Source organism: Mauremys reevesii, linkage group 2 (assembly GCF_016161935.1).
Source record: "Mauremys reevesii isolate NIE-2019 linkage group 2, ASM1616193v1, whole genome shotgun sequence".
NCBI classification, from domain to species: Eukaryota; Metazoa; Chordata; order Testudines; family Geoemydidae; genus Mauremys; species Mauremys reevesii.
Window position 1 is genome coordinate 185,975,185 of NC_052624.1, and position 72,089 is coordinate 186,047,273.

At 42.4% G+C, this 72,089-nt stretch overlaps 1 long non-coding RNA gene across 2 annotated transcripts; it reads left to right on the plus strand.

Moving 5' to 3' along the window:
- Positions 1 to 6,668: 6,668 nt before the first annotated feature.
- Positions 6,669 to 40,627, plus strand: LOC120398690. Of its 2 annotated transcripts, none has more exons than XR_005594632.1 (3): positions 6,669 to 7,048; positions 7,622 to 7,716; positions 39,358 to 40,627. It is a non-coding gene; the product is annotated as an uncharacterized LOC120398690 (long non-coding RNA). The 2 variants fall into 2 exon arrangements; XR_005594631.1 differs by lacking the exon at positions 39,358 to 40,627 and adding an exon at positions 10,435 to 13,027.
- The last annotated feature ends 31,462 nt before the right edge of the window (positions 40,628 to 72,089 follow it).

Here is a 72,089-nt window from a genome sequence, read left to right on the forward strand (position 1 = left end):
GGGTTAGGGTTCGCTTGCTGCGCTGCCTGCAGGGGGGTGAGATGGGTCACCCCCGCCTTCCGCGCACTCCCGCCACAGCTGAGGTCTGCCGCTCTCCCCCCGCTCAATGCCTCCTCTCCGCGTAACAGGAGGAATGTGCAAGCCGAGGTTGCTGCTGGTGCTTTCGGGCAGATAAACTTTCAAGTTTGGGAGCGGTGCGGGTCACACGGCGGCTCCTCCTACTGCTCCAGCTCTCCACCTCCTCCTGCCCCCCACCCCCCTTGCTCAGCAGCCCGATCTGCTCCCAGCCGCCTCCAAGTGCTTCTCTCCCCAGACGCTTTCCCAGCAGCGGCTCGTTGTCTCCCCCCCCACACCCCTCTTTTTAAAGGAGGGCGGGCGGGGAAGGGCTGGGTCCCCCCACCCTGCCCCTCTGTTGCCTTGCGAGTTGCTCAGCAGCGAGCTCCTCACTCCCTTCCCCTGGGGCTGTCCGCTGGCTCGCGTGTTTTGGGGCGAGGGGATGGTCCACGAGGCGAGTGCCCGTGGGCGTCCCCTCTGCCCTGGCTCGCCTCAAGCCCTGGGGAACTGCACAAGTACTAGACTTCAGCCACAAGTTGCTCTTTTTTGTGGTGGTGGTGGTGGTGGTTGGGGGGGATCTCTGCTGTGGAGAGGGACACGGGCGCAGGCATCTCCCATAGCAGCGACCCACCGCTAGGATGTACCACATAGTTACCGATGGCCCCAGCATCCTCTGCATCATCATCGCACAGTGATCAGGGGACACTCCCTCCAGCACCAACATTTATTTGTTTGGGTTTTTTTGGCTCTTCTGTCCCCCATTTTATTTCCTTTCTTAAATCTCACTTACAGGTCAGACCCTCGGCACTGCGCCTCATCCCTCTTTTGTTTTGCTCTAGTGGCTCTCAGTTTCCCAGAGCCCTTGTTTGGGACCACGAGAGCAACAGCTCACCTGGCACGAAACAGAAGGGAGCTGCGGGCAGGGGTTTGGGGACAGAGGAGACAGAGACTAAGACCAGTGAAATGGATTTCCTTCTAATCTCCATCCTTTTTCGCCCCCACCCCCAGTTGTAGTCCTTGAAATACACTAACCTCGGCTTTTTTGGGAGACTTCTGAGTAAACTTCCCCTGCTGCTAGTTTCTTTTATCTTTTGCATTGTGATATTATCGCTAGGCTTTTGGTTTCTTCGCCACTTTGACGTAGGAAAACAAAATAAGTTAAAGGCGCCAGGTTAGGCCAGTCTGGATAGTTTATGGCCACACACGCTTTTAGATATGTTTGTATTTTGGGTGTTCGTTTTTGTTTTGTTTGGTTTTTTTTAAAAAAAACCCTCAACACATCCTAAAAAACAACCTAGAAAGGGCAAAAAAATGGCTTTAAATGTTAAAGGGCTGTCTGTTTTCTACGCTCCATTCGTGTGATTTTAAAGGTCGACCCCTTTAAAATCGCCTTCTGCATTTACAAATAAAATACTTCTTGCAGTCTCTAAATTCTAATTCTAACTTTTCTGCGACAGATCCACTTTGGCGGAAAGTTTGTCACCCGGAGTGTTTCTAAACTAAAATGTCTGGAAACGACATTGAGGACTGAAACCTGATGTAATTTTCCAATATGAAGGGGGAGGGGGCTTAAGCACTTATTAAACATAATGTATTTTCACCGACAGGAAGGGGGCTGTTACACACACCACACACAAATACAGTTTTACACACACACACAAACACACACACACTCAATGCAGGCGAAAGCGATCTCTTGCGAGTGTTAAAGTAGCCTTCAGAAAGTGCAATGGTGGACATATTCTATTTACATCTTCTCTTTCAGATGGCACAGAGGTAAACTTCTACAGACTTGCTTTAGGTGAAAAAAGCTCAGCTACCGACTGTGTCTGAAACATTCGCCTGGAATCAGAGATGCTGCACTTTAATCTAGCACAGGCATTCTCCCCTCCCCCCGCCCCATTGCAGTAGCAACTGAAATGTGTCAATTTTCATCCCGTCATCTTCGGAAGGGATTTTGTTGTTGCTCAATCAACATTTTCTTCCTAAACTTTAGAATTTGCTATTTCTCAAGGTCTTTTAGCGTCCCCAGTAGCACAATGATGACTTGTATGGGATTTGTATTGCTTACAACCTGTCTAGAAAACATTCGAGAATGTTATGAGAACGTACTTTGTCTTCTGCTTAAAAAGTGTAATATGCTTTTGCCAGACGTGAGAGAAACTTTAAGTGGAAAATTAAATAATCCAGTCTTTAATATTTAATGAACAACGGAGATCACAAAGGCAAGAAAGGCATAATTACCAGATTTGTATCTCTTGACATTTACATATTCTAGGGTTACAAGAAGTGACACATTTTATAGGGCTGTTTTTTTAAAGAAGCGATACACGTAAGCTGTGGACAAAGGTGTAGGGCTCTGCGTCGTTTTAAGACCAGGCTACATTCACGTTTCGTTGAGTGGCAAAGCAGACGGAAGAGACTCTGGTGAAATGATCACTTTTAACCCACACCTGCATATGCCCCTTAGATTAGAAAGCAGAGTGCTTTGATCGCTACGTTTTGTAAATGAGCACATCGTAGAGGCGAAACTTTTGTAACTGATTTAGGTGAACAACGTCAACCCAAACACGTAAAGGGTTCGGAAGGCAAGTGTAAAGTTATCATAAAGTGGTTTCTAATCTCTCGGCCCCCTCCCCCCACTTCCCTTATTAGATGGAAACTTTTTCACGATTCTCTTATTTAATCTTTCACGCTGAAGTATGAAAACATATTTACTGAAGTTGGGCTGCAAAAATATGGTCATTTCGGAGGGGAAACTGATTAACACAATCTCCCTTTCTTTTATGCACGTGTGTGTGAACAGATAAATACAGTAAACTCGAGCACAGAAATATGTAAATGTGTGTATAAAATACATGTATTTACAATTATATATGTACGACTACACACTGTACACACTCATATTTTTAACCACATGACTGGCGTGTCTATTAAAATATTTTAATACTGATAAAAAAACAAAAGTTGCTTTCTCCTCTATAATTAAATCTAATTTGTTAATTGTCTTCCCCTTTGCAATGCTGTTTTCATCGTAAGAAGCAACACGTTATTATTTTGTCTGCTTAATAATATTATTTACCAATTAGTATTGTAGTTTTTACATTAATGGGACGCATAATTAGGTGTTTGCTTTAATTTGTACCATTTATTCAGGAAAAAACGAAGCTTATTTGCAAAATTGATTTCACAAGAAGAGTATACATAGTTCCGTCAGCATGTATATAAATATTTAAGATTTGTATTCATAAACCTATCAAAGAAACCCACATATAGATAAGATGGATCTGACAATTTGTGCCATCAGTCTGTTGCTGGTTATTTTTAAAATTTGCTTCAGCAACTTTATTCAGAAGGGACGTTCAATTATCTGGACTTTATTTTATATTATCTTTTATTCTTTCTTTCAGTATGAAGTCTCTTCTCCCCTCTTTCACCCCAACTTTTGTTTTAGGACCTTGGGGTTAAATCTAGCACTCATTTGTGTGTTTAAAGCTGCAGCAACTGACCGCTAATTCGTTCTCACTTGAGCAAAGATATTACCATACTAATATTATTATTGGTAAGAAGAGGTAATTGATAACACCACCTGCCACTCTGTAGCAATCACGATGATAAATGTTTCCATCAGAGCGAAATCTGTGCTTGGTCTACCACAGCCTAACCCAAACAGCATGTCAAATGTCAATTATAAAGATGTTTCTTTTCTATTACAATTTTTTTGTAGAAAGCAACGAGCTCCGGCGTCAGATTTATAGAACCAGTCTACTGCACAATCGTTCCTAAACGTTTTGCCTTAAACATTTAAGTTACTTTCCCTTTTATTTAATATCATGCCACTCTTAGATCTAAATAAACATCGATTCATATACACTCAGCCTCATGCTCACACTTAGCAAACCCCAACTACTATAAGTTTTTGTTCTTTAACCTAATAGATGAGATATTAATTTAACAAACCATTTTTAAGTAGCATGGACATATATAAAGTACATACATCTCTATACATTATCACAGCAACATAAATTCAGTGTGTATGTATATACACTATGTAAACACTCACGTTTATACCATGTGTACATGTATATATAATATACATACCATCTGTATACATTTAGCTATAGGCATATATACAGTAATATACACACTATCTACATATGTAAATATGCACATAAACCTAGTTTATATTTACTCATAGACAGAGCTATATGCTACTTAAAATGACTAGTCAGATCATGATGAATACATATATAAATAGTATAGGGTATACATTAGTAACTATAAATAGTGCTGTCAGGTATAAAACTTTTATCCCCTTGGCTATAGATATGCGCAGAAGATTATTATTAGCTTGTATTAATAGATGCAGGCCTCAAAAGACGAAATCAGCTATTGATAATTGCAAGAAGTATACAGCAGCTACTGTATCGATCGGCTTGTCCCTTATTCCCCTGGTATGGGAGAGATAAGAAGACACACTCTTTAGTGCAATATAATTTCTTTTGACCTATCTGCTTGCTACAGACTTATGATGAATAGCCAGAGTGGTTAAAGTCCTTTATCACGAAAGTTACCCCTTGATATAATATTGATTCTTTATAACTAGCTCCAAATACAAAAATCAAACTGTCCACTTGACCATCATCATCATCAATATCATCACAAAGGCTCTGGAATAAAGATCAGCACAAGACTGAAAATGCTTTCTATAATCTGCCCACCTAATCTTTATTTGCTGATGATGAAAAGAAAAGGGGGGGAGGGTGAAGAGGTGGATGTCATCTGAACAAATAAAAAAAAATATTTGGTTAAGAAAAGAACCGTTCAACCTCTTAACAAGAAAACCAAATGATGATCAAGGAAGTTACAGATCACGCCTCAAGCCCTGTTCTATTGCAGGAGGGAAATTAAGAACTCAGAAGGCCCGATGTTATATTATACTCTCTGCTGAGCGAACCAGTCTGCGTTAGATGCGGGGAGTTATGTAAGAAACAATCACGGCAGAAATTATACCAAAGTGTATTGCTTGTTTAGAATCAATGCTAACAAGTCGCCTTCCCCACTTTCTTTCCTTTCCCCTTTTCTCAAAGAGAAACATAATTTCTTCCCAGATCACCTGGTGATCCATTTACAAAAAATTAAGGAAGCAACATGAGAGTCGGCAATGAGCTCTTTAGATGACAGATATGAAGTGTTATGTTCAATGCACAGAATGTACAGGGTCGGTAGAGGTACAAACATGTCAAAGAGAGAGCATAATCCACGTGTATTTCCCTTACATTAACGGTATTTCCCGGCTCCTCTGTTCAGACTACCAGCATGCTTTTGCTCAGGGTTGCATTAGCACAATCACCAGTAATTACAAGAGTGTGTACACTGGGAGAATGAAGATTGGGAAGGTGGGAGGTAGGACGTGATTCCCCTTTGGAGCAATCAGGACTGGGAAAGGTTTCATTCCATGCAAACGGTATGTTGATCATATTTAATGGGCTAGTTAGACTCGCATTAAAGCTGAAGTGCCATTTCAAGGCAAGTTTGCGCTTTTCAGACTAGAAGTGTGTGTGTGTGTATGTGTATGTGTGTGTGTGAGAGAGAGAGAGACAATGATCAAAACAACTAAGTTTTATTTATTTCGGCCAGCCGCCCCAGTTCTTAATGGAGAATTACCTCCTGATTAGAGAGAGAGAGAGAGGCGGCTGATACCACGGGCAAGCTCTTTAAAATCTATGATATTCTTTCACGAAAGGGACAACCACATTTCAGAGGCAAAGAAAAGTGGCAATGCTCTGGCTCACCCCGTTTGCGAGATTAAAAATGTAGAATGTAATTTAAAAAAAAAAATGCAAATCTGAGCTAACTGCCGCTGCAATTTTATATCTGCTCTTATTTTCGACATGAAAATATGAACTCATTCAATTATTATGGCATACTTCTCTCTCTCTCTGCGTAATATCAGATTTGCCTGGCCACAAGTCCATTCATTCTTTTATCGGAGAAGGGGAAGGAAAGAAAGAAAGGGGGAAAAATCGCAGAGGTCTATGGAGTGGGACGAATTAAAACCCTCCGTCTGGCGCCTGAAATACCCGAACTTGCTCTTTGAAATAATCACTGGTTGAATCCGTACCAGATACGTGTGAAATAGCAAAGCAAAAGCACTTGTCCGGTGGTTACCGGGTATTTCCCTGCCTCTTCCTTGTGTATGTTTCCCCTCCTGTCTCTCCCCCTCTCGGAGGTCGTTGCCTTCCCTAATAGGTATCGCACTCGCATGTTTTCTTCTTTGGACTTGCCGCCCTTAGAGGGGGCTCTCCCTAGGTCCCCATTGCATGTTTTCCTTTATTCCCATCGTGTGTTCTCGCCCCACCCCGCATGTTTATCCCTGGGGCTATACGTTTCCCTGCTGCCTGCCCTTGTACCATCCCCCCGGTGCTCTGCACTGCACGTTTCCTTGCGGCTCCCCCTTGTACGTTGGCCCCTGGTCGCTAACTTCGCCCAACTTTGGCAAATGCCGCCTCGCACTCTGTCTCCAGCCCAGGAGCAAACTTCTCCCGAAGGGCCGTTTCCCTCCCCGCGGGACCGCTCAGCCCGGAGAGACGCCGCGGGATGCCCGTGCTAAACGGGGCGCTTTGGAGACCAGGCAGCCGAGGCAAAAAGGCTAGCGGGGTTTTCTTCCTCTCCCTCCGAGGCGGGCTGGGCAGGGACTCTGGCCCGCCCAGGATGGAAGGGGAGCTGCTGCCTTCTCCCCTCTCACCTCCACCGTTCCCGGGAGCGCTGGGAACTGGCCCGGGCTTTGGAGCTCCGCGCTGGAGCCGCGGCTGCTGCCAGCGGCAGCGGCGCTAAAAGCAGGGAAGCTCCCACCCGAGGCTGCAGCTCATTAAGGGTCACAGAGATGGCAGCGATTAGACCTGCTGCAGCTTAGACAATGGGAGCCTACAGCAGACGTCTGTGTGTCCAGACAACAGACCCCCCCCCAGCAGCCCAGCGTCACCCCTCTGAGGTAGGAGAGGTCAGCGCCCCAACATCCAGGAGGGGAACAACAACAGCGACAACAATGGTTGTTATTAAGCTCACATCCCTCGAATGAGTGGAGGGCTTAGTCCACACGAGGAGCATCTCATAATTATTTATTTTCAAAGCCCTCCCCCCGCACCTACTTCCCACTAAATCGTTACCCACCCACCCCTCCTTAAATAACGTACTGAGCTGACAAAAGAATCTTGTAAATATCGATGTCCTTGTCCTTTGAGGCCTCCGGTACTGGCCCTCCTCCAGGACACACACCGCTCTCCAGCCCCCTGAGCGGATCCCTCCGAATCATTGTTCATTGACGTTTTCAGTAGATATTGTTGGAGGATTAAACCAGTCAATCAAAAAAAAAAGTTACTTGCACCTGGTCTTGATGGTGTCACATCACTTTACATTCATTATAAAAGATGTATTGCAAGTAGGCACAGGGGATAGCTATTCCCAACATTGTAATGCCTGTTGGTCTTGAGATGTGGGTAAAAGTGAGGTGTCTAAGAAGGTGCAGCCCCTAATTGATGTTGTTCTTCTGTTTCCCTTAATACAGATGCAGAGCAAGTAGAAGAGGTAGAACTGTGCAAGTCCCTCAGACCTGCTTGTGTGAGAGAGGTACTGCAGTGTACTTTGGCATTTGAGCTGCTGGTATGTAGACAAAGCTGATCAAGTGCTGGTGGTCGCTGTTTTTATTCAACAATGCATATCTTTACTATGACCTAATGCTATGTATGCTATTGAACTTAACAAAGTGCATTCATGCTTCCCTTGGTAGGTCTAGGTGTAAGAGTTGATGACTAACAAAAGGAATATAGATTGGAATCAATTTGCCTTATCTGGTAACAAAAAATAGCATTGTGTCAGCAGTGTGAACATCCTATCATCAAATGACACAATATAATTTGATTAGTTGAATAAATAATCAGGTATGTCTAGAGATATAGGTCACCTACTTGCAAATTAGATTACTCTGCATAGTTACAGGCAGCACCTGATTAAGAAATAGCCTCTCCCACTTCCTATTCTGGCTTTTTGTTAGATAAATGTTGTAATTTCTGGAATTTAAGTGTTTGGAAAAATGCTTACATATTTTACAAACCCTGCTTCATACCCCCCCAACCGCCACTACCCCTGTACTGTTAGATCTGGTTAAACTGTGCATGGCTTTTCTGTATGTCTGAGTATTTGAAAGGTTTAAATGATATCCAGTGTTGTGGCCTGGCCTGAGTACAGTTGATTAAATCTTACTTTTGAAAAACTGAAGATCATGAATTTCCCAAGTGATTGTGGCTAGCTGGGTTTGACTGTACACCAATATACATACACCTGCATATCTCACTTACAGATGTGAAAAAGGATAATAAGGTTCTAGGTACTGAGCACTAGGAACATTTAATTCCTGATTAGTTTTGTGAAGCCCAAACAGAGAGACCATCTAATCAGAAGATAAGGATGTTACTCTTTAAATGTTAACCATAGTGTCATGTTTTGCAGGAATGGGAGAAAGCTTCCAAGTACAGTCTGAAGCCACTTGAACTTTGTGGGTTAAACTGAATTGAACTTTTTTGCAAGACACCTGTCCGTGAAAAGCAACTCCTTTATATTTTGAGTGGTGTCACTTTTTATGCTGCTCAGTCAATTAGGAGTGCTCATGCAAATTTTCATAACAGGGTATACTGAGTTCCCCAGGAAACACCTTCCCAGGAGGTGACCTGAATTAATTCACTGATGTAGCTGGGACTAGTATTTACATCAGGAGGAAATGCAGTGAACCACATATGGAAGCTGAAAGTTTGGCCTATCATGTGTAGTATGTAGTGGATAAAGAAGGCCTGCTAATAAAAAAGAAAGAAGGTTGAAGGGATAGAGAGGGGAGTTGGAGCTACTTGAGCAGAAATAGAAAGGGGTGGGCATCAAAAAGAAGATGGAACAGAGACCATAGGAAGATGAGGCTCTACAGAGGGCAAAGCTGGGTTTCCTGAGGGGAAAAAGCAAATTCAAGAAGTGTGTGTATGGAAGGGAATGGTGTTCTGCAAAAGGTTAAAGAGGGTAGAGGCTCTTAAAATGAGAAAAGTTAAAAGAGGTTTGGGAGTCAGAACGCTTCTTTCTTGTCACAGGATATTTTTATAAAGCACTGCCTATTTTCTGATGCATCCAAAGTTTGGTGCGCACTTTTCAGAAATGTTTTTCTGCGGTCTGCAAACGCTTCAGGCCATACAGCCAGCAAAAGTACATATAAAAGCAAATATATATATATTGTATCCTTGAAAAAGCTCTTTTGCTTTTAAAGATCTTCGCTGGTTGACAGTGAGTCAAATAATTTTTTTATTTTGAACGGCACATAATGTAGCTATACAATAGTGCACCTTTCCATATATGTGTATTCCATTCTTTCACTAATGTCACCTGACAACACTTTCATTCAAGGTAAAACAAAATGGCAGCAGTAGTATTGACTTTCTGTTTTTTTGTCAGTTAAAGGTATAAAATGGTGGGCATTTTCAGACAAAATTGATAAAGTATCACCTTTGGATTGTGAACATTTACTTAAACAGTGCAATAATGCTCTCTCATCCTGTGATTTTGGCCATTATAGCAAAATCTCTGCCATTATTGTGATCAAAATCAATTGATCAGTCAATCATCCTGTCTGCCTCTGTCTGCTTACACAGAGAATGTAGTTGCAGAACAAACCTATTCTCACTCTCTTTTGTGAGGATAAAGGTACGGTTTGACTTCCCAGTTTGGAATATGTCCTCTGCTCGTACTATCTGTAGCTATCTATATATTCAGTGTGTGTGTACCTATTGTATATACATAGCTATACACATATTACAAATATTTATATATAATCTCCTTGTAACATAATAGAGAGAAAGAATGCATGTGACATTTCTCTCTCACATATACACACACAGCTTGATTTCAAATGAACATTCAAACATGCATCATTTCTTTATGCAGAATCAATCAGTCTAAGAATTAGAGAGACTGGTTGCAGCCTCTGCCCATAAAAGTAGCTGTGCTATATTTTTCTCCCAAAGGTGCAATAGGGCATCTGTGGTTGAATAGAAGGGGGGTGGTTGGGAGATTTTAACCCAACACATGCTTCCCCCCGCCAAAGAAATCAAGTGCAGCTGTACCAAATTTCATGTGCACAATTTCCAAATGCAAAATCCAGCCCTCAGAGATACTGGGCCAGATTCTGGAATCAGAACTCTTAGATCTGAGTCTGTTCCACTATATGGATCTGTGATTCATTTCCAGCCACTTACATGAATAACAGGAACATTCACAGTTATGTTAGATAGGATTAAGAAAAATGCTTCACATTAGAGACTAATCACCTGGTGTTTCTTTCTTTAGGAAGAAATTTCACCTGTGGGCAGGTTATTCTATAAATATCCTTAGTGGAGTTTCTTGTATTCCTCTGAAGCATCTGATGCTGGCCAGTGTCACAGACAGGACACCAAACTAGACAGGCTACTGTTCTGATCCAATGGGACAATGTATATGTTCATCTTTGTTCTCTGGAAAAATGTGGATTACATCTATACAGGTCTTCCTCTATGGCAACCTAAGATCAATTCTATTTTAATGTAATAACTTATCTGAGTACAACTCAATGCAAATTATTGTTTTAGAAATAGTCTTCATTTTGTTTAGTTGTTCAGGAGACTACTTGGGGGTGGGGAACAAAACTGTGCTGTGAAAGGGAGGATGGCTTTTGTGGTTAAGGCACTATCCTGAGAATGTGGGGGAGGGGGAAGGCTCTAGCTTCCTTTCCGTCTGTGCTACAGACTCCATCTGGGGCGAGTCACTTAACTCTTCTGTGTCCCATGCTCCACATTTGTAAAATGGAAATGAATTCATTAATGTTTACTGTGGCATGCTACGATACTACAGCTGTGGGGACCATAGAAAAGCCAATAAATAAATAAATAATGATTGGAAATTACTTATATCATTTCTGAGCATGGACTGCAGCATTTTGTGAACTCAGGCATGCCTGTCAGTGAAGTGAAAGCTAGGCCATGCTGTTTTGTTCATAGAGCCAGACCACAGCCTGTGTGTGGTATATCACAGCCAAAGACCCAGCTTGTGGTGGGTATTTACTTTTGTCAAGAGGCGTGCTCCATGCCACAAAGTGCTGTAAGCCTCCTTGCAAGATGTTGTAATGCATGTGACGTGTGTAAGGTTGTGGAGTTGTGAGTGTTTTTGAGATCCACGTAATTGTAACAGTCACAAGTAGGATAGGAGAGACGGTAGCAGATAGATGTACTTTGTTCCCTATTTTATGTTAGCTGAGCTGTCTGGACCCTGCTGTTTCAGAGACACATTTTGTATTTGCCACATCACGCTAGTATCCGTCATTAGGCAAGACTATGTGCGATTGATGCTCTATAAATACCTACTGGATATAGCTATGTAATGGACGATAAATAAATGGACCAGGTTGTAAGTCCTGTGGAAAAAACCCTGGAAAGAGGCAGTGGGAGAGGAATATTGTATGAGATTCCTTTGCAGAATTTTCTCCCGATCATTCTGCCAGGGGCTTTTGGGTTTGCACGTACAAGGGGCTCAGACTCCAGAACTTGTGAATCATGGAGATGCACTGAGTCCCTGTTCCTCCACAGTAGCTCCAAAGCCTCCTGCCACTTCCTCAGGATCCTTGGTGGAGCATCAATGGAATTGCACTGTCTAGTTTTCCCCATTGGCTGCTGCCCCCTAAAACTCTCTCAAAGGGGGTTTCCACAGCACAAAAGGGCTCTGCAGAAAAGTTAAATGATTGCATTAACTACCTAGCCTGTGGATTCCCCAGAGGGTAATTGATGAAGTGCACACTCTACTCATCCCTAACCTCTCCTACTCTGTCTTGTCTCTCCCTCTACCTTGTGCTCTTTGGGCAATGGGGCTGTGAAGAACCGTGCCTGAAGCTGTTTCTGGATTCACTGTTGGGGCCACGGCTATGAAACCTGTCTCAGGCTTAGATGTCTAGTATAAGCTAGTCATAAACAAGGTGGCAGTAATTGGCAGAGTAATGTAACTTGCACTGGTTTTTCACTGAGTAGATGTGAAAAACCAGAGTATCTTACACTCTAAAAGGGGCAAAGGGGACAGGATGTTGCACTGGAAGCAAGTGACAGGATAATCTAAAGTAGGGGGTTTCAAACTTCACAACCCTAGGACCAAAACCTGAGCCCATCCAAGCCCCACTGCCCTGGGTGTGTGGGAGGCAAAGCCTGAGCCCCACCGCTCTGGGCAGGGGGGCCAAAGCTGAAGCTCAATGCTTCAGCCCCAGGCAGGGGGCCTGCAACCTGAGTCCTGCAGCCCAATGCTGAAGCCCTCAGGCGTTGGCTTCAGCCCTGGGCAGCGGGGCTTGGGCTTCCATCCCAGGCCACAGCAAGTCTAAGCCAGCCCTGGCACTTTGGAGTCCCAACTCTCAGTTTGGGAACCACTGATATAAAGTAAAACAGACCTCCCCTAGTTGGCCTTCTGCTGGTACTTTCCACAACTTTCTCCATTGATGAATTTGACCTTCTCACTTCCACTGGAATTGTACCCACTCATGTCAGGGCTGAATTTGATTTTTGCCCAAAAGTAAATTGGTGTAAGTTGTACTCATTTTGCATCTCCACTGAATTCGAAATTGATAAAAATTACATGACTTTGCCATTGACAGCCATTTTCTTCCTAATTACATCCAACCATGATATTACACAAATCTTTACACCCCTGCTGAATTTGGATCTGCATATTTATGGGGCTATAGTAATCTTATTCATGTAATCTTATTCATTTCTGTGTGCTAAGATAGAGATGAAAATGTACTTTTTAGAATTAAGAGCAATTTATGGTATGTTGCACTTTCAATATTCAATTAAATTATAAAGATATGAGAATAAAATCCTTTTCCAGCCCTGGGGAACCACTGATGAAATAATCTGCAAATAAGATTAAAAGATTTTGGTACCACTAAGATTGCCTTTCATGACCTTAAATGTCATCCACTTCAGATTTAATACTAGTCACTGTATTTTTTGTTAATCAGTCTAGGAAAAAGATCATAACATTTTACCATGGTTTGATATAAAGGTTTTCATGTGCGAATAAAGCTTTATTTTATAAAATTACATACTCTCAATTTGTAAGTTCCATACCAACAGTAAAACCTGTGCTGTATAATGTATGTAAGGCTCCTGTGCCCAACCTACAAACATGATTATTCTGCACTGTTGACATCACATTATTATGCAATCAATACTTTTCCATGACTTGCATATTATTTGGTTCCTCTGGAAATATGCTACTTTATAATTTTGACTGAAAAAAGAAAATCTTGTCCTCTGCCCAAGAGCATTTCTGATTAGTAATTAGGCATTTACATACAAGAGCATATGAGATGAAAAATAATAATCTTGTTATATAAACCACCAAGATGATTCAGGATACCTGCAAACTGCAATGATGAAGGTGAAAGATGTCAAAATAACATTTTTATTTGGGATGGCAGCAATCATTTAATATAAATTGATCTCCATAAAGCCTAAGCCTGAGCCACGCATTGCTGAGCACAATTTTTGTAATGATTTAGCAGAACTTCCTGGAATTATTAAAATATGATAATGCCTTCAGAGACACCCCTTATCAACTTGATAGCCAGCTAATACAATAGTTTCAAGTGAACCATCTGAAAAATGACATTAGAAAATGAGAGGGGAGTATCAAAGAGATTCCTCTATTAAAGACATTTTTTCAGCTGCTTTTGAAGAGCTGAAAGCTATGGATAAAATCTTGGCTCCACTGAAAACAATGGCAAAACACCTATTGACTTCAGTGGGGCCAGAATTTCATCCCACATTTCTTCTTGTTTTTGAAAAATATGCAGGGTCCAGTCTCTGCATTTCCTGACATTTCAACCAAACTGAAGCTGGAAGCATCAAACTCACTAACTGAAATAGCTTATTAATCCTCAGCAATCTGTTGCAAGGTATGCAAGTGTTGCAACCTCCATTTTAGATGAAGGGATACTAAGTCAGAGAAAGGGAAGGACCTGAGACAGGTGACTATTGAAGCCAGTGGTAAAACTCTCTTTGACTTCAATGTATGCACACAGGCTTTAAAGATGAAACTCACTTCACCTGCATAAAGCTGCATAAAGTAATTGATCTTTGGGCTTGATCTGGCACCAATTGAAGTCAAAGGGAGTGTTGAGTGCACAATTAAACACTTTAATATGAATGAAATGCAGAAAGAAAGTGTTAAGGAGATGAAATCCATCCATAACCCAGGGCCAGGGCACATGGATGAAGAACAGATACCCCCCCCCCTCCTGTCTCTCCCCTGTAGGCTCTAAAACAGTGTGTGTGCTAGTGTGGTGGCCACAGCCCTTCTGCACTAGTTGCATGGTACAATAGCACCATTTTGTCTACATTAACACAGATCCCAGGGCTGTTGTCCACTCCCAATGTCTAGAAAGAGAGCTGAATTATCTCACCGGCCTGTGTTTACTGGCTAATGCAGAGGCACCCTGTGTGGGTGTTTCACCAATGCTTCCCCCCTATTCTGTGCAGCTCTGAAGTGAGGCTTAAATGGTGTGGAAGGATTTGCACTAAATGGCAAAATTAAACATAAGTGGCTTGCTCCAATTCACAGATGGAGACAGTAACAAAGTCAGAACTAGAACTTAGGTTTCCTGGTTCCCTGGCCTGTACACTCTCTTTCTCATTGTGTAAATATCTCTACAGTCTTGTCATATTGATTTTAATGTGGAGTATCATCACAGAGACATTTTTGTATTCCCAATTCTGATTATGCGAAGTCTAATGGTGGGATTCACAAAGGTGCTTAGGCACCTAACTCCCACTGAAATCACAATACCAAATACAATAAAGATTTGCTTTCTGCTTTATCAAATTCAAAACAGTTACAGCTAAGGGAATATTCAAGGCAATATTCTCAGCTGGTATAAATCAGCATAGATCCCTTGTCTGCAGATATTAATTAATTAAGCCTGACACTGCTCTTGCAAAGTAGGTAAGCATTATTATCCCTATTTTACCTATAGAAAAATTGAGATGACAGATGTTAAAGCCAACATTTTCCTAGTTGAATTTTTGAGTGCACCAATTGAGACATCTTTTCAGACACGCTGAGGACCTCAGCCCCTAAGTATTTCTGTGGTAGGACCAACACCAGAACTCACATCTCTTGAGGCTCAGGCAAGTGTCCTAACCATACGACCAGCCTCACTTTCCCATTTATAGCAATGCATTATATGCAGGGATACCTTAGAAGACTATCTAGAAGCTAATGCAGAATAAAGATGTTTAGCAGTGTTACCCACTCCCTTCATATTTGCTTTCAGATGCAATTTCAAGTGTTAACATTGACTTATAAAGCCCTATATAGTTTGGAGTCTGGTAACCTGGAGGACTGTCTCTCTCCTTTAGGCTACTATAGCAATCAAGGTCAAGTGGGAAGTTTTGCTCACGGTCTTGGATTTGAATGGTTGGGGCCTAAGAGTGGGATATTCTCAGTGGGGGAGCCTTGGCTCTGGAATTTGCTTCCCTCATTTTTCCATTAAAACCTAGGTAAGATCTTTGAGATCTTTTCTTTGAGAGCATGATTGCTGGGGTGGTATAAAGTTAAGGGGTGTGTGACTGTCCTTTAATATTGACATTCAGGAAATAATGTGTGCTATTTAAAAAAAGTTAATAGTAATGCACGCACAGAGTGAGCAATACTTTTATGCATTTTAAGAAAAAAAAGTCAATATGACTTTGGCCCAGTATGTGGAATTTAGCCACCAGCATTGAAATGTAACACCCTTTGTGTGGGATACACAGCACTTTGCTTAACTGAGCACAATAATAATACACCAACCGCAGTTTGGGATTAAAAGTGAAGAGCAGAGTTGTATGGGAACTAGAATTGCCATTTCAGAGGAAATTATGCAACTGAAATATGTTTTTGTTCTGAATCAGAACCAGAACATAAAACAAAGAATGTTGGCATAGGTTGCAAAACAGTTTTTGATTTGTTGTTGTTTTAAGTCAATTGACCCATCTTATTTTGATTTCAATTTTTTCAATGTTTTTAAACTTTTCATAATACAAAATAAATGTTGACATGAAAGGTCATTTAGAAATGGAAAATTAAAACATTCTATTCTGAAAGTGGCAAAACAGAACATTTCAACCTCATTTAAATTCTTTTTTTTCCAATGAAATTTAATCAAAATTGATACATTCTCCTCACAAGTTTCAGTTTCAATTAAATGGAATTTATGATGGAAATATGTTCAGTTGGAAAATTTTCCACCAGCTCTAGCGAAGAATCCCATATCCATCTGCAAGCATGAAGGAGTTATAGATAGGGAGAATATAATTAATATATAAATGTCACAAAATGTCAACATCGTATATTGGGCATAAAGTGGAATGACTTAATCTGTAATGAAGATGTTTATGGTCGCTAAGGTCTACAGACTACTGGGGCCATTGTCCGCAGGTGGTGCCTTACACTTTTTGGACATGTCGCAAGGATGCCACAAGACGTTCCAGCGAACGCCGTTCTCCGGGTGGCTTGTAACATCCGGGATAAAATTCCACCAGCTAGGGGGCGGAGGCGGCCCAGAGGCACACCCCTTATTACATGGGTTCATCAAGTCTGTTCCGATGTTGAACTGTCAGGCAGTCAAGCCTTTGCATTTGCACAGGAGCGGACCAAATGGCGAACAATTGCTACAGCCGACTGTCTGACAAAGTGTTGAAGAAGAAGAATATAATGACCTGTATTGGAATTTGGCCAGGATACCAGGGCTAACAACTCTTTCGTGAAAGATAAGTGCCATTGGATTATTAATAGGGCCTTACCGAATTCATGGTCCATTTTGGTCAATTTCACTGTCATCGGATTTAAAAAATCATAAATTTCATGATTTCAGCTATTTAAATCTGAAATTCCACAGTGTTGTAATTGCAGGGATCCTGACCCAAAAAGGAATTGTGGGGTGGCCACAAGGTTATTGTAGGTTGGGTTATGGTATTGCTACCCTTATTTCTGCACTGTTGTTGGTGGTGCTGTCTTCAGAGCTGGGCAGCTGGACAGTGGTGGCTGCTGGCTGGGAGCAGCGCAGCTGCAGTGCAGGACTAAGGATGTCACGGTATGGTATCGCCACCCTTACTTCTGTGCTGCTGCCTGCAGAGCTGGGCCCTCAGTCAGCAACCACCACTCTTTGGCCACCCAGCTCTGAAGGCAAAAGTGCAGAAGTCAGGGTGGCATGTTATGGTATTGCCACCGTTCTGCGCTGCTGCTGGCGAGGCACCGCCTTCAGAACTGGGTACCTGGCCAACAGGCCGCCACTCTTTAGATGCCCAGCTTTGAAGGCAGCACAGAAGTAAGGGTGGCAATACTGCAACCCCCCGAAAATAACCTTGTGACCCCCCTGCCACTCTCTTTTTGGTCATGTGGTGGGGCGGCTGTCCCACTCCAGCAGAACAAGGGCCGATTGGGGAAGCAGCCACAGCTGGGGCCACACCCAGTCAGGGCCCAGCTGGCCCTGATAAGAGGGCTGGGGGCCAGGAGCAGGGGGAGTCTCACTCTAGCCCTGGAGTGGGAAGGGCTGGCTGCCTGGGAGCAAGGTACCTGAAGTAGAGCAGTGCTGGGGAAGGGCAAGAGGAGCTGGGGAGCTCCAGCCTGGTAAACCCCCAGGCTGCAGGCCTTGGTGAAGGCCTATAGAGGTACTGGGGCTGCAGAGGGGCAGCCCGGGAGTAAGCAAAGGCAGCAGGTCCTACCCAGAGGTGGGCCTACAGGACTGTCCTGCCCAGCCCTTGAGCTCCCGGCCGGGGAGGCTAGCCCCCAGACCTTCCCCTGCTCAGGGCCACCCAGAGGATTCAGGGGGCCTGGGGTCTTTGGCTACGGGGGGCCCTCACCGCCAAATTGCGCTGAAGACCCAGCACTTCGGCAGTGGGTCCTGGGATGGAAGGTCCCCCCACTGCGGGTCTTCGGGGCACTTCAGCAGCGGGTCCCAGAGTGGAAGGACCCCCCGCCGCTGAATTGCTGCCGAAGACCCAGAGTGGAAGAAGCTCTGGGAGCCCGGGCCCCGTGAGAGTTTTCTGGGGCCCCTGGAGCGAGTGAAGGACCCAGCTCCAGGGCCCCTGAAAAACTCTCATGGGGGCCCCTGCAGGGCCCAGGGCCTTGGGCAAATTGCCCCACTTGCCCCCCCCACTTGCTCCCCCCCCCGGGGCGGCCCTGCCCCTGCTGTCCCCCATCCCCCGCAGCCTCAGCTTGCTGTGCCACCAGTGCTCTGGGTGGCGGGGCTGCGAGCTCCTGCTGGGCGGTGTGGTTGCGAGAGCTGCTGGCCTGCCCCGATGCTCCAGACCGCGGCGGTGTGGCTGTTCCAGCCGAGCAGTGCGGCTGCCAGTTCTGATGATCTGAGCGGCATGGTAAGGGGGCACTGAGCGGGGGGTTGGATAAGGGGCATGGTGTTTCCAGGGGGGCAGTCAGAGGACAGGGAGCAGGGGCGGCTGAATAGGCATGGGAGTCCTGGGGTGCCTGTGAGGGGCAGGAGTGTGGATAGGGGTCTGGGACAGGGGACAAGAGGGGTTTGATAGGGAGTGGGGTCCCGGGGGGCAGTTAGGGGCAGGGGATCCAGGGAGGGGGTATTCAGGGGACAAGGAGCAGGGGGATTGGATGGGTTGGGTGTTATGAGGGGGGCAATCAGGGGGTGGGAAGTGGGAGGGGGGGCGGATAGGGGTCAGGGGTCAGGCTGTTTGGGGAGGCACAGCCTTACCTACCTGGCCCTCCATACAGTTTTGGAACCTCAATGTGGCCCTCAGGTCAAAAAGTTTGCCCCCCGCTCCTATCCCCTTGTCAACGATGAGTGCATTACAGAGTGCATTACAGAGTGCAGTCTGCCCCAGAGAAAGAGGGTTAAATGATGACTGGCAGTAGCCACTGAGGCAAGGTGGGCATAGGGGGTTGGAGGTTCTCCTGGGAGGGGCGACTCAGAAATTGGGGGTAATGCTGGGACAGAACCCTGAGGTAAAGGGGCACCGGGGCCTGGGAGGGACACAGGGCCTGAGGCAGGCAAGACAATGGCCAGCAGAGGGCTCTCCGGAGCTGGAGTTGAGCTAATTCCCGAGACGACCAGCAGGAGGCGCCGCACCAGTGAGTCTGTGATCCGCTACAGATCAGGACCCCCAATTTGAGAAACCCAAGTCTCCCCTATGAAATCTGTATAGTATAGGGTAAAAGCACACAAGAGACCAAATTTCACAGAGGAAGACCAGATTTAACGGTCCATGGTGCATTTTTCATGGCTGTGAATTTGGTAGGGTCCTAATTATCAAGGATGACAAGTGGCCAGGGCCTTTATTTTACTTTTCTTTCAAAAGATAACACCTTCAATAGCACAGTGTCCCTTAACACCATAATGGGTGTTGGTTCAATACGGTCTTGGTGGAGCGGAGTAAGAATGCCGCTCTTTGAGGTCCTAATTTAGGAAGGTGTTTAATCATGTGCTTAACTTGAAACCAATGAGACTGCTCACATGATTAAAGTTAGGCATGTGCTTAAGTTCACTGCTGAATCAGGACCAAAATCACCCCTGCAATTCTTGGATGTCTCCTAACCAAGTACTGACACAGCCTGACCTTATTTACTTATGATATCTCACAAGATTGAGCTCAAGAAGATGTGTCTGCAGGTGATGGAGCACTACAGCACTGGGCTTTCCCTCTCTATAGACAAATCACTGTCCGATGGTCCACAGTTTTATTACACTCAGGAAGTAAAGATATCTGTGCTGTCCCACATCCCTGGGATTATAGGACAAATATATGTTGTTTAAAAATCAGTTTTTATGGAAGTCAAGAAAAAATACACTATTTGGGCAAGGACCTTTGCCTTCTTTTTAGCAGTTCACAAGAAGTGTTGATGTGCAACTCAGTAATATATTTAGATATAACCAGGATCACTACCTTAGGGCAAACTCCTTTTTCTTGTGGCCTTTAGAAGGACTGGTCACATTCTCATTCCTGCATTGTGAGAGGGGCCTTCCTTCCCGATAAGGTAATACATGCCAGGTGGTACTACAAGGCAGCTGGAGTGGGACAATAATTTCTTTTCCTAATGGAAATAGCATGGTGTAGATCAATTGATCTAAATATAACTACTTGATTTCTCATTTGAAGTTATTTAACTATTAGGGGTCAATAAATTAACTATTAAAGGTCAATAACCATTTTCATATTGAAAGGCTTGGATGACTTTTTGTTATGCTGACAAATGTCGCTTCACTTGTTTTGTCAGTATTTCTATTGCAACAAATTAAAGCTTCACATTCGAGGTTATCATATTGTATTCAATTAATATATTGTTGCACTTTGCAAGATCAGTACAAAAGAAGCTAATTATTGTGAGAAAACTGTGTTTGCATATTAAACTAGCTGTCTGCGGAGTTCTGGCAGAGCTTTCATTTTGCTTTAGTTTTAATGTTCAAATAAAATTAAATGATAGAACTCCTCATCTTGGTTTAACCCACTTCCAATTTTGCCTTGGTGGTTTTTCTCTGGCTTTCTGTTTTGGTTCCTTCTCTCAGCCAGTCAGACATCTCCAGCAAAGATCAGAAGAACTGGGGTAACACAATGTGAGAAAGTGGAGGAAATGTTTTACAGTGACTGGAGTAGAGAACTGGAATTGGAAGTTTTAGGGTTCTCTACCCGGCTTTAGCACTGACATGCTGGACAAGTCACTTCGTTTCCCTGTGCTTCAGTTTCCCCATCTGTGAGTCAGAGATAATTATGTCTAATCAGGGATGTTGTGAGGCTTAATTAAATAGGACCAGTGTCTGCCACCTTACTAAGGTTGAGTAGTACCTTACTCTGTATTACTTAAACAGGACTACTCATGGTGTAAAGTATTCTTCAGCATGAGTAGGACTATCAGAATCAGGGCCCTGGAAATCAGCTAGTGAAAGGTATAACCGGAAGTTGTTATTATTAGAATTTCTACTGGCATGCTTCCTGCTACTATTATTAGGCCTTGCAACAGGATTAATTTTCTCAGGCATGTTAATTTGTACTTGGTCCTGGTGTCATTGGCTCTCTAAAGCTAAAAAATCCTCAGTGTTTTGCAAAGTGTTTGTATTTCTGCCACTCTTAAGAGAACTGCTATGGATGATCCAGTGCTCCAGACATTTGATAATTTTGGTTCACTTCCACATAGGAACTGAAATCTGGAAGGAAGCTTTACAGTTGGCTTTGAAGCTGTGCTTGGGATTTTGTGTCCAGAGGTGAACTGAATGACTCCTGTTTAATTTGGACAATCAGTAAACATGGTGGTACTTATGGTCTATTCCAGTAGTCTCCTTACTGTGTCTATCTGCCTGAAAAAAGAATTACATTGTTTCCTTGGACCCCAGTGATGCTTTAGATACTTCACATGGTATCATCCGAGTAACAGGATACAAAAGAGATTTATGTAGAATCATGATAGGAGCCAATGGAAAATTAGCTGCACGCTGTTCAAAATCATTGACACTTTATTCCTTGCTAATTTCTCATTGGGATATCTATCTTTGCCTCCTTTCATTTGCACACAGTTCAGGTTAGATCCACAAAGGGAACTTAGATTTGGCACTGCAATGCCTAACATTTAGGTGCCTTGCTGCCGAGTGGAATCCACAGCCCATGGCTCTTAGGTGCCCAGACTCCCTACACAATACCGGAAGAGAGAGAGAGAAGTGCCCAGAAAGGGATCTTCAGAAGTCAGCATATGCTGAGTAGGGAGCTGCCTAAACTAGCCACTAGGAAATGCCAAGAAGAGGGGTGTGGCCTAAGCCCCACCTCTCAAAGGGAATTAGGTGCCTAACTCTGGGCTGGAGGCTGACGCTCCCCTCCACTCAGGACTCACAAGTGGAAACCCTTGCCTGGAGTTAGGTGACTAAAGCAGTCCTCTCTCTCCTACCTCACCTCCTCCTTATAGCATAGTGGTTTGAGCTCTCACCTGGCTGTAGGAGATCTGGGTTCAAGCCCCTGTTCTGTCTGATTTGGATCAGTGATTTAAACCCATCTATCCTACCTCCCAAGATAATGCTCTAACTGCTGGGTATAGGATATTTGGGGGTGGATCTCTCTCTCTCATTCTTTCCTGTTGAAGCTGTTCCACTTGTATCAAATACTTAAATAGTTCATTGCGCTAGTGAGATAGTGACTCCAGAGCCCACTGGTTAGGGCACTCACCTGGTTCCAGTCCCTGCTCCAATGGCTATTTAAGTATTTCATGCAAAGAGGAACAGCAACTGGAGAGCTTGAGAGAGACTCCCCCCCACATACCCTCCTGTAGTCCAGGCACTTGCCTCGGAGGTGTAAGATCTAGGTTCATCTCCCTACTTTGCATCACTCAGAGGTGGGATTTGAACCCAATTCTCACACATCGCAGGTGAATGCTCTAACCAGTGGGTATAGTTGTAGGACCCAACCTGGGAGGTGACAGCTGAGTATGCCTGTAAGATTGGACCCTGCAGGCAAGATAGGCAGGGCAATGCTTAGTTAAGAGCCAAGGAGCTCAGTGACGACAGGACTTAGGTGGCATTACACATGCCCATTGGCAGATATTAAATGCCTAGGGCATTTTGAGAGCAGAAATATAAGTGCTGAAGGATGTTAGGAGCCTATATGGTTAGGTGACAGCTGAGCAGGAATTTTGAGGATCTTAAGTTTGACTTAGGCACCTAAATGCCTATGTGGATCTAGCCCTACTTCTTTTCCTATGAAAGGAGCATCCAAGATCAAATAACTGTTCTGTAAATTGTGCCATATATCTAGTCCTCATGGGGTCCATTGTTTCAGTCCTGATCTAAATCAGAATAAAACAAACCCTACACTAGATGCACTGTATTTCATATATGAAAGTACTTTCCCTCCAAATGGACTGACTACTTAAATTTGAAATTTCTTATTAGTTCTAAGTGTCTCTGATCCGGTAACTGACAGGAGAAATGTCTCCCTTATCCTCATTCTCAGCAGATATTCTTACTACATCTTTGATGGAAATGATGTCCTGTGGCACACCATTAGCTATCCCTTCTCAATATAATAATAAACATCCAATTGATCAGTCAGTCAATCATTCTTTTAATTAAAATATATATTGTCCCAAGTGAATACAACATTCTCCGGAAATAGCAAAAAATAGAGACTTGTAGATGTAATAATGTAAATTACAATATATTTTCAACCCACCAAAAGCCATTTCCTCCTCTTTTGTTGCTTTTTATGACCCTGATGCCATTTAGAATAAACTTTAATTAGGTCATTTTGTCATCCGCTGAGCAGTCTCCATTAACAAGCCTTTACTGCAGTATGTACTAGTAACAGGGTCTCTGTCACAGGCAGTTGCCACTTAGTGAAGTTTCACAAACATATCTTCATTATTTATGCATGCTGTGTTTTATTACTGACACCAGGTGTGAGCTAGGAACACTTCACTACACACAAGCAGCTAAAGAGGTCAAATGTCACTGTTAAAGTAATAACAATAAAAACTGAACAACAGAGGTGTGTTCTCACGTGACTGGCAGTGTCCTGTGCCTCAGAAAAGCAGTGCAACCATGCTCATGTTTTATAGTAATGATTTAAGTTATTCTTCAAAATATTACTGGGAGAATACAAATGCTTTTCTGATCAACACAAAGGCAGTGTATTGATCTCAGGTCTTATGTTTTACTTTGTGTGTGTGTGTATTGTACATATTTATAACATAATACAATATATTTACATACACACAAATATATACTCATGCAGGGCATAATTCTGATTTTACACCAGTTTTTCCCTGGTGTAAGGCTACTAATTTCAGCTGAGTTATTCCCGATTCAGACTGGGGTAAGGGAGCTTAGAATCAGGCCCACCCTGTGTGCATGTTTGTCGGAAGAATTGTCATTGCAGAAGGAAGAATGCTAAAAGACTGTAGTAAATAGTTATGTGTTCCTAATCAGCAGTGTGTCTTATGTTTACAGTGATGTTGGTGTAAGTTTGGAGTAATTCCACTGAAGTCATTGGAATTTACTCCAGGTTTATACTGGTGTAAATGAGATTATATGGGCCCAGACTGCAATTATGTTCTCAATAAAGGCCTGATTCTGGTTCTTTTTAAATGAATGGGTGAAAAAATCTCCACTGACTTCAACAGGGGCAGGATCAAGCATTAGGTTTTAAATCCAGCCCTGTTAATACTTGAGAAGTGCACATACGAGTTCTGAATGAGCTGTTATGTTTCTTTTGCATTATCATATTGTGCTTGTAATATCTGAAAGAATTACAAAATTTAATTAGAGAATGGTTCTTGGGTCATAGCAAAATTGGCACACTAAACACATAATAAATGTCTACTTTACTTTTAATTAAACAGCTTCTCCTTAAAGGTTTTTAATCACTAGTTTAGATAAGTGGGATTTGTAATGATTGTTAAGGTACTGTGGAGAGTGGCTGAAAACATGCACCTGCATGCAGTTAGAAGGGGGTATTATGGAAAATGTTATTGAGAATGAAGAAAAGCTTTCGTTTTATGCTTAACATGTGGTTAGTTAGAGAGTGATGGATAATGTCATAATTCTCACTAAAACAGGAAAATCCTTTTATAGTAGCACGTTAAAATCTTTCTTGATGTTAAGCTTTTAAAAATCTTCTGTCTTTAATAACGTTCTTGTGAAAGTGTGTTTATCAAAAGAAATGGTATAACGTATCAAACTCTAGCCCAATTAAATTACATGTAATTAATATAATATTTAAATTGGGGGGTGGTGCATAAAAATAGGTAAAACCATTATATTACAAAAATTAATTTCAAACTTTAGTTTTTCCTATTTTGCTGAAAAAACCCACCTTGATTATATGTGTTACTGCATCTCCTTGCATTTAGTCTCTGGGTTACTGACAGAATAACTTAATTATAACTGTTAAATATGTAGTGCATTTATCTGGTAGCTTTGACTTTTTTTTGCCATTCATTTTATTTGGAGAGTGGTAAGATTTAAAAACCTTATGTGACACTAATTACAGTAAAGCTGTAAGAACCCTGACTCTCCCTAGCCACCTCCCTCCCACCCCGCACACACCTCATTTAGTCAATTCAGGCAGTGTTTTGTACAGTCAGTTTTTCATGGACATGTGTAGTGCAATTTAAAACAATATGAAATAATGTGGAGAGACCCTGTGACAGGAAATTAGGAATGACATGTTTAAGATAAAGGGGTGCAGCCACTGAAACAGTGTCTGATGAAGATTTAGAGTGATGGTTGAGCCACGTGAATTGTTTATCCATTCTGCCACACTACTGCTGCAAGCCAAGAGTGGTGTAATAATTTATTTGGAAAACCACAGTTTAGTACAGTGAGGAAAAAGTAATCTACTACAGCTCTGACAGGCCAAGCGATAGATATGAAAAAGAGAACCAGATCTATTTCTTGAGATGTGGGGAACAATTATGAATGAATAGACAGCCACAGTAATGCATGAGTTGCCGTCTCTCAGCTGTTTTAACAGATGGCTGGCTTTGTGTGCTTTACTCTGAATTCTTCATATGAAGGTGTGCTATCTTTGAATATAATGTATCTTGTGACTTTTTATTGTTCAGTACATTTATAGCAACCCTTTCCTTGTTCATGGTGAGCCCTTTCTTCCAAAAGGGATAGTAGTTCTTTCTGTACCAGGTCAGTGGAGGCCTTGGACAGCCTTGTAACCAACTTACTTTAGCAGTTGGTGCCTTCCATTTAATTTCTTTCCCATTCCCCTTGTCCCTGGGTCATACTTTCCCCCCAGTAGGTCCGGAGCTTTCAAGTACCTGCCTTCGCACAGGATGCTAGTGCCAATCCACAGCTGGCCAATAGAGCCCTGAGGCCTCCTGAGTATGAGAACAATGCAGCAATGCTGCTGCTTCACCATTCTGCTGGCTGGATGTTTTTCATGTCCATTAAAAATGAGAAGAGGGCTGAAATGCCAATTAGACAATGTCGACATTTGGCAAACTGAGTTGTCTGCCAGTTTGCAGGCAGTCTGGGAGGTGTCACAATTAATCTGTCAAGAGGCATGGATTCTCCCTGTGGGATTCAAAATCTAGCTGTCTCTCAGAGAGATAGTATCTGGAGTTTGGGTGGAAAAGAGGACAGGGCACTTGACTTTCCTATAGAAAGCGGGTGAAAAGTCTTCCCTAGATTTCTGTGGCAGCCACTTGACAAGTCCAGTCTGTCAACCACCAGCATGAAACCTAAGGCTACTACACCAAAGAAAAGGTATAACACCTCTTTACAGTGAAATGTACAAGAAAAGTTCATACTAACATGAACCCATCTGAATAGATAAGGAAGTCTGTATGCCTGACCATTTCAAGCAATTTGTACTGAAGAAAGGTATTGCATCCAAAAATACAAGGATTTGTAACTCTACTCAATTGCTGAAGGGCATGAATTGTAGCACGTCAGAAAGTTAAGAAGAAATACTGTGGAAAGCATCTCCTTGATATCATCTTTCAAGTACTGATATTGACTCTCTCCTTTGGTGGTTAGTTTTTCAGCACATGTAGACTGAAATATTTCTAACTTCCATAGAGTAAAATCCTTCAAAACAACCTCACACCCATAACATTTGCTTTTTGTTTTCATTTAAGATTTTACACAAATTGTATATTCAGATTGATATAGAAGAAAGAGTAGAATAGCAGATTCCTTGGTCGGGGAGAAAGGCAGGGGTTATTACATGTAGGAATGCAGCAGGTGCTTTGAGATATAACTAGAAGTCTTGCTAAGATGAGTAATACTGTTCCTCTGCCTCAGAAAAGGAAAAGGCTAAAACCATACTGATGAGCCTTAATCTTATTAGAAATCCATGTCTCAGCTGACCTTGTAACGCTACTGACTGACTGCAATGAGTGACAGTAGATTGGAATTAGGGCATCAGGGGACCCTAGTCAGCAGTGAGACAGTGGCAAAGTGGTATTGGTCTGAAGAAGACCAGAACACTTAAAACAAACAAATGTATTAAAAGGTGCATCTTATCAGTCTTCTTGTGAACCTGTTACATACACAAACCTGTCTGTCTAAGCATTTATACCAAGCTAATCTCTAAAACTGGGGCATATATAGATGCCCTCTTCATACTTTTTCTGCAAATACAAGAAATACTGGGCCTGATTCCCCATTGCCTTGCCCTTATGTAGTCATTAACATTTGTGAGTGCAAAGTGCTACAAAATCAAAATTCTTCCCTCACTTGTAAAAGATGGTAGCAATGACTACAAGGCACTAGAGGGTCAGGCCCAGAATGCATGACACTTGGCACATACCATTGTACCATTCAGCCAAGCTGTCATAGCAGTTTACAATCATTAAAATCAATTAGTTAAACTTCAAAACACCCTACAAGGTAGGTAAGTATTGTAATAACCACTTTACCCAGTGGTAAACTGAGTCACAGAGAGGCATCCTGGTTCCAGACCCTTGTTCTAACCACTAGATAATACTATCATCCTGATAAATAATTTAGGAAAACCAACGTTACTATAAACATATGAGAGAATGTTAATATTTCTCTTTGAATTATTGGGAGTATCTTCCATAGCAACTTGTCTTCTTTATCAGGTTATATTTTTTTAGATGTTGCAACATATAGTGTCACTATCAGGACTGCCAACCTCAAGCATACAAAACAATGAGCCAAATGCCTCAAAATCATGAGGTTGGCTTAAAAATAGTGTATTTTGGGTTGTTTTATTTGTCTTCTAGTTTTCAGCCTTTGGGGTTCACATTTTCAAGCTTTTCTTGCAACCATGAGGGCTTGAAACTTACTAATTAAAATGAAATCTGAGAGTCTCACTTAATGACGTGACTTTGAGAGCTGGAACTTTGTGAGGGAGGGACGACAAAATAACCACAACAAATATTGAAAGACTTGTGATAAAATTGCCAGAGTTGTCAACATAGGGGTTAATGTAAAGATGCATCATAAAGAAGCAAAGCCCAGCACAAACTCATTTTTTCCACATTGGAAGTTCACCATAAATGAGATTGTGATTTACGTTTATAGGTCCCCTAAATCTGATCTGTGGCAGCAGGTCCTCAGGCCCCAAAGGCTGGTTCTGTGTCCAGATCCAAGGAGGTGGGTTAGCATCAGACTTAGGCTTACTACTCAGGACAGAGCTCCTGGATCCCAGGCAGAGCACCAGATCAGTTTAGGATAGGGATAGATGAATAATCTCATGAAGTTCAAGGCTTGTGAGTGACATGAACTGTTGTGAAATGGGAGTTTTGAAACTGAAGCCCTACTCAAAGGTTGAGAAAATAAAAGATACTCCTATCTCCCTGAGGGAAGGGGAAGATCCTTGCAGCCCTATTTTGCAGAGGCTGAGGACTGGGCAAGAGGGAATTTTCTTGGGCTGCAGGAAAACAAAGATCTTCTCTGGGGAGGTCAATCCTTGGACAAGAGAAAAAGGAGGAAGAGGTTGTATCTTACTGATGAGCAGACATGTCAATATAAACCCTTTATCATAGAATATCAGGGTTGGAAGGGACCTCAGGAGTCATCTAGTCCAACCTCCTACTCAAAGCAGGACCAATCCCCAACTAAATCATCCCAGTCAGGGCTTTGTCAAGCCTGACCTTAAAAACCTCTAAGGAAGGAGATTCCACCACCTCCCTAGGTAACACCTCCCTCAATCTCTCCTCATAAGTCATGTGCTCCAGCCCCCTAATCATTTTTGTTTGCTGCTGGACTCGTTCCAATTTTTCCACATCCTTCTTGTAGTGTGGGGCCCAAAACTGGACACAGTACTCCAGATGAGGCCTCACCAATGTCGAATAGAGGGGAATGATCACATCCCTCGATCTGCTGGCAATGCCCCTACGTATACAGCCCAAAATTCCATTAGCTTTCTTGGCAACAAGGGCACACTGTTGACTCATATCCAGCTTCTCGTCAACTGTAACCCCTAGTTCCTTTTATGCAGAACTGCTGCCTAGCCATTCGGTCCCTAGTCTGTAGCAGTGAATGGGATTCTTCTGTCCTAAGTGCAGGACTCTGCATTTGTCCTTGTTGAACCTCATCAGATTTCTTTTGGCCCAAACCTCTAATTTGTGTAGGTCCCTCTGTATCCTATCCCTACCTTCCAACGTATCTACCACTCCTCCCAGTTTAGTGTCATCTGCAAACTTGCAGTACACGCCATCCTCCAGATCATTAATGAAGATATTGAACAAAACCAGCCCCAGGACTAATCCTTGGGGCATGCTGCTTGATATCGGCTGCCAACTAGACATGGAGCCATTGATCACTACCCATTGAGCCTGATGATCTAGCCAGCTTTCTGTCCACCTTATAGTCCATTCATCCAGCCATACTTCTTTAACTTGCCAGCAAGAATACTGTTTATTATGAACATGAACTATATACAGAAATGAGGTAACTAGTCGGTGCAGCTGCAGCCCATGACTGCCATGGGCTGGGCTTCTTTGTTTCTGCTGGAAACAGTAGGAAGTGAGTCAGACTCCTGATTGGCTGAAGACTCCAGCAGGCACAGTCTTCAGCCCTGCCCAACTGTTGGTCCTCAGCTGCTCAAGTGTGTTCCATACCTGCAGCGGTGTTTCTGGTCCTGCTTTCATTCTCAGCTCCCTTCATAGAATCATAGAATCTCAGGGTTGGAAGGGACCTCAGGAGGTCATCTAGTCCAACCCTCTGCTCAAAGCGGGACCAAACCCAACTAAATCATCCCAGCCAGGGCTTTGTCAAGCCTGACCTTAAAAACCTCTAAGGAAGGAGATTCCACTACCTCCCTAGGTAACCCATTCCAGTTCTTCACCACCCTACTAGTGAGAAAGTTTTTCCTAATGTCCAACCTAAACCTCCCGCTCTGCAACTTGAGACCATTACTCCTTGTTCTGTCATCTTCTACCACTGAGAACAGTCTAGATCCATCCTCTTTGGAACCCCCTTTCAGGTAGTTGAAAGCAGCTATCAAATCCCCCCTCATTCTTCTCTTCTGCAGACTAAACAATCCCAGTTCCCTCAGCCTCTCCTCATAAGTCATGTGCTCCAGCCCCCTAATCATTTTTGTTGCCCTCCGCTGGACTCTCTCCAATTTGTCCACATCCTTCTTGTAGTATGGGGCCCAAAACTGGACACAGTACTCCAAATGAGGCCTCACCAGTGCTGAGTAGAGGGGAATGATCACATCCCTCGATCTGCTGGAAATGCCCCTACTTATACAACCCAAAATGCCATTAGCCTTCTTGGCAACAAAGGCACACTGTTGACTCATATTCAGCTCTTCGTCCACCGTAACCCATAGGTCCTTTTCTGCAGAACTGCTGCCCAGCCATTCGGTCCCTAGTCTGTAGCAGTGCATGGGATTCTTCCGTCCTAAGTGCAGGACTCTGCACTTGTCCTTGTTGAACCTCATCATATTTCTTTTGGCCCAATCCTCTAATTTGTCTAGGTCTCTCTGTATCCTATCCCTACCCTCCAGCGTATCAACCACTCCTCCCAGTTTAGTGTCATCTGCAAACTTGCTAAGGGTGCAGTCCACACCATCCTCCAGATCGTTAATGAAGATATTGAATAAAACCGGCCCCAGCACCGACCCTTGGGGTACTCCACTTGATACCGGCTGCCAACTAGACATGGAGCCATTGATCGCTACCCGTTGAGCACGACCATCTAGCCAGTTTTCTATCCACCTTACCATCCATTCATCCAGCCCATACTTCTTTAACTTGCTGGCAAGAATACTGTGGGAGACTGTATCAAAAGCTTTGCTAAAGTCCAGAAATAGCACATCCACTGCTTTCCCCTCATCCACAGAGCCAGTTATCAACTCATAGAAGGCAATTAGGTTAGTCAAGCATGACTTGCCCTTGGTGAATCCATGCTGACTGTTCCTGATCACTTTCCCCTCCTTTAAGTGGTTCAGGATTGATTCTTTGAGGACCTGTTCCATGATTTTTCCAGGGACTGAGGTGAGACTGACTGGCCTGTAGTTCCCTGGATCTTCCTTCTTCCTTTTTTTAAAGATGGGCACTACATTAGCCTTTTTCCAGTCATCCGGGACCTCCCCCGATCGCCATGATTTTTCAAAGATAATGGCCAATGGCTCTGCAATCTTATCGGCCAACTCCTTTAGCACCCTCGGATGCAGCGCATCCGGCCCCATGGACTTGTGCTCATCCAGCTTTCCTAAATAGCCCCGAACTACTTCTTTCTTCACAGAGAGCTGGTCACCTCCTCCCCATACCTTGCTGCAGAGTGCAGCTGTCTGGGAGCTGACCTTGTCTGTGAAGACAGAGGCAAAAAAAGCATTGAGTACACTAGCTTCCTCCACATCCTCTGTCACTAGGTTCCCTCCCACATTCAGCAAGGGGCCCACACTTTCCTTGACTTTCTTCCTGTTGCTAACATACCTAAAGAAACCCTTCTTGTTACTCCTAACATCTCAGGCTAGCTGAAACTCTGAGTGTGATTTGGCCTTCCTAATTTCACACCTGCATGCCTGAGCAATACTTTTATACTCCTCCCTGGTTATTTGTCCAATCTTCCACTTCTTGTAAGCTGTTTTTTTGTGTTTTAAGACGAGCAAGGATTTCACTGTTAAGCCAAGCTGGTCACCTGCCATATTTACTTTTCTTCCTACACATTGGGATGGTTTGTTCCTGCAAGCTCAATAAGGTTTCTTTAAAATACAGCCAGCTTTCCTCAACTCCTTTCCCCATCATGTTATTCTCCCAGGGGACCTTGCCCATCAGTTCCCTGAGGGAGTTGAAGTCTGCTTCTCTGAAGTCCAGGGTCTCTGTTCTACTGCTTTCCTTTTTTCCTTGTGTCAGGATCCTGAACTCGACCTTCTCATGGTCACTGCCTCCCAGGTTCCCATCCACTATTGCTTCCTCTACTATTTCTTCCCTGTTTGTGAGCAGCAGGTCAAGAAGAGCTTTTCCCCTAGTTGGTTCCTCCAGCACTTGCACTAGGAAATTGTCCCCTACACTATCCAGAAACTTCCTGGATTGTCTGTGCACTGCTGTATTGCTCTCCCAGCAGATATCGGGGTGATTTAAAGTCACCCATGAGAACCAGGGCCTGTGATCTAGCAACTTCTGTTAGTTGCTGGAAGAAAGCCTCGTCCACCTCATCCCCCTGGTCTGGTAGTCTGTAGCAGACTCCCACCACGACATTACCCTTGTTGTTCATACTTCTAAATTTAATCCAGAGACACTCAGGTTTTTCTGCAGTTTCATACTGGAGCTCTGAGCAGTCATACTGCTCACTTACATACAACGCAACTCCCCCACCTTTTCTGCCCTGCCTGTCCTTCCTGAACAGTTTATATCCATCCATGACAGTACTCCAATCATGTGAGTTATCCCACCAAGTCTCTGTTATTCCAATTACATCATAATTCCCTGACTGTGCCAGGACTTCTAGTTCTCCCTGCTTGTTCCCCAGGCTTCTTGCATTTGTGTATAGGCACTTAAGATAACTCGCTGATTGTCCCGCTTTCTCGGTCTGAGACAGGAGTCCTCCCCTCTTGCAGTCTCCTGCTTGTGCTTCCTCCCGGTATCCCACTTCCCCACTTACCTCGGGGCTTTGGTCTCCTTCCCCCGGTGAACCTAGTTTAAAGCCCTCCTCACTAGGTTAGCCAGCCTGCTTGCAAAGATGCTCTTCCCTCTCTTCATGAGGTGAAGCCCGTCTCTGCCTAGCAATCCTTCTTCTTGGAAGACCATCCCATGGTCAAAGAATCCAAACCCTTCTCTCCGACACCATCTGCGTAGCCATTCGTTGATTTCCATGATTCGACGGTCTCTACCCTGGCCTTTTCCTGCCACAGGGAGGATAGACGAGAACACCACTTGCGCCTCAAACTCCTTTATCCTTCTTCCCAGAGCCACATAGTCTGCAGTGATATGCTCAAGGTCATTCTTGGCAGTATCATTGGTGCCCACATGGAGAAGCAGGAAGGAGTAGCGATCCGAGGGCTTGATGAGTCTCGGCAGTCTCTCCGTCACATCGTGAATCCTAGCCCCTGGCAAGAAGCACACCTCTCGGTTTTCCCGGTCAGGGCGGCAGATAGATGACTCAGTCCCCCTGAGGAGAGAGTCCCCGACCACTACCACCCTCCTCCTCCTCCTGGGAGTGGTGGTTGTGGAACCCCCATTCCTAGGACAGTGCATCTCATGCCTTCCAATCAGTGGAGTCTCCTTCTGCTCTGTTCCCTCAGATGTATCATCCACTCCACTCTCTGCACTAGTACCTGCGGAGAGAACATGAAAACGGTTGCTCACCTGCATCTGTGTTACTGGTACATGGACATTTCTGGTACTCTTTCCTCTTCTGGAAGTCACATGCCGCCAACTATCCTCGCTGGCCTTCTGTCCCCGCTGCGTAGCCTGCTCTGAATCTTCAGAACATTGTGGCCGCTGAAGCTGATCCTGACGTCTATCCAGGAAATCCTCATTTTCTTTTATGGAACGCAGGGTTGATATCTGTTTCTCCAGACCTTGAATCTTCTCTTCCAATATGGAGATCAGCTTGCACTTTGTACAGACAAAGTTGCTTCTATCCTGTGGAAGGAAGACAAACATGGCGCATCCTGTGCAGGTCACAACGGCAGATCGCTCAACATCCATGGTCTCTTCCTTCTGAGAGCTCTCTCCAGGCAAACTCCTTCTGTTTGCCTCTCTGCTGTTCGCTGCTCAGCTGGTTCGCAGCTGACTGCCTTTTTATAACAGTCAGGCCCAGCTGGAACAAAGCACTCCCAAATCAAACTGGTCAAACAAGCAATCAAACAATCAAGCACACAGTCAAACTGCCAAACTGCCCCCCCAACAGACACTCAGATACTCACCAGCGCAGTCCCCCTACTGCAGCACTTAGCGTACCTCTGCTCAGAGGGATCCCAGGCAAACTCCTTCTGTTTGCCTCTCTGCTGTTCACTGCTCAGCTGCTTCTTGCTCCAGATCCCTGATGCTTGTCCCTTATTCGACTCCTGGCTCACCTGCCCTGCTCCTGCCAATACTCTGGCTCTGATCCCTGATTCCTGGCTCCAGCTTGCTCCTTGGACTTGCCATTCGTCTCTTGACAATGGCTCTCACCGTTGGCTCCTGGTTTCTGGCTCTCAGCTTTGGCTTACTCCCTGTACTTTGCATTTGGCTTCTGACCATGGTTCTGACCCCTGGGTCTGGCTCACCTCTTGGACTTAATAATTTGACTCCTGACTTGGTCATTAGGCATGACTGCCTCTGTTCCAGCCATTAAGCCAGTCTCCTGCCCTTGCAATTAGGCAAGGCTGCCTATGGCCCTGTCATTACAGGGGGAGGGTGAATAGTGGAGATTTCTTAGGTAGACTATCTCTTTGAGGTACAGTGATAATGGGGCTGGAGAGAAGGAAAACCCCACTCAGGGAACCTATGGGCCAAGGGGGAAGAGGGAAAAACCCCTCCCCTCCACTACTCAGCAATCCTACCTACAATAGGAGTTCACTATCTGTCCAGGTTTTCCCAGCATTGTCCCTTTTTGATGTACCTGTCCAGGAATATCTTTAACTCTTCCTGGGACATTACAAGTCCTGGGTTTTGTCAGTTGAGTCATCTCTCAGGCTGCTGCTGAGGGGTGTTCCTCCTCTTTCCTGGTCATTCCATGGCTCCTCAGCAAGAGCTGTTAAGCTGCAGCTGCAGCTGCTGATGCTGCTTCCACTTCCTATCTGACCAACAAGCCACTGAGGGCAGTGAAAAGAGCTCAAGGCATCAACTCCACAGCACCCTGCTCCTCATTGTGGCAGTGGCGGTTCCAGCTCATTCAGGCCCTCTGGTGGGAGCCATCTCTAATTCCTCCCCCCCTTTCTCCATTCAGGGATGTCCTGTTCCATGGTTAGACTAAAAAGAACAAAGTGAAACCTCCCTCAGAGGGTGCCTGGGGTGCCTGTCCTATTACACTGTGCACTGAACTGATCATACAAATGGTCGCAATTGCTACAGAAAGCAGAGTCCTCTAAAATGTAAGGTGCAGAATCATAACAGTTACAGATCCATATGCACCACAACATCCTACTCAGGGAACAGTTCAGCCTGGAGGCACAGGGGAAAATATAAACAAACTGATCTTCCAGTATTTTCTATTCCTGGTCTATTTCTCTCTTCCTATATTCCCTCTGATGCTAAGCAAGTTACAGGAGCTGCTACTAGCTCCTGTCTATGGTTGCACGTAGGAAGGATAGGGATAGGTATGGAGGCCAGGTCTGGAAGGGGAAGCAAAGAAAAAACTAATTGTGATTAGGAGGGTGGGGCAGGGAGTTCAAATATTTTAATCATGGTTGGAGCGGGGCAGACAGAGGGAGAATTCTGGGGCTATGGCTTTTCTCAAATTCTCCCATGTCTTTCTTGACTCAGCCAGGGAAAACCCATCCCAAAATATAGTAGGCACTATACAAACATAAAGGAAGGCACAATCCTTGCCCCAATCAGTTCTGCACATTAGGGAGGTACTGAGCATGCTCAGGCCTCTGATGACTTCCTTCCCTAGATTCTAGAATGTACTTACTACAGATCACTATCAGATAGCAGGGAGCTACAGACTGAAAGAGGGAAGCAATGGACAACTATAGAACCTTTAAATGGCCACCCTTGAGGGGGAATCTTCCCTCTTAGAACAGAGTGGCCTCCAGCTGCAGAGTCTGTAAAGTACCACAGAGGATAAACAGAGACTAGAGGGCTTGATCGTACTCCCACTGAAGCCATTTTGCTACTGTCTTCAGAAGAAGTTGGATTAGCCTCAAAATAAGCATAAATATGTATTTAATGTTTTTTTAAAAAAACCCTGAAAACTAGTAAACCATGAAGACAACAATGTTAGTGTCATGGAAACAAAAAACAAAACAAAACAAACCCTCTCCCCCAAAAAACACAAACAATAAAAAACAAAAAAGGGGGAAACTGATCTAGAAATTGGCTAAAATGGATTAGAGAGTGTGAAAATATGTATCACTTCACATTTTCCAATTTGACTTCCCTCTTCTTAGGTGAAACCAGTAATATACATAGAAAAACAAAGCCATGGGACATCATCTTTAGTCAAAAACTTATGTTCCTGTCTTAATTTTTGATCGTGCAAATTCTTAGGCTCAGGACAGGGAGTGTGTGAGGAAAAGGTTAAAGCTCTATAACCAAAAGTTCTTTCTTCAGCCCAGTAATATATTTGTTAGCTGTTATCTCAAGCACAGTAAATTTCACACATTTGTTAAAGTGCTGCTCAGCAATGCTCAGGGAATAGAATTTGTGCTCCATTCACAGTGTTCAGTTCTCTGTCTAAAGTTAACCCAGCATCCTGTGCTAGTGGCTGTGCACACCAAGATCCCTACAACATACTCACTTTGGCTCAATCTGTTTTATGCTCTTGTCTGATATTTTCAAGGGTTTTTAATCACAACTCCCGCAGATTGATCAATGACAGATATGAGCTACAACTTTTGCATGCTAACAGTGCAGGATTTTTTATCTGAGATAATATTTCTCTCTTAAAAGGCCTCTGCTCTGCTATGTATTAATTAAAATCTAAATACTAAATATTGATTGATGCGTTATCAGGCCATAGCAGTTGGGCCCTGCCACATTGATTTTTTGCTGTGATTTATTATCATATTTAAGAAAAATCATTTTGTGTGATTATACGAGGAAATAGACCTTAGTGAGGGTGTAATTCTTTTGTATCACTTTTGTTGTGTGGAGGACGGGCCAATTCCTCAATTGTGGCTAAGATTGCTGATATCCTTCATTGCTTCTTCTCTTTGGCCTCCGACGGCTAATGCTTTAAGCCTGCTTGGTCTTGTCATTAGGAATAATGGGCATTAGGATTACCTCTTTAATCACAACTAAGATTAACAGATGGTATGAACCTAACATCTTAAAATTATCTAGTTATTAAAAAGTATTTCTTTTTAACACATTGATAACCTTTGTTTTTCTTTAATTGCTGGGGCAGAAGCAAAACTTCAGCACAATGTCTAGCATACATAATATATACATTTATCACTTTTGTCACCATTCTTTTTCTCTGTATACAGACATCATAAATACAGTTGTAAAGCATATTTATAGAGAGATCTATATACAGTATACTTCTCTATATCATTATATAATCTATATATACACTCATTATATAGACTTTGTGTATATATGTTTGTATCGATGCTGATATAGATGCTATGCACTCAGTCTATATGTAACTATATCTTTTATGTATGCATATGTCTGTGTATTTTTATCTTCAGCTGGGATATTAATAAAGCTATATTTTTGTTTTAGTTCCAGCTATTTTTTCTATTATTAGATCAAGAATTAAAATACAGTGATAGAAATTAACATCAGTAAAACCACTGAAATAATCCAGAATAACAATAGTAATATTGAAAGTAAATAATAGTAATAATCTCATTCATTCATTCATAACAAATCAGGTTTTGAAAATTTCTGCTTATGAGGTTTGGACCTTCTTTTCACTGCTTTCTCTGCATTTGCTCCACATATTGACACTCAGATGACCAATAAGGTCTGTTTGATTTAGTAAACCATTTCAATGTATAGGTAATTATTTCCAGTATTTTGTGTTGTTTTTCATTTGGGGTGTGCAAAGCGAATTATTTAACTACACCAGATTCCTTAAATTTAAGCAAGAGTGTAAAATGAAATGAAAGTATTAAAGAAATACTAATTATGTTATCAATATGTGCTAATTAATATCTCTCAATCAAATTTTTATGCATTTCTTTTCTTTTTTCATACATTTACAATAACTTTCAAAGTAAGTTTGTCACTAACAAAATAAAAACCAGACAAGTAATTGACACAAAAAGCAAATCTTTACTAAATCCTCAGTAGGTCTTTTGGATTTATTCTTATTCTTATTTTTAAATGCCACGAGTGTATTCAGCAATGTGCAAAATATAGGGTGACCAGACAGCAAGTGTGAAAAATCGGGACAAGAAGTGGGGGGTAATAGGAGCCTATATACGAAAAAGACCCAAAAATCGGGACTGTCCCTATAAAATCGGGACATCTGGTCACCCTATCATTGCCCAAGGGACTTACCATGTAAACAGATGTCTTTGCTACTAGTATTTGCATTACTATTATTGCTACTGATATTGCTAGGTATAGTGCTGTTATATCATTATAGCTCAATAATCAACACCATATAATTGTATCGACTGCTTCAGTAATAATAATGGACTGTATCATGCCATCACTTTACAAGCAGAAATCCCTATTAATATAAGTGGAGTTTTCTACTTAAAAATTGATGGAACGATCTGGTCTGATATTGATAATTACTGACAAATATGTTTTCGTTTTCAGGGCAAGAAATTAATCCTTTCCTAGGATGCATCTATCACTATATTGGAGTGACTGATAGGATGTAATAATTGCTTGTGCCATTCACTAGTGTAATAATTTTAAAATGTGCTTATCAAGTGACCTCAAAACATTTAAACACAAGATTTAAAGCATTACAGGGAAATTGCTTAGCCATTGTGTTCAATTTTATATGCAGTTTGTTTCCTGTCAATTCTAGTGATGAACTTTGTAAAGGAAAACTAATACCGGGATGGTTGATAAACTGTTAGAGTTGAAGGAAACCCAGGAGTACAAAGTAACCATACTGAACAACACCAAGATGACATGTAAGGAAGGGCATGTGTAGGGCTTACACCAACCAAAGTCAGGAATTTCAGAATTAAAGGGGTGCAGTCAGCTTGAAATCTAGTCAGTTAAAAAAATTCTTTAAATTAGTTTCAGGTTTACATCTGCCCCATGTTTGTTTCTACAATGACATTTTATATGGTTGGGTTTTTTTTGAGGAATTTTTTTCTTTTCCCCATTGCTGTGTGGAAATCCATACAAACTACAGGGGAAACTAACTATCTGACTGTGCAGGAGACGCAATGAAACTGACTATGATATGCTGTCAAATGCACAAGTAAAATGGAAAAAATAGTACTTGCTTTCTGGAAAGAGCTGCCATGACAGGCAGTCAGATCACTGAATTCAGCATCCCTAGGTAGAGTTTAAACACCTCCATGTTATGGTTCATTGTAAATGAAGTATGTTCTGCCCCTTTAAAGGTCAAACATCAGGGTTACCGTCACTTGAAGTTCAAAGTGAACTTACTGTTTCAAAGTTCAGTTATGGTGTAACACATGGTTCACTTCTGCAAAATTCCAAGAATAAGAGAACCCTCTCTTGTTTTTTCTCTTCCAGCACCCTCCACATTACTGTAGAGACTGACTGACTCTTCTCCACCTGCCTCACATCTAGCTTCCTCCACCAAAACCCTTCAATGTGCTGGGAGGAGAGGGAGGAATTAGTTAATTCCCCACATTTGTCTCATTCCCACTAACCTGAAAATTCCTATGCACAAGGCTGGCAACTATGATGTTTCTTCTAGCCAGATAGAGGGATATACTCCTTCCCTGCAATTTCACTCTATACTTCCTGTTCTGTATCTCGGCAATTCTTTTGACTTTCATGAAGCCCAGTATGTTCTGTATTGCATTAGTTTGTAACTTGTTCCAATGCTGTCCATTTTGAATATTCAGCATTTGACATTTGAGCTGTTTTGATTGGACACATTCAATCACATGGTATGATCAGATCAGGTGCCCGGTGAAAATAAACAGGTATACAAATTCAAAATTCAGTTTATAAATATTCTACAATATTCACGTTCAGTTGGTTGGTTTGGTGACCATTCCAGTACACTTGTTTGTTAGAGTGTACACTGAGATCAAATAAAAAAAGGGGTGAGAATACCCTCAAAGAAAACTTTTGTTTAAAAAATTGAATGGATAGTTATGGGAACTTTTTGCAGCATTTCTGCAGCTCTAGTAAATACTATGGACAAGATGACAAGTTAACAAAATGGGCCGAATTCTGACCTGAGGTATACGTATGGATCTTATTGTAATTAATGGGGAGCTATACTTGACAGCATTGGTCTTACTTTTAAATCTTTTGAATATGTAAACTTTTCCTTTATTACTCTCTGATCCTGATTGCAAGTACCAACAGTTGCATTTCATTTTGTTAAAAAAAGAATGATGAATATAAAATTATTAGCAGAACCCCTTCTATTGCATTATCTATATGAACTATGAATTCTGTGCTATGCAGGTTTTTCTATCCTGGCCATCACTGTAGTATTTGAGTGCCTACCTGTCTATCAGTCATTTTGCACACAATTTTCTAAAAGAATCTCTGTATGAGAATAGCTCTTCTTTTCTCTGTGAGAGCTAGGATTTCACTCTATGCGTCCTGATCTGCATCTTGGCAATGCTTTTGACTTTCATGAAGCCCAGTATGTTCTGTTAACATTGTATGATTTCCTGTTTTTTTCTGAAGAGGTCCCCCTATGACAGCAATTTTCCGAGAATCCATTATTCAAATGCTTTGCTGTCTGTGAGTTTGTTAAAAGGAGAGACATTGTTGAGTTATGGGCATTAAAGACACAATTTAGTACATTATAACAATATTCTTGGACAAATATGTTTCATGTTCTTAAACGAATCCTCTGATTAATGCTATAAGGCAGTAATAAACTAACGGGGGCATTATACCTTATTTTAAAAGAGTCAACAACTCCTCCACAGCAATAAACCCACACTCCCTTTCCTGTAGAAAACCCTATGAATGTCACCACCAACAAGAATAAAAAGCCCTAATGCAGCTTTCAGTGTCTGATTAGATTTTACATTGGAATGTACACACGGTGCCAAATTAAATTCTGGGTTAAGTGGACACAACTCCACGAAATTCAGTAGAACTCCACCGTCTTATGCTGGCTGTGAACTTGGTCCATTGTGTATATGAGAGGAATTAGCCTAAAGAGGAGGTGAGCTTCCTAGTGATACCCCCTTGTAATGTACTTCTATACCAGATGTGGGCTGCTCACAGAGCTTGCTTTTATACACTAGATGTGTTCCTCATGAGATCCTTTAATGCTATGCCAGGTATGGCTGAGGTTTATTTAAATAAATTATTTTTATACACAATGCCACCTAATGGCTGAATAGCATAATACATTTTAGCATTCGATTACATCTCCCCTTTTTACTTCTACATTCCTACCATTTACAATATTGCAATCTTTGAAGTTCAGTATGTATCAGTCTGTTAAGTGTCTCTGAATCATACTGATTTTTTAATTACATGCATACATTTTTAATTAAATGCATACTTAGTCATCTGGCTGACAATTTGTTGCAATGAGTGGATGTGGTTGGATTGGAATTCTTGAGTCGTCTTCTTGTTCTGTGCCCATCATCTGTAGAATTTGCTCTGTTGATTGTTCTGAGGAACAAGTTGTTAATTTTGATGATTTCTGTTGAACTCTCCACTGTTGGTCTTGATCACATATGATTTGGGCACTGAATTCTTTTTCTTTACAACATCTGGAGTTGTCTAGTCCTTTTCTCCATCCAATTTGACACAAACACTGTCATCAGGTTCTAGACCTGGCAGTTGTCTAACTGAGTGACATCCATTGTAAAAGTGTTCATAAGCTCTTTTAACCTTTTTATCTGATTTGGCTACTTTTTTCATGTCTGGCCATTTTGGAGATAGAGTCTTTTCCAAAGTAGGAACAGTAGTTCTGAGTTGTCTTCCCATGAGCAGTTGTGCTGGACTATATCCAATAGTTGCTATTGATGTTGATCTATAACTCAGAAGAAGGAATGACTGTAGGATTTTCTTGACTGTCTGTACAGCTCTCTCACCCTCTCCATTCACTTGTGGGTAATGTGGGCTGCTAGTAATATAAGAACATAAGAATGGCCATACTGGGTCAGACCAAAGGCCCATCTAGCCCGGTATCCTGTCTTCTGACAGTGGCCAATGCCAGGTTCCCCAGAGGGAATGAACAGAACATGTAATCATCAAGTGATCCATCCCCTGTCACCCATTCCCAGCTTCTGGCAAACAGCATGATATATAATCAAAATCATATTTCATTTGGAATGACTTAAATTCTGCTGCAGTGAATTGTGGTCTGTTGCCAGTCATTAGTTGTTCTGCAATAACGAAGTGAGCAAAAGTGCACTTCAGTTTCTTGCTAACACTGCAACATATTACATCTTTCGAGTACATTATTTCTATATATAGTATCTGAAAAAATAGTCCATTACAGCCAAGTAAAGATGTCCTCTGAAGGTGCATAATTTGCAGCTAGTCTCTTTCAGGGTCTGTCTGGTAGAGGTGTTTGTATGCTCTATTATTCAGCATGCAGCTGAGAAGATTGTTGGTCAGTGGTCCTTTGATCCCATGCACTCTGAATGCAAAGCTTTTGTCTTTGTAAGCTATTTCCAGGGTGAATTGGCCCATGCAGTTCAGAATACCTCCAGGGCTAGTCAGAGCTGTGTCAGGTGAGGGTTGAAGGTGGGCGATTGAAGGTGATTGTAAGTCCCTTCTGAGATGACTATGATATCAGCTCCTAAATCACCTTTAAAGTCAATAATTTTGCCATGAATATTCAATTTCAATCTCCAGGCAGTCTGTATGTCACCATAAGTGATAGATCCCAGAAGCAATAGCTCTTGATTATTTATAATATGAGTCAATTCCCTGATTGCTTTGATGAAGCAAACAGCTGCAAAATGTCCATATTTCATGCATTTATTATACCATGTGCCTCTGGCTGGACATGCATCATCTCTTGGAATATGACTTTTTCCACACCTTGTTCAGGTAGACTGAAATTTGTCCCTCTTAGCCTGGGAGTTCTATCTCCTTGCCTCAGAAGTTTTATGGCAATGACTTTTAACACTCAGGTTAACTGAAACTGATTACAGTTTCTAAGCTAGTTTCAGGTTTTTCAAGATTGCCAAGTTTCTCCAGGTTTTGCTGTTTCACCATTTCAGACTGTTTTGCTATTTGAATTGCAGTGGATAGAGTTAAATCTCTCCTTGATTGAAGCTGCTGTGAAAGGTTTGTGTGTGTTAGCCCAATAACCAGCCTGTCTCTGTTATTTTCATGTTTTGCATTCCCAAAAATCACATTTTTCAGCCAATGTATGCAGAGCTCTTATGAAACATTCAACATCTTTTTTAATTCTCTAGTGAAAACATGCTCTTTCATAAATCACATTTCTGAAGGGTGTGTGTGTAAAGTATGCATCAAACATAGCCAGAACCCTTTCATAGCCATCTTTGTGACTGCCTTCAGTAAAGTGAAAGGATTTAAAGGATTTGCTTCCCCATAGCATCCCTGAAAGAAGATACCTGTATATCTTCAGTTTCTTTGTGGAGTTTTTTTTCAATTCAAAATCTTGCAAAATACTGCGTGCAGTCTGTCACTGTGAAGGTTTGTCAAAGCTGAAGTTCTCTGAGGGCATTGAAGAGTGGCATGTTGATGAGATCACACAACCTTCATTGCCCTGTTCCTCCTGTTTGCAACCTTTCTTGCTGTTTTCCTTCCATTTCTGTTCTTAATCCCGCTCCTAACACTCATGTCATGTACTTCTGTACCAGATATGGACAGGTCACAGAGCTTGCTTATACACACCAGATGTGTTCATCATAAGATCCTTTAATACTCTGCCACGTATGGCTGATGTTCATTTAAATAAGGTTTTTACACACACTGCCACTTAATAGCTGAATGAACCCTTCAGACTGTGAGAACACATCAAATCTAACAAGCTACACTGAGTTAGATCTGGTCAATGTTCTGAGTTGCCACCTTTTGGATGAGACATAAAAACAGAGGTCCTCACCAGCAGGCTGGTGGCAAAGCTAGGAATAGAATCCAGGAAGGCGGAGTCCCCACTCATTGCCGTTTACTGGACCACACTTCTCCCAAATCCTGTGGTACATAGTTGTGACTAGTTAGATAAGTCACCTGGTGCATCTTCTGTTCTCTGACTGGATGTGTGCGGAGCACTTCTGGGATAAGCACTCATGCATATAAATTTAAAATTCAGTTATTATAAAATTCTCACTCATATGATTTTAAATTAGCTTTTGGCAAACATTCCAATCTGTAAAACTTTATTGCACAAAAATTTGCAGGAAGCAAATGCAAAAGGGATAAAAGCATGTGTGATGGGGTGGGACTCACTTCGCTAGCGCTTCCTGCTGGCTGTCCTGGGGATAAACTCTGCTAGCTAGTGCGCCGCCTTCTGGTGATGTTTCACCACTATCACTTCTGATCCTGGACCCATGTCATTCCAAGGACCATGACGTCCTCTTCAGGACACTACCCCCTGGCTGTGCCACACTCTCCAGGGGAACTGCAGTCTGCTGTCCAGCCACTTCCTCAGTGGTGTGTGTGGGGGAACCCAGGCCCACCCACTACTCTAGGTCCTGGCCAGGGATCCTGTAGATGACAGCCACATGCTGCACCCCTTCCAACCTACCAGTCTATTTCCCTGGGCCTCTTCCCCGCAGCCCCTGAACCTTCTCTGCCCTTATCTCAGGGCCTCAGCATGCCCGTCTTAGCAGTCAGCCAGGAGCTCACTCCCCTGATTCGGCTCAGCACTGCTTTGTCCAAGGTGCTAGTGTTCATTCTCCTGCAAGGCAGCCAGTTCTCCCTCCTTTAGCTCCAGGGAGCAACTGAAGTTGCTTTGCTCTGCAGCCCTTTTCATGTGGGCCAGCCCAGTCCCAATTGGCTTCCCTCGCAGCCCCTTTCTAATTGGATGCCTCCTACGCAGCCCCCCTAGGGCTCTATTAACCCCTCATTGGCCATTGTGGGGCAGATACTCCATCACAGCATGGCTGAAGTAAGTGCATTAAAATACAAGCAAATTAGATTCTAAATTGTGGAATATTTATTTTATCTATTTTTCTGTTCATGTCATTTTGCTCCTGAAATGATGTTGCAAAATAAAACATGGAAGTGAGAAAAAGGACATATGCCTGTAGGCACTTTTTGAGGTATAAATATACACCAAGAACTAACAAATACATTAATGTTAGCATACATACATGCTTACATTCCAATGTAATGAACACAGCCACTTATTACAGCATCATCATTTGCACTGCTATAGCTAAGCCTGGGCCAGCATTTTCATTACTCATCCACTATTACTCTAAACATTCACTCTGGAATGAAACTTGGCAAATTGGTCTCAGCCTAGGACCATTGTTTTTTGTAGTCACCCATTTGACTGTTAAGTTATAGAGGCATAAAATATAATTTTAGTGTTCAAATAACTTAAAATGGGTTTGAATTAAAAAAATAAAATAAGTATAATGAAAAAAATGAAATAAGCCTGGTGTAATTACTTGGGATATTTGGAACAAATAAAAAAACCCCACAAAACCAGCCAAGATATTGTAATTTAGAAACATGCTACTCTGTAACTCAGCACATTTTGTCCAGGATTTGCAGTAGAAATCAGACCACATCCCAGACTGAACCCTGATTCTACCGCATTTACTCCCATTGTGCAATACATCACCCCCCACGTAGTCCTAATGAAATCAACAGGACTACTTAGGTAGTAAGGTATTACTAAGCATGTGTAAGGGTATCAGAGTTGGGCCCTGATTAGTTATGTGAAGGACCATAATAGCTCACATTGAAATCTGTGGGCATACTAGCTGCAGAAAACATGATTTTAAAATTATCTAAATTAGGGATGAGAGATTTGTTTGGCCAGATTTAGAAGCCATCTCTAATCGGTGGGTTCTCAATACCAAACTGACCTCAGACTTTTCCAGGGTTAAGTTTCTTTCTGGACCACCAAAATATGAATCCTTGTTCCCAGGCAGGGAAAACAGTGACTTCCTGTTGTCCTAAGCTGATTGAGGAAACATTGACTGTATGATTGTCTGAAGGGAATCCAGAGTGAAAGGCAAGGAAGAAAAGTAGAGCTGAGGGGGCAGCAAATACAAATAGAGAAATGGAGAGACTGTGGAAAACAATGGAGCTGAAAGGGAAAGAGCGAAGAAAACAACACTGAGAGAGACTGAGACTAAAGAGGGTGGAGAATGAAAATCCTGGATTCTTTCAGGGTCAAACACTGCAGTCCTCACTCAGACAGAACTCCAAGTGACTTCCCAGGGGTTGGACCACTTAGGAATGGAAAGATTTGTCTTTCAGCTAATTGCAAAGTGCAAATTTTAGTTCTTGTAACCCTTTGCTTTATATTATTCTCTTCCCTACACACATGTAGCACTTATTGACTTTAATAGGAGCTGTGCATGTATAGGAAGAGGAGATGAGAACATATAGTAAAGCTGTTCTATGAGGGAAAAAACCCGCTATTATAAGTGTTCCACTCTAAATATTTCTTATCTTTGTCACAAAATACTCTTTCAAGACCAATGCTGGAGGTGTGCATTTTCATGTGATTTGCAGATGTAAACAGAGCCTGTTCACCCAAATTTGAGATGTTACATGTGTAAAAATGAATATGTGAAAAATTGTACCTGCACAAACCTGTGTGTGCAAAATTGTGGTCACTATTTGACAGCCTGGGTTGAGACTCCTATTGAAATTTGGCCCATATATATTCCCTGATCATACATATATTGCTTAAGCAAATTGAACTCTGTTTTAGATAGCTTATTCAGCCTCTAGGAACAAACCCAGCCCTCTTCTCATAGCCACAAAGGTGTCCCAGATAGTGGAACCAGTGTGGTTCTATCCATGGTGTGGGAACTAGGATGCAGACACCAGCTACTTTACCTTATCTGGTTGAACACTCTCTGAGGGTGGTGCTGAGCAATTACTCCCCTCCCCATGGGTACTCTCTTATGAGGTTCTGCAGGGTATCATCTGGTCACTTCTCTCATTTAATATGTACACAAGGCTGTAGGGAAGAATGGAGGGGCGTCATGGGTTGCAGTGTCTTAACTCTGCTGATGCCATGCAGCTTTGTATCTTCATTTCTGCTGACTCACAGCTGGAGCAGTTGAAGCTTGGTTCCTCATTTTGTGCCTAAGGGAGATTGGGACATTGATAAAGGCTAGCTAGCTGAAGTTGAGCTCTGATAAGAGTGAGAGGATGTTGGTTGGGGGGGAGCCCAGAAAGAGATTGGAGGGCAGGTAATTTCTGCCTCTTTGAATGAGGGCATGCACCCGCCTCACGTTGACTGGGTTTATCTGAAGGTGTGGTTAGAATCCAGCTGCTGTTAGAAGAGCAGGTAGCAGTTACAGCCAAGTTGGCTATTTTCCATGTGCCGATGACTAGGAGATGGTGCCAATGCTTTTGGATGTGAACCTGGAAACCATTGTCCAAGCCTTTGGCACCTCAAGACTAGTCCGTTGCAAGGCACTCTGCAGGAGGCTACACTTTACAGCTATTTGAATGCTGGTGTAGAATGGAGCAGCCTGCTTGTTAAGGGGTGTTTCTATTCATGAGTATATTAAAGCTTTGCTCTGCAGCCTGTGTTGGCAGCTAATTGGTTTCCGGGTTGACTTAAACATGTTGTTTTTGCCCTGTCAAACCCTAACTGACTTAGGATCTGCCTAGGAGACTGCCGGTCTCCCCAGGACATGTTGCCACAGTGGATAGAAGGCACAGATGGAAAGACATCCTCCATTGAGGCTCTGAGTCTTTGGACCTCACTTCCCCCGGCTCTTCAGTTTGTTAGTTATCTGGGCCCATCTTCTCCCTTCGTCAAAAGGAGATGAGTGAATGGCAGGCTGGGGAGGGGAGGTGTGGGATTCCAATGAGGTTTGTGTGGGGTGGTGAATTTATTTTTTGTTTTACTTGTGTTGGTGAGGACTTATTTGATTTGATCCTGGGGTAATTGACAGGTCTACTTTTAAAAGAGTTGTCAAGGTTGCCCAGAGCATTTGGACCGGCACCCTTGTTGTAGAGGAATAAAAATCTAAATCAATATAGTGGGGTTTTGCCCCACCTAGTACAGCATAGCACCATTCTCTGCATGAGGAGGAGGAGAGAGAGCGTAGATTATGGCTAGGGCAGGGCTTGAAGATGCATCTCTGTACAAGCTGCCCCCTCCGTTTGCCAGCTGCAAGCAGGGAGAAGGGTAGGTTGTGTAAAGGTCCCACAGAGACGACATGAGGAGTGTTTATAAGATCATGCCCTTTGTTTGGGAGAAGTGCAGACAACAGTACAGTTTACCCAAATAGATGGTAAACACAAGTTCACTAGCACTAAAGGGAAGAAAGTGACACTAAAATCCCCTGGTTAACGTACCTAACCGATACATTTGTAGGATGAAATCCTGACTCTACTGAAGTCAATGGGAATTTTGCCATGGAGTTACAATGGGGCCAGGTTTTCACTTGCAGTGCTATACTATGAAGTCACCCAGACATCCACTGACATTTTAAAGTTACATTATTTTACTGTAAAATAATGAGGCCAAATCTCATGTTTGTATGTGTGTCATAACTGCTATTGAGGTCAATGACATTCATGCAAAGGTGCATTTGAGGAAAGAATTTGCTTCTTCATTTTGTGCCTAATCTTAGCATCGTGCTGCTACCATATCTCTCTGCTGCCTGCTTGGTCTCTCTGATTTGTTCTCTAATACCTCATACATTACCTTAGACATTGATTGGAAGCTGTTTAGCCATGTCTAGTCTTAAAAAAAATAACATTAAATATAATAGGCCAGATCCTCAGCTGGTGTAGCTAGCATAGCTCCAAATGGATCTGAGTTTACATAGAATATTCTGAAGATTTCAAATAAAACATTTCTTTTGATATTGACTATACTACACCTCAAAATAAATGTACATAAGTTTATGTTCCTACTTATTTTTGTGCACATACAAAAGTGAATACTTACTCCAAAATTGCTACATATATACACTGAAGTGTTTATTGTATATGTTTGTACGTGGATACCCCCCATCTATTTCACACACACAATCATACAGATAAATGTGCACACATATACAGTATATGTATTCATTCTCTAGATAATCAGAGACACAGATAAAATAAAGCTTCCAGAATGGCAGACATTGTGCAGACAGGGTTGTTAGTTTATGTAGGCTATAGGCAGAGTCGACTGGAAAATTTTGATCACTTTAATTTACTATATCCAGCATGCCTGCTGTACTCGTCCAGCACTTTTATCAAGCCCTGTGAGGTGGTATTGATTTTTTTATTTTCTATGTAGGATAAGAAGACAGAGAGTTAGGAGCAAGAGTGAATGAAGAACTTTCCTCAGATTACTGCTATTCTCTAGCTTATTGCATCCTGTCGTTTGTAGTTTCAGATGATGTCCAGTATGTCAGGGTTGCTTGAAGCAATAAACAGGGTGAATAACAATGGAAGGGCTAGATGAGAAAGATTGAAAAAGGAGAAAGAGGCAGCAAAGTAAGAAAGTGAATGTGAGAAATTGGGGAGGGGGGGAGAAGGAAAGCGGAGGTTGAGAAAAAGTGTTCTAGGTGTAGTGAGCTTGATAAGTGCATTCCTTTAAAGTCGCTATAACTGCTACCATGACAGCTTCTCAGCTAACAGCTAAAATGTAAAGCCTATCGAATGGTGAAGTAATAGAAACAGTAGCCTTTATGTTTTATTATTTTTTAAAAACAAACAGAAAACCAAATAAAAAAAGGATTTAAGGTTGATATTGTTTTTCTTTCTTGAATGAGTCTTTGGCCTATTGCGGATGGATGGATTTCTCGGTTGCATCCAGTTTAGAATGTGGTCCTAATCTTTTGTAGATTCCGAATTCCCCCTTAGCCTTTTTTCAACCATCATCTTCCAGGACTATGTTTAGCTTTTTATTTACTTTCTTGAGCACTGCCACCCGGGAACTATAACCTATTAATAACAGTTAATCATGAATGCCTTATTTTTCAGACAATAATTCCTTTGTTGATCTACACTGCAGACCTCTGTTCTGTTCTTTTGTACTACACCATGCCATGCATGGAGTTCACATTGACATTGTTGGGAATTGCACAATTGACTGAGTGCAAAAGAGGTAATAGAGAGAGCTGGACTGAAGAGACCTATAGTGATCCGTAAGGTAGATCAGAGAGGAGAATTTTGCTGTTCATTTTTCAGGCTAAATATCTTTATTTCGAAGCTGAGTCTTGTATGAAATGTAATTAGTTTAGCTCAGAGCTTTAAAACGAGGGTGGCTTCAAACTGAAGGTGTTGGTCTATTAAACTGGATTATTTTGTCCTGCAGCTTTTATAGTAAAGGTTCATGGCAAAGGCGCTGGTACTACACAATGGCGGTTTCTATCAGGGTAAAGGTGTTACTACTAAGCCAGGGCACTTACTAACCATTGGTGACTCAAACAAAATTATGTGATACAGAAATATAGGGACTGATTCTGCAGGCTTGCCCCACATGAGCAATCCTGACTCATGCAAGTAGATTCACTGAAGTAAATTGTGGGGCTTATGTGTGTAATGGCTATTTCCTGATTGAGAACTAGAGATTCCTGTCCATTAAGGCCACTTTATACCACTTACATGCTTACCGTGTACAAAGTGGCCTTAAAACATCCAGTGTGGGGAAACTCTCCATAGGTATAAAGCTGGCAGAAGGAGCTGTGCTGTTTCTTATGCTAGTCCCCCAGCACAAGGGGAATAAAGGGACATGTTCTGGGGGTGGGATAGGGCTTGAGTGAGAAGGGGGTATTGTAGAGAGGAGCTCCAGTATGCCTGATCCTCCACTTTGGTAAGCTCCTTTGCCCCTGTGGAGCTCTAAATTGTGCTCGGTGGCCCTGAACCAGGGAGCAGCCACCGGTTATCTGAAGCCCCCTTCTCCACACTGCACTCAGACACAGTCAAGGATCAGACCCCTAGTGTATGGAGAAATAGGCTACCTCCATGTTTTTGGTGTCCAAATATATTATATATTTTTTTCTTACCCTAGTTAAAGTAGAATCTATTCTGTATTAAATGTGTGCGGGTAATTCCCAGCAATGCATATAAAATTTTTGAGCTTGATTCTGCTTTAACTCAACAGTAATGCCAATGAAGTCAGTGGGTTACATTGGTGCAAAGCTAGTGTAAATGTAAAAGAATCAAGCCGTGTGTGTGTGTGTGTGTGTGTGTGTGTACTGAAGGTAGAATAGACCACACAGTGTATATTTTTCTTAGCAAGACATTTAATTTGATCAAGGATACTTCAGCTAAAAATGCTTTTTTTTTTTTTTGGTGTGTCACACATGGGGACTTTTGCTCCAAAGGATTATACTAACTTTCATACTAAAGGAGCGTTGTTAAATCAAATATAATGCAGCCATAATTAATAACTTGACCAGCCTTCATTAAAAATAATGTTAAGGGTTTGGCTTGAATAATCATGGAATTCAGATCTGAAAATAAAACTCTGGTTTTAACTAAACCTGCTGTTTTTGGATGTTGCAGGGGTTTCAGAAAAATGAGCTATTTTGATATACCATTGATGTGGGAGAGATTCTGGCCTTTGTTCTGACTTTCCTGTCTTTTGTTAAATTTAAATTTAATTTAAGCATTATTATCTAATTATAATTTAATTATTTTTGTGGGAATTTTCTTTTAAATAAAAATAAACTAAATGGAAGAATTCCTATCAATGGCAGAGAATTTTTGGTGCTGACACTCAACATGTGTGCACACAAATTCCTGATGACATCTGTCGGCATAGGAAGGGAGCCATACTTGAGCATTCAAGAAGAATTTGGCCCTTGCATGCGAATTATGGTTAGGTCAATTATATGTAAATTCCTATGGAGACAAATTTTAGGACATGATCTTGCAAACTGGGAAGTGCCCTTACGGCCTACTGACCAACACCTCACTAGATTAGGCCCTTGTTCTTTGTTTAAGATTAGGATTTGATCTTGTAGAGGTGCAAAAGTAGCTAGAAGGTAGTGTCAAGTTAAGCAGATGCAAACTATATTGAGCTGTTCGACCTTTGATCCAACAAACTGTAACAATTCTTATTCAGAAACTATGCAGATCAGTTTATGACCATGGTATTAAAGTGGCAAAGAAACTTAAGTCAGGAGTTTCTCTATCAACATGTCTCATGCACACACAGAGGATTTGTTTGGTCAGAAATGCTGAATCTCACGGCTCCACTTTCCACATTGAGCCGTCACTTGCAGCACATTTTAAGCGTTCATGTATTCGTACTGTGGTGGGAAAGGTATTTGTGACGGGAGACGAGCTGCACCCTAGATGATAGTAATAGACAATCAGGATGCCAAATGTGTGCAGTCACAGTCTGCGGCTATGTTTGCTTTTAGCTAGAACTGTGTGAAGGATGGAAATTCTGTTTTGAAGTTTTTTGAGATTTTTACATTTGAAATTCTGAGAAAGAAAATGTGAAAACTTTTAGTTTTGGTTTGATCAAAATGTTTCATTTTCACCTTTTTATTTTATAGTATAAATAACATTAAATAAAAAATAGAAAAGAAGTCATTTCAAAATGAAATATCAAAATATTTTGTTCTGAAAATGTCAAGACAACCAATTTTGAAAATGTTAGATTTCCCCCCAAGTTTTTTCCCAGATGAAATAACCAAATAACATTTGGCAAAATTGACACAATTTTGAAAATAACACTTGGCAAATAGTAGACTGCCAGATAAAACTTGACAAAATAAACACAGTTTTGCAAAGTGTTTAGATTTTGCAAGCACTACACTTTCCAACAGAAAATGTTTCCATCTAAATGTTTGCAACCAGCTCTATCTATGGCCACTAGACAGCTCTTCTGTCTGCCTGTCCTGGAGTCTGCACTGTACTTCTTAGAGTGTCTTTCAAGCTGCCAAGCACACACTTACAAGGACATACCACCAGGCAAGGTGATAGGAAATGCAGATGCTCAGCATGTCTGAAAATCAGGCTAAAAGCAGCTATTTGTATATGCATATTATATAGCTGAATGTTAAAAATGGCAGTTAAGTATGCATGCAAAGGTTGGTTTATGTAGCCATGTGAGCATATTGGTTGGCACAACTATTGTGCCTCCATTTTAAAATGTGGCTTTGTATGTCAATGGTTCATGCTGGAAATATTGACACACCTTTAACTACAGAGTAAGCTTAGCTAAGTATTGCTATGATAAAGGAGATGTTTTTAGGATACTTTTTGGCTATCAAAAATACAAGCCAGATTACATTAGTTGACTAACCGGATTTTAAAAAGGCTGAAAATTGAATAAATGGCTTCAGCTGATCCAGGTTATTTCCAAACAGTAATACAAAAGATGTAACAGAAATAATTTAGACATATGGATAAGAACCTTCAAAATCAATAGTGCTGGAAGAAATGAAACATATGCTGATGCAATCAAACAGAATTGAATTTCATACAAATGTTAGCAAATCTATATCAGATTATCACAGCAAAAACTTCATTTTCATTGATTTATAAAGTATTATTATTGTTTCCACCAAACTGCCATAGACAGCCATTTAGCAGCTGCCAAGCGCCTTAAGGGTAAATAAAGGATATCACTGACAGTGTTTGGGTTATAGAAGTTTAAGAGACCAATAATTCACAAGTGCAGCAGGTGTGACATTCTATATATTCTTTAATCTTTTATTTTAATCCTGTTGTCTAAATCTTTTATATTTTTAATGGGAGGAGGGTCAGTTGGAGGTGCATATGAGAATAGCAAAGGATGAAAAATGTTCATACTGGCTCTTGACTCGGCAAGGAAGACAAGAATGCTTTTGCCATGTAGGTGTAGAACACAAAAATATAGTAGGACTCCCCTTACGCACATCCCCTTGATAAACACAAAAATAATTGAAGCAGGTGTATTCCTTCAAGGAGGGGTGTTCCCTTGTGTAATGTGTTCAAAGCTGTTTAACATGAACTGAAGTGCTGATCACTGTAAGTCCCAAATGAGTTAAAAACCTGGCCCTGACCCAGACAATAACAAGTGCTTACTTTAACTACATGAGTCATCCTAGATGACCATAGGGCTACGCTATAATTAAAGCTGAGTACATGCTTAAGTGCTTTGCTGGATCAGGGCCTTGGCTGGAGTTGTTAGTGCTCAGCACCTTGCAAGATCAGTCCTATATTGGGTCAATTTTCCATGGCATCTTCTGTGCACTGGAAATATGGCATTTGACAGATTTATTTCTTTATCAGCTAGATCTTTAAAATGACTTTCTGTACATAACAGGTTTGGTGCTGGCAAAACATTAATTGGACAGTGTTAGTTTTTTTAACAGTTATGGAAAAAATGTGCTTTTCCACACAGAAGATACACTTCCTTTAAGATGGCTTCCTTTAAGATGACTGATTAGAGTCTAAAGTTTGGATTATCTTTGCAGGACATGACACAGTTATTTATCAAACAGAAAACTCAGAAGAGCTGTGTGTTCATTGTTTAGTTTTTACTAGGCAGGAAGTGGGGGAGAGGGCAAGCTTTAGAAGCAATATCATTTATTTGATTTGGTTTATAATGCTGTGTTGTCCACATTTGGATGTGTAGTCTGTGTTAGAAGAAGAAGATGCTACTGGCAAGCTATAGTCCAGATGTCTGCCCAGAAGAGGCTCAGAAACCTGTTCAATAATTCAAGCACTGATGACCTCAGAGATGTATGTATCTGTTATCTGCTTTGGCTCGTGTTGTGGTTTTTGGCTCAGGAAAGCTTTTGGTGAAAATCATATCTTGGCCAAACCCAAGGTAAATACACACATTTTTAGGTCATTTTTTGCCATCTAGATCATGAAGCCTTTTCAATATTTAAAGATGAATGAAGATTTGTCCCATTCATAAACATTTTATTTACTTTTTCCTCTGTTGCAGTGTGATTGTTTTAGACAATAAATCCAGCCAACAAGGAGCTAAAGGACAATTACTGCACACTAAAAGTGTCCGTTCGCTGTTGCGCTAGCATGGCTTTATATGAGCAAGACCTGACATGTGGACTAAAATCAATGACAAATGCAGTGTGGGATGAATTAGGTGGTCTCAGTTCACTTTCTAGTGGGCCAGGGTTGACTATAACAAAAAAACAACTATCACACTCAGTTCTTTGTTGACAGTTTCAGCAGAAATTCACAGGATTGAATGGAAGCAGAACTACCCTCTGAGTCTTACAGGTGATGCTTTAATGAAAGGGTTCAGCCACATTTGCAGATAATCTTTCACTATTGCTGCCTGTTGTGTACCTATTCTGTGAATAGATACATATTTTTAGCATTTAGGGCTGCCAGTTAGATATTTCACTTCTCACGTGATCCTTCCCAATCAATTCTCCCTTCACATTGCAAAAAAAAAAAAAAAAAAACTCCTCTGATCCCTGCACTGGGATCCACTAAGCATGCACTCTTGCCTTCTGTGAGGATTCCCACTGATATTAATGGGAGTCTGCATGGACTTAAAGATTGATGCAGGCTCAGGACCTAAGGCTGCAATGTCTCTCCTAGGTAAAATGTACTGTACTTCACAAGAACATAAGGATGGCCATAGTGGGTCAAATCAATGGTCCATCCAACCCAGTATGTGGACTCTGACAGTGGCTAGTGCCAGAGGCTTCAGAGGAAATGAACAGAACCAGAATATATCAAGAGATCCATCCCCCGTCACCCAGCTTCTGGCAGTGAGAGTCTTAGGGACACCTGGAGCATGGGGTTGTGTCCCTGACCATCTTGGCTAATAGCCATTGATGGACCTACCCTCCATGAATGTATCTAATTAGTTTTTGAACCCAGTTATAGTTTTGGCCTTCACAACATCCCCTGGCAATAAGGTCCACAGACTGACTGTGCGTTGTGTGATGAAGTACTTCCTTTTGTTTGTTTTAAAACTGCTGCCTATTAATTTCATCAGGTGACCCCTATTTCTTGTGTTATGTGAAGGGGTAAACACTCACAAAGAGGTGAATTTGGCCTAGTTACGTTACCAATTTGGTGTTCCAGCAACAGATGTGGGTCTTAAGTCCAAATGCTAGCAGGTGTGGGAGGTTTGACTGTGAAAGTGCTGAGTTAGGAATGCAGGGTCAGAGGTAGACAGATCTCAAGGCCTGGTCCCAAATCCAAATCCCTTCCCGTTATTTTAAGGGCTAGCCATAGAATTGCTGGTTGTGGGCTCTGCAGGCTGTGAATTCTCCCCACAGTCACAGCACTGAAGATTAGCAAATGAGTGCGTAATGAAATAATATCAGGCACGAGCAGATAACCTGACCTTCTCCACATCACAGGTATCACAGATGTTTCAGAAGATAAAGTAAGTTGTGTGACATCCTCTATATTTAACATATACAATTAAAGGGGGCTGCACTTACCCAGACAAAAATGTAAAGGAGCAGCCACATATAGCTGTTGTTCAGTGACATAAAACCTTGCACTGGCACAAGAGTATGTGTTTTCTACATAAAGAAACGGAGGCAGATTTAGAACTGGGAATAGAGCACAGATCTCCTGTCTCCTTATCTCAGGTTCAAACCATGCTCCTGAAAAAATCACCCCAACTAATATCATCTGTCTTGCAGTGGGGAAGTGGGCTCCAATGTAGCTTGGGTTCTGACCATTTAGCTCTGGAAAGAAAAATTTGAAAATAGAGAGCCCGATTCTAAAACCCCTACCACATACTCCAATTGAAATGACCATATAATTAAATTAGTTTTATACTGTTTAAAATCAATTAGGTCAACATGATTATTCATATGTGTGTGTGAGAGAGAAAAAGAGAAGGTTTGCATTAAGAGATTTTTTTTCAGAATAAGACATATTTTGCTCAACATTCATCCGTATATTTTCATGCAGCATATAACTTAATATTGGATGTATGTAAGATATCCACTTGACATGACAGAGGAATAATAATAATAAACTCTGGAATTCTTTATGGAATAGAGGTGATAAAAATATTTTAACGTGTTTACATAACACGCAGCATTACTTGATTTGGCTGTCAATGTCAGAACATGATTAGGGACTGATTGCCTTTTCTCCTTACGCGTGCAGAACTCCTGTTAATGTCAATGGGACTTATGCACTCAAAAGGGGAGGATAATAGACATAAATAGTGAAGAGTGGGGAGTGTGGAAATAGATTTCATTGGAACCGGGAAGCATTTTGTTTCAGCTTCCTTCTCCATGGAGGCTGCTGTTTAGCAGAAAAGCATCATACTGAAGTGTGTTGTGCTGGTGGATTTTATTGCAGTTCAAGAAAACAGGATTTTGAATTATGCAACACTTTGGTTATTCATTATCTTGGAGAAATGCCATCTGAAATAAAGGAAAGATGAATGCTAGATTGACAGCTCACATATGATAAAAATAAAGCAGCTGACAAGCTACACTGAACACAGGTAGGCAGTGAATCAAAATGTCTTAACCTATTAACCTATACAACATGGCTTCTGTGCAGCTTTTCCGACATCTTGCATTGTTTCATTACCAATGTAGTGAGACTGTTGATCTGTTATTGCAGAAAACCCATACCATGTGATCGTTGGAATAACAGTCTCTGGAATCTTGCAAGCTACAGATTTGCCATGTAGGGGTGATACTTCTTATGAGTGCAGACCCTGGTGGTTCTCGTCAATAACATTTAAACTAGGCTGTGCTACTTATTAAACGTAGGCTCTGATTCTCTTCTTACTCAGACTGGTTTTACACCCATGTTAAGTTTGTTGACTTCAGTGGAGTGACTCCTGATTTTTCCTGGTTTAACTGAGAGGAGACTGATTCTCCTCTCACTCCAGCTCTACACTAGCAGAACTCCATTCACTTCTGCTGAGTTACTCCTGATTTAAACTGGTGTAAGTGAGTAGAGAATCCCATCTGCAGTGTTTTGATAGCAATCATCTGAATAAACTTAGAAATAAATACTTAAACCTTTATCCTTGCTGGGTATTAATATAAACTACATTTTATCTGTTATAAAAATATAATTTATTACATCACTTCCACAAACTTTGGAAAATAATCTTAATCTGCATATTTCCCATTGCAAGTATAATCAGACATGGTTCACTGATAGCGTGTGAACAGGTTTAAAATAAAACAGGCCCTCTCTTAGGTTTTTAGCAGAATGGAATGCTTACCACCACAGGAAGTGATGTCAGCTGTGAAGTGACTTAAACAGGGAAAAAAGATTTTGCAAGATTTCTGGTTGGTATAATTCACAACAGATGTATTGTCTCTGCTATTGGATGTACTTTTCTTTATGAGTTGTACCACTCCCAGAAACAAACATCTTTGAACTTTGGGAAAAAATATCTAGAAAATCTGACCTTTACAAGATGGTCACTACCTCTTTTACATGCTGAACCCAAACCTGGAAACTGAACATCCCTGTACATAAGATTGTTCAAAATCCTTGATCTGAAAGTTGTGGTTTCTGACTGTCTTTATTTTTTAAAAAATGTTTTTTACATTTTGACCATTGTACAATACAGAAAGATGTGCCCTTATTTTTGACCCTATGGTTTCTCTTACTTTCCTATTTTTGCTAGAGTCCTGTGTGACTATTGTTTATCATTCTGACCAGTATTCTCTCATTGTAGTCACCTGTTGTCTCTTGTCTTATACGTAGATTGTAAACTCTTTGGGGCAAAGACTATTTTTGTTATGTGTTTGAACAGTGCCTAACACAGCGAGGCCCTAACCCATGACTGGGGCCACTAGGCTCTGCCACAATACAAACAATAATTAATAATAATGTCACAAACTCTCTCCTAATGGTTAATGGAAATTTCTTATCCTTTTGGCAAACATGGAGAGACTGTGCAGATCACACTCTTTCTAAAAAGGCTAGCACACAAGTTGTTAACCTTCCTGGCTATTTTTTTAGGTTTCACAATGTTAGGTGTAAAAAAATTCTGCATGTGACATATCATAAGAGTTGAATCAGTGATAAGCAACTAGGGTTCCTTGTTCTTCAAAAGCTTCTACTGCTAACAATGTGTCATGAAAACAGTACAGAAAAAATTCTGGTATGAACGAGTAAGGGAGCTTGCAGAGTCACTTAGATAACATTTTCACAGCAGTCTGTTAGAGTTTAAAAATTCTGTCCACTCCTAGATGAACAGCAATTGTTGTATTTTACTGCACAATGTGTGTTTTCTTCTGTCTGCTGGTACCTATAAGTCCAGTTTTTCTTTTCTATGCTCTTGGCTCCTGCTGTTTTCATTGGCCGGCTTTCTATCTTATAGTTTATTTTAACTACATTGTTTTAATAATGCCAGTACTAATACTAATTAATATTAATTATTTATTATTATTATAATAAAATACTCCCTTTCGCAGCACAGAGCTTCAGCCATCAGAGTGTGCTCTGACCCTTGCTGATGGACTGCATTATACCAGGATCTCTAGATCTGTAGACCCGTGCACTGAGGCTAGGAAGAGCTCATAGCCCCACAAAGTTTGGATTAATGGTGCAGAGCACTGCCAGAGAACGTTGGGATCCACAATGGGAACCGAGGAGAGGGAGGTAGTATTGTCCAGGCAGCAGCACCAAGAGCCTTTGGGGCTCAATCCTCAGAGGTGCTGCTGAGTATCCTCAAGTCCCACAGAAGTCAATGTAGACTCACTCCCATTATGCTATGTTTTTAGATGGAGAAGCATAATGATTACTTGTGAAATGCTGAGAAATCCTCTTCTGTATACAGAGCTATTATATGCTCTAGTATGATGATACCACTAGGAAAAGCACTAAGCTCCTCATGTGATGTTGAATTGTGTCACTAGAGATAACAGTAAAAGAGTAAGCACCAGCATCTACAGCAGTAATTTCACTATTAGCAGTAGCTTCACCATCCCAGCATCTTGGTTTGAGTCTGTTGTCATTCCAAAATATGTCATCTCCAGCTATTTAACAGCCGGGATCCAACAAGGGAATGAGGAGGTATCCTCTGTCCTGCTAGTACCAGCAAGCAGATATAGATCTTTGTATAGATGAATATTTTCCCAATTGCTTTCCCCACTCAGATTGTGCCTCCTTTCAGGGAATATGCGCTAGAAAGTTATTTCTGTTTGAATGCGCCATATACTACATCACACTGTTATTACTAAATAGTGCAGATTTTGTGGACTGTCTTGAGACAGCTTCATTCATGATTGTTACCAAGCCTTGGACATCCCACAGAAGCAATCCTGCTGTTACTCAGGCTCCTTGTTTGTTTGTACTTTTTCTAGACACTCTACAGAAGAAACGAGGACAGAACTATACACAGAGAGGGTTCAGATCAGCAGCCAGCAGAGTGCGGGGCCAAAGTCATTTAGTCAGTCCTGAGAAACTGGGCAGTTTAGTCAGGTAAAACTGATGTGGATTCATGTCCCAACTGGATCAGGCAATTGTTTTGTTGCTCTACTTGTATTTCTCTGGTGTGTATTCTGCTGCTACTATAGCTAATGGAGAACCCAAGCCTGTACCCATTGAAGTCAATGGGAGTTTTTCCATAGACTTTAATGGGAGCTGGAGAAGGCCCAGAGTATTTAACATAGGTGAGTTAATGAGTAGACATGTGTGATGTGTACAATATGGGCAAGGAGTTTGATAACAGCTCTAGTATGGTGCTGTAGCTGTTCTGACAGGGAAACCACAATTTAGACCAGCTCCTTGAGCTGCCTAAGTGATGCTGGGGGCTGTTGTCCCCCCATATCCCTCATTTGAAGGTCCCCTATTCTTCATGCACATCAAGGGCACCGTGTGTCCCCACATTCCCCCTTTTCCCTCAAATATGAAGGGCTGTATGCATTCCCTTATTGTCTCCACATGCCAGTGGCTCTGTGTGTCCCCCATTTCCCCATTCTGGTTTTCCAGTTTCCACCAAAAATCAATAGGGTTCTGTCCACTGATGCCTAGACCACTCCCTGACATTTTGGAATTGATTAGATGTGGTATTCAAAAGTTATCGTGTTACGGACAGAGCAATGCCCATCCCCTTGAGTGCAAGGCCTTGCAAGCTTGGCCTTGCAAGCTTGGCCAATAATCTGAGGGCCAATTCAAGTTGCAGCAACATTTCAGGCAGGCTTCACACATACTTGCACACACACATTTATATACATACACGTGCATTTCTCCAACATTTTGCTTTGTTTGAGATTTATTTTTAAACCTTCTGTATCTTATGCACAAACTTAGAGCAAGGGCTCTAGCTGCTAGTGAATATCTTGGATTTTAGCTGGTTTGGATTTGTGCTACTTTTTAGGGGGGCTACCTGCTGGCCTTATGTGGAGTAAACTTTGAGTATTACCTTAATTCAGAAAAATCTTGCATAAGCGTACATCTATTCATATAAAGGAGGGCCAGAATAAGTGACACGCACATTTAGAAATTGTTTCCTTTCTTCGTAATGTTACATTTCAAACATATTGAATTTGTCATCACCCTGACTTAGCCCGGGTGGCCTTTTGTTTCACATGCAGCCCTCATACTGTTGTCCTCCTGACTGTTGTCTCCTGGGAGTTAGATTACTGCAATGTGCGTCACATGGTGTAACCATTCAGACCTACATTTTTCAGAAGAGATTCATGACTGTAGGTGCCTCAGTTTTTAGGCAACCAACCTGAGACATCTTAAAGAGGTCTGATTTTCAGAATGTGCTGAGTGCCAGGTCTGTGGATATCAGGGCCAGTTAAAGTGTCTCAGTTTGACACCCAAAAATGAAGGCACCAGAATCCCTAATCACTTTTGAAAATTTAGTTGTCAGAAATTGTAGCTGAGTAAGGAACTTAAGCTTAACTTTTAATGTAGCTTGTTTTTTTATAGCCCTTATAATGTGTATAGAAATGTATTACGTTGCCAGAATCCTTTACAATGGCTGCTTATATAGTGGCAGAATTAGTACCACATATATTTTAAAACCTTCATTGGTGTAGGTCTTGGGTATATTTAAGAGATCTGCTTTAAGGTTCATGCTGATGGGCTTGGGCTCACCAAACTCATCCATTAGGGATCACATTGCTGTGGTGAGTCCTAGGATGTACATATCACTCCTCCTGACCATCTCATGTCTACCTCTATCCACTGCTTCCCACTTTTCATAAAGACTTAAGAACAATTTTTTTTCATAGCCCTTTTTTTAGAAAGTCAGCTAATGGCCCCTTATTTATTACCTCAATTGGATTCTATTGGCATAAATTAAGAAGATGGGATTTTAAATATGTATTTTTAATTACACAGTTTCATTTTTTTATGCTGTGCAGCTTTGATGTACGTTGCCAAAGTGGGTTATGGAAATCTGCACTGGTGCTGTCTGTTCTATACCTCTTTGTGGTCTATGCCACAGACCTGTCAATCCAGTGCCTTTTACTAAATTCACACACACACACACACACACACACACACACACACACACACACACACACACACACACACACACACACACACACACACACACACACACACACACACACACATTTTAGAACAACAAAAACCAGGCAGCCTGTATTTTGAGTTATAGAAGCAGAAGAAACCCACTCGAAACTGGTTAACTTACATGCAACTTGCATCCTCCTTAGGTTAAAAGGGCCACTTCATTTTAAAATAATGTAATAAAAACACTGCTGTCAAGCTGAGACCTTGACTGCCAAGGCTTACCCTAGAATGTAGTTTTACAGCCAAGTGATAAATCCCTAAAAACTGGGGTTGATAGTGGGAATATGGACTCTCTCTTTTCCAGTGAGTCCTACTCTAAGGTAGCCTTTAAACAGAATGTCTCAAAGCAAGAAAAGGATGATGGCATATCAGTTATACAGATACATTTGGCCATATGCTGCAAGCAACACGTTAGTTTATTTATTTACTTATGTGTATTAACCCCCAGGATTTGTATGTTCTCAGCCTCACTTCGGTTCTCGTAAAAAAGACATGATTTCAGCAATCCTTAACCATTGCTACACTGATTAGGCCTTTGGTTTAGCCAACACACAGAATCTGTACAGACTAATTTTTTGATAAAAGAAATTGCTAAAGACAAATTGACATTATTGTTTGAAGTTCATGGCATTTATGCTAGTTTAGTAACATAGAAATGGAAGGGGGACCTGGATTTGTGTGGGAGACCTTGCCCAAAGTTCTAACCCTTAACACATTTTATGCTCTCTCTCTCTGGCTTATATACAGGAAATGTAATATGGTTTTGATTAGTTTCTGATTTCAGTAAGTGCAACTCCATTACTGGTATTTTGTGCTGCTGCTATGTTTGGACAATAATTCAAGATGACTGTTCTATTTGTTTTATTGATGAAATAATAAAAGACAGTATGTAAAAAGATCACACAAAGATAAAACATTCCTACTGTACAGCTAAATCGCCACTTGGTTCTCTATATAAAGTCTTTAAAAACACTAAGGGCCAAATATGAGAGTTTGGCTTGAGTACGGACGAGGGTAGAGGAAGAGAAATCAAGACTCCTAGGATCCATTCCTGGCTCTGATAGACTACCATTAATTTACTATGTGACCTTGACTAAGTCACTTAACCTTTCCGTGGCTCATGTTAACTAACCATCTGTAAAATGGGGATTAAAATACCTGCCTCACAGGGATGCTGAGAGACTTAATCCATGTTTTCAGAATGTTTTGAAATCCCCAGATGAAAGGTGTTATAAAAATTATGATTATTCTCCATTTTTAAAAGGCAGAAGCTGCTATCTGAATGCAGAAAAAGTCCATGAATCAAAGAATCCACATTTGCACCCACTCAATTGCTTTTTGTCTGTGCATCTTAGTTAATTTGTCAGAGTAGTTTATCTGTTTGACATGAGGATTCTCAGTGTTCTTTGAATGTGGCCTCAATAGGGTTGCCAACTTTCTAATTGAACAAACCCAAACACCCTTGCCTCGCCCCTGCCCTGAGTCCCCGCCCCTTATGTGAGGACCCACCCCTACTCACTCCGTGGCCCCTCCCTCACTCACTCCCTCATTTTCACCAGGGTGAGGAAGGTGGTTGGGTTGCAGGAGAGGGTGAGGGCTTTGGCTAGGGGATGTGGGATTTGGGGTGGGTCCAGGGATGATAAGTTTGGGGTGCAGGAGGGGGCTGAGGAGTGGGGCCAAGGGGGTTGGAGTGTGGGATGGGGTATGGGCTCTGGGCTGGGGGGTGCAGGCTCAGGGTGGGGCCAGAAATGAGGAGTTCAGGCTGTGGGAGGGGGATCTGGGCTGGGGATGAGAGATTTGGAGTGCAGGAGGGGGCTCCTGGCTAGGGCCAAGGGTTCGGAGTGCAGGAGAGGGTTCCGAGCTGGGGCAGAGGGTTGGGGCTTGAGAGGGGGTGTGGGCTCCTGGACGGAGTTTGGGTGTGGGAGGGGGCTCAGGGCTCAGAGATGGGGGTTGGGGCGCAGGACCGGGTGAGGAGTGTAGGCTCCAGGCAGTGCTTATCTTGGGTGGTTCCCAGCAAGTGGCAACTTGTCCCCTGCCTCCTGGGTGGAGGTACAGCCAGGCAGCTCTGCAGTCTGCCTCTGCCCTCAGGCACTGCCCCTGCAGCTACGATTGGCCATAGTTCCTGGCCAATGGGAGATGCAGAGCCAGTGCTCAGGGTGGGGGCAGCGCACAGACCCCCCATGTCCATCCCTTCGTTTAGGAGCTGAGGGACATGTCACTGCTTGTGCGGAGCCGTGCATAGCCAGGTAGGGAGCCTGCCAGCCCCATGCCAACCGGACTTTTAACAGCCCGGTCAGGAGTGCTGACTGGAGCCTCCAGGGTCCCTTTTTGACCAGGCATTCTGGTAAAAAAACGGACACCTGTCAACCCTAAGCCCCAAGAAGTGTGCACTGAGATAGTCTGGGTTGGAGGTGACAGAGGCACTGATAACTGGGTCAAGGTCCTCAGAGAGGTAAGGTCATAGTCTCTGGACCAGACAAAGATAATAAAAGGCACTTCAGGCCACCACTGTCACCCACTTACCCAGAAGCAATGATGCATCCAGCAAGACCCTGAGGCTGTAAACTGAAGAAATTAAAGACAGATATTCTCCCTTAAACAAGGGAGCAGTCTCAGTCCTTGTTGGGTTGTAAATCTTGAGAAGATTATGGATCAGCGAAGCTGTTCAAGTAGGCTCTTTATATGGTGATCCAGGATTAATTGTATGCAACTGTGCAGGACCCAAGAACAACAAGCTTAGCAGAAGCACTTTTTTCTGAAATTACATTTCTGAACAGCACACTGAGAAATATGAATAGAAGTTCAATAGTAGTGGGAAACCTCACCACTCAGTCCAGACTCACTTGCTGTCTTGAAGACAATAATAAGACACCTTTAGCATGTTGCGATGAAATAAATACAGGATAGTTTTAGCTTCATGGCCATATTGTTATATATTCATCATTCTGAAAATAGAGCTCTGGGCATGATGCTTCCTTGCCTTGCCCCTGTTGCAGTCATTTACCATAGTGCACAGAGGATGCAATAGTCTAACATTCTGATTTAATACTATTTTGACTACAGAAAGCTAAAGACAACAGAGACAAAGTGTGGACAAAGTGTGGATGCATAAGGGGATTAGAGTGGAAGGAATCTTTCTCAGTTTATGCTCCCATGCAGAAGCTGGTTACAACTGCAGTCCTTACATTCTCACCTTACATGACTGTGCTCCCCTGCACATCTGGGAACTGCCAGTGCTCCTAACTGAACGGTAGCTATAATGCCACCATACACTTGATCAAAATGTATGCCTAGCTATGTCTGTAATTTTTATAGTCCAAATACAATCTGTAGCATCTCGAGGAATAAAAAGGAGAAGAAAACAGCAGAGCTGGTTAGTATTCATCATGTCCTGTGTTCTTTCTTCACAATGTAGGGCTATCTCCATGAGTCTCTAAGGCCGTCTTGTTGAGCTTCCATAATTCACTGAGTCATTCAATTTTTCAATTGAAAGTTTTATCTTGATTAGTAAAGTCTAATCAAATATTCAAATAGTAATCCAAGATTAGATCATTAATATGACAGGAAATGATGCCAAAAAGGATGTGGAGAAATTACTAAAAACTAAACTCAAAGCCCACTTAAGTACTGGACAGTCTGTATCTCACTGCATGTCACTGAAACCAATTTGTAATGCTAGTAATTTGGGATTCTCTGAATTTGAGAGAGACTGTGATCCTTGCCTCAAATGTACTTTCATTTCAAATGTTAGGTTTAATGCACAGTTTTCCTTTCTTTTGTGGATATTGAGAATTGGTAGACTCTTCAGACACTGGGGCAAGGGTTATATCTCCCTGGCTGAGGCATGTGCAGGTGGAAAGACATATTAGTTATGTAGGTCCAAACCTATGAGACTGGAATGGTGGTTGCAGTTCATCCCTTGAGTCTGTAAGAGGGGGATCCAAGTCACAGTTTCCAGCCCTGCTCATCTTCATGTATCCCTCCCTTATCAGGCCATGGCAGCTTGCAGGATACAAGATTTTCAAAAATAGGAACCTAAAATTAGGCCCCTAAATCCATATTTTAAACACCTACTTTTAAAAAATGCTGAACATTGATTTCACTGGGAGTTGAGCAGCTCACAGGAAGTTTTTAGCAATTTGCAAGGTAAGGAGTTGGAAGCCAACTGATGTTGGAAGAGCTGGGAATGGGAGTTTGCCAGTTGATGCTTGTTGGGTCAGCACCCACCATCTCTGTGGTAAGGCCTCACTTTTGGTGTTCCTGTGACATACTGAGCAAGGAGGGGATTTTCTGTAGAAAATCCAGTTTGTCTCTGTCCTCCACTTGGGCTCCCGCAACTGCAGGAAAAAGCTCACTTTTTTTTTAAAATTTTCTTTGGCAAGTCTCTTCAGCAGGCAGCACATCACCTAGAATTCCACCTCCTTCCAGACTCCCACTGCCTCCTCCTGACACAACTGCTTTGCCATGGCAGCACACAGGACTTGTTCAGCTACACCTCATGCACTCTGCTGGAAATTTCCTTGCCCCTTTCCAGGAAAGGCACATTTCAAAACTGAAATAAATTTTTTTGTTTTCTCTGTACTTTGAACAACACTTTCCTGTGGAAGATTATGGAGGTTCCTGGGTTTTACTTGAAACACCAAACACTTACAACAGTGATCTTGTATTAATCCTTCTACCTTCTATTCTAGTCTATATAGGTTCTTATACTGCCCTCATTATCATGATCTCTTAGTGCCTTCCAGCTGTGCATTAAGCAACACAACTAACATCTGCCATGTGTAGTTTGTTCCCTCTCTCAGTCTCTCCCCAGGGGAAGAATTGTGTGTGCTGTGTTCTGGTTTTTTAAACGTACACACTGCTGGGTGTTTGTTAGAAAGGGCAAGGTTGAAGAAGTGTGTCCTGTGAGTGGAAGCTGCAGCAGCACAGGAGCCAGCAAACAGAGCTGTAAATAGGGGAGTTTGAGTGGGAGTTCTGTTGGAGGAGAAGATATTGTGTTGGAGGAGAAGAGGCTGGTAGGGGCAGTGTGCTGGGAGAAAAGCTGAGCCCTGATTAGGGGGTGGGGCTTCTCTGACTAGTGTTCCTATAAAGATAGCCAGCCAGTCAGGCAGCGGCATAGACAGCTACAGGAGCCACCAAACAGAGTTGTAAACAGGGGAGTTTGAGTGGGAGTTCTGTTGGAGGAGAAGGTATTTGACATAGGTGAGAAGGCTATGACAGATACAGAGGCATTAGTGGTAATGACCCAAGCTGTGGAAGACACAATGAAGATGACTGGATGTGGAAGCTGCGGTATGTACATGATCCCGGAGGGGGTACCTGAAAAGAGTTTCATCTGCATGAAGTGCCGCCTGATAGAGTAGATGGAAGAAAAGATCCGAGGATTGGGGATGCAGGTGGAAACTCTGGTTGAGTATAGAAGGGGGTTCAAGCTGATGATGGAGCAGACGTGAGGAGGCTGAAGGGAAAAGGTCAGACTTGCAGATGGAAGCAGGACCAAAGAACTCTGAGGGGAGACTGCTAGATGAGGAAAGTGGACCGTGGAAGCATGTGACTAAGAGAAGCAGGTAGAGGAAAAGACAGGCTAGTGAAGGAGAAATAGAGCCCAGGAACAGGTCTGCGGAGTTGGAAATGAAAAAGGGGCAGAGCAGGTGGTCTCTGAAGGTGAGAGGGGAAGGAAGAAGAGAAGAGCAGCTAGTTCTATAGGAAGAGGGGAAGAGTCAGTGGAGATAACAACACCAAATATGAGCCCCAGGAGGATACGGGATGGGTTGCGGAGGATTGCAAGGGACAATAGGAATCGAGAGGTCCTGCAGCCAGAGGGAACAGGGGATAGACCAGAGAATCACACCATCACCAGGAAAAGGCGGGTCTATGTGATTAGGGACTCCTTACTGAGAAGAATAGACAGGCCTGTAACTAGAGCTGATCCGGAGAACAGAAGGGTGTGCTTTCTGCCGGGTGCTAAGATATGGAATGTGGACCCAAGGCTGAAGAGGATCCTAACGGGAGCGGGAAAGAATCCGCTGATTGTCCTTCATGTGAGAACGAATGATATGGCTAGATTCTCACTGGAACGTATCAAAGGAGACTATGTCAGGCTGGGGAAGACGCTTAAGGAAATCAAGGCTCAGGTGATCTTCAGTGGGATTCTGCCTGTTCCTAGAGAAGGGCAACAAAGGTGTGATGAGATTATGGCAATCAACAGATGGCTCAGGCAGTGGTGCTATAAGGAGGGCTTTGGGATGTGTGGCCACTGGGAAGCATTCATGGACAGAGGACTGTTCTCTCAGGATGGACTTCACCTGAGTAGGGAGGGAAATAGACTTCTAGGATGGAGACTGGCACAACTGATTAAGAGAGCTTTAAACTAGGAATTTGGGGAAGATGGTTGGGAGATGTCCATGTAATCTCCACGCTGGATTTTAACATTGAGAGGGAAGAAAACGAAGTGAGAAAGGATACAGCTGTGGGTAGGAGAATGGACATACGGAGGAAGGGTAGTGTAGATACCAGTCTAATAGGTGACACTGGCGGTAGAATGTCTGGACCTAATCGGGTAAAGAATGTGAGAGAAGCCAAACAGCAAAAATTAAGATTTTTGTACGCCAATGCGAGGAGCCTAGGTAACAAAATGGAGGAACTAGAGTTACTGGTGCAGGAAGTGAAACCAGATATTATAGGGATAACAGAAACATGGTGAAATAGTAGTCATGACTGGAGTACAGGTATTGAAGGGTATGTGCTGTTTAAGAAAGACAGAAATAAAGGCAGAGGTGGTGGAGTAGCATTGTATATCAATGATGAGGTAGACTGTAAAGAAATAAGAAGTGATGGAATGGATAAGACAGAGTCTGTCTGGGCAAAAATCACATTGGGGAAGAAAGCTACTAGAGCCTCCCCTGGGATAGTGCTTGGGGTGTGCTACAGACTGCCGGGATCCGATTTGGATATGGATAGAGACCTCTTTAATGTTTTTAATGAAGTAAATATTAATGGGAATTGTGTGATCATGGGAGACTTTAACTTCCCAGATATAGACTGGAAGACAAGTGCTAGTAGTAATAATAGGGCTCAGATTTTCCTGGATGCAATAGCTGATGGATTCCTTCACCAAGTAGTTGCTGAACCAACAAGAGGGGATGCCATTTGAGATTTGGTTTTGGTGAGTAGTGAGGACCTCATAGAAGAAATGGTTGTAGTGGACAACCTTGGTTTGAGCGATCATGAGCTAATTAAGTTCAAACTAAATGGAAGGATAAACAAAAATAGATCTGTGACTAGGGTTTTTTATTTCAAAAGGGCTAACTTTAAAAAATTAAGGAAATTAGTTAGGTAAGTGGATTGGACTGAAGAACTTGTGGATCTAAAGGTGGAGGAGGCCTGGATTTACTTCAAGTCAAGGTTGCAGAAATTAACAGAAGCCTGCATTCCAAGAAAGGGGAAAAAACTCATAGGCAGGAGTTGTAGACCAAGCTGGATGAGCAAGCATCTCAGAGAGGTGATTAAGAAAAAGCAGAAAGCCTACAAGGAGTGGAAGATGGGAGGGATCAGCAAGGAAAGCTACCTTATTGAGGTCAGAACATGTAGGGATAAAGTGAGAAAGGCCAAAAGCCATGTAGAGTTGGATCTTGCAAAGGGAAATAAAACCAATAGTAAAAGGTTCTATAGCCATATAAATAAGAAGAAAACAAAGAAAGAAGAAGTGGGACCGCTAAGCACTGAGGATGGAGTGGAGGTTAAGGATAATTTAGGCATGGCCCAATATCTAAACCAGGGGTCAGCAACCTTTACTATCAAAAGAGCCATTTTGCCCCCTCTTCCACTAAAGAAAAATAGTCTGGAGCCGCAAAACATAACACTGCTTATAAACTTTTAAAAGTTTTAATCTTTTTTTAATTTTACCTGTTACAACAACAGAATACAGCAAACAGAAGTGCAGTGTGCATGTGTAGGCCTACTTTGAAATAAATTAAACACTGAACTATGCAGGCCTTTTTGAGTCCTTCCTGTATTTGTGTAAAATTAAAATAAAACGTAGCCCACTTTAATATAAAAAAACATATAGTTGCAGCTTAGCAGTTTTTAAAAAGTAAACATAAAATTAAGAACGTTTTTTGACAAGTCCATTTCAGTGTGCTCTCATCCTCTTTGGGTTTCTTTCTCGGCCAGCAATCAACCAAAGCACCTGAACATACAATAAAAAACTACATCAGCTCCGGGTCTGAAATAAATGTTTTTTTCTGAATAATAATAGCCTATTAAATGCTAGTGTTCTCACCTGTTTAATGCAGGGCCGCCCAGAGGATTCCGGGGGCCCGGGGTCTTCGGCGGCAGGGGGCCCTTCCGTTCCGGGACCCTCCGCCGAAGTGCCCCGAAGACCCGCGGCGGGGCCCCCCCCGCTGTCGAATTACCGCCGAAGCGGGACCCGCCGCCGAAGCACAGCCCGGTCTTCGGTGGTAATTCGGCGGAGGGGGGCCCCTGCCGTGGGTCTTCAGGGCACTTCGGCGGCGGGTCCCGGAAGGGAAGGGCCCCCCGCCGCCGAATTACCGCCGAAGACCGGGCTGAACTTCGGCGGCAGGTCCCGCTCCGTCTTCGGCGGTAATTCACCAGCGGGGGGTCCTTCCGCCCCGGAGCGGAAGGACCCCTCCGCCGGCGAAGACCGAGAGCGGCAGAAGCTCCTGCGCCCGGCCGCACAAGAGTTTGCTGGGCACCCCGGAGTGAGTGAGGGACCCCGCTCCAGGGGCCCCAAAAAACTCTGGTGGGGGACTGTGGGGGGGCCTGGGGCAAATTGCCCCTCTTGCTCCCCCCTCTGGGCGGCCCTGGTTTAATGTGACTTCTGTTTCTGAAGCTCGATGCTGATCTTCCCTATGTCAGGGCTGTAAGATGTGACTTTGATTTTCACACAGGACTGTAGGCTCTCATTTGTGAGGCGGGAGCGATATTTGGACTTTATGAAGTTCATGCTCGAGAAAACTTGCTCGCATAAGTATGTTGAGCCAAAGATGGACAGGACTCCAAATGCATACTTTTTCATGTTCATATACGGGTCGGGAATGGCACTCCATGTTTCAAAAACAAGTTTGTCGGGTTTGGGGAGGTTTTCAATATCATTCCATTTGTGCTCTTTAGCGAGAGTGGCCTTCTGACGGGTGACTTCTTCGAGATCCGCTGTCAGGCTTTTGAACTTGGACACCCGTAAGTCTTTATCCGCTATGTCGGCCAGTTCAATTTCAAGATCGGGCTGACTTATCCCTGTGAATGCGGATATGTTCAGCAGGGATGGGTCGATGTCCAGCGGTGTGACAGGGAAGGACAGAGTGTTTTTTTCCTTTCTGAACTCGCTGAATCTTTCTCCAAATGCAGCTTGCATTGCCATAATTGCACGGTGTAAATAATCACAATTTATGTGATTGTTCTCTTCTTTGAACTCTCTCAGGGAGGGGAAGTGAGAGAGCGTACCTCTCTGTACATCTCTGGCAAACACTGTCATGTTGCGCTCAAACGCCAGAACATCCTCCAGCAACTGCAGGGCCGTGCTTCCCTTTCCCTGGAGATTTTTATTCAGCGTGTTTAAGTGACTTGTCATATCCACCATGAAATAAAACTTTTCCAGCCAATCGAGGTCTCCCAGTTCGGGATAGCTGACGCCTTTACTTTCCAAGAAGGTTTTCACATGTTCCAGACAAGCAGCGAAGCGTTTCAGCACGTCTCCCCTTGACAGCCACTGAACTCTGTTGTGCAGCAGAAGATCCAAATAT